At 41.8% G+C, this 59,290-nt stretch overlaps 4 protein-coding genes and 1 long non-coding RNA gene across 5 annotated transcripts; 4 read left to right on the top strand and 1 right to left on the bottom strand.

The window, feature by feature from the left end:
* The first annotated feature begins 3,815 nt into the window (after positions 1 to 3,815).
* uchl1 (ubiquitin carboxyl-terminal esterase L1 (ubiquitin thiolesterase)) lies at positions 3,816 to 8,923 on the top strand. The gene is made up of 9 exons (XM_034544973.1): positions 3,816 to 3,932; positions 4,035 to 4,046; positions 4,545 to 4,673; positions 5,246 to 5,387; positions 5,797 to 5,882; positions 6,195 to 6,242; positions 6,760 to 6,829; positions 6,941 to 6,999; positions 7,925 to 8,923. The coding sequence occupies exons 1-9, from the start codon at positions 3,900 to 3,902 to the stop codon at positions 8,006 to 8,008; spliced, it is 663 nt and encodes a 220-aa protein (XP_034400864.1). The 5' UTR covers positions 3,816 to 3,899; the 3' UTR covers positions 8,009 to 8,923.
* A 1,566-nt stretch (positions 8,924 to 10,489) lies between these two features.
* On the top strand, positions 10,490 to 35,925 carry limch1a (LIM and calponin homology domains 1a). The gene is made up of 22 exons (XM_034533087.1): positions 10,490 to 10,597; positions 17,078 to 17,148; positions 17,259 to 17,328; positions 17,432 to 17,538; positions 17,624 to 17,648; positions 17,749 to 17,859; positions 18,273 to 18,400; positions 18,573 to 18,634; positions 20,408 to 20,609; positions 27,797 to 27,926; positions 28,041 to 28,198; positions 28,367 to 28,976; positions 29,774 to 30,241; positions 30,285 to 30,863; positions 32,415 to 32,528; positions 32,718 to 32,810; positions 32,913 to 33,114; positions 33,250 to 33,349; positions 34,125 to 34,199; positions 34,331 to 34,439; positions 34,730 to 34,832; positions 35,870 to 35,925. The coding sequence occupies exons 1-22, from the start codon at positions 10,490 to 10,492 to the stop codon at positions 35,893 to 35,895; spliced, it is 3,651 nt and encodes a 1,216-aa protein (XP_034388978.1). The 3' UTR covers positions 35,896 to 35,925.
* Positions 35,926 to 38,730: 2,805 nt separating this feature from the next.
* tmem192 (transmembrane protein 192) lies at positions 38,731 to 50,075 on the top strand. Its single transcript, XM_034541828.1, has 6 exons — positions 38,731 to 38,864; positions 39,952 to 40,107; positions 40,477 to 40,738; positions 40,874 to 40,996; positions 48,184 to 48,289; positions 49,276 to 50,075. Exons 1-6 carry the CDS (start codon positions 38,835 to 38,837, stop codon positions 49,388 to 49,390), a joined length of 792 nt encoding a protein of 263 aa, XP_034397719.1. The 5' UTR covers positions 38,731 to 38,834; the 3' UTR covers positions 49,391 to 50,075.
* A 762-nt stretch (positions 50,076 to 50,837) lies between these two features.
* On the bottom strand, positions 50,838 to 53,715 carry apela (apelin receptor early endogenous ligand). Its single transcript, XM_034542935.1, has 3 exons — positions 53,392 to 53,715; positions 51,640 to 51,729; positions 50,838 to 51,283 (listed from the first exon to the last, which is right to left on the bottom strand). The coding sequence occupies exons 1-2, from the start codon at positions 53,465 to 53,467 to the stop codon at positions 51,641 to 51,643; spliced, it is 165 nt and encodes a 54-aa protein (XP_034398826.1). The 5' UTR covers positions 53,468 to 53,715; the 3' UTR covers positions 50,838 to 51,283; position 51,640.
* On the top strand, positions 53,318 to 55,841 carry LOC117737195. The gene is made up of 3 exons (XR_004610023.1): positions 53,318 to 53,485; positions 53,590 to 53,651; positions 55,654 to 55,841. It is a non-coding gene; the product is annotated as an uncharacterized LOC117737195 (long non-coding RNA).
* The last annotated feature ends 3,449 nt before the right edge of the window (positions 55,842 to 59,290 follow it).

Here is a 59,290-nt window from a genome sequence, read left to right as displayed (position 1 = left end):
GCATACAGCAAGATTATAAAACTCTGCATAGAAAAAAGAGAAACTGCAAAATTGAGCCATCATGTCCGTGGTCTTCGTCACTGAGAGTGACACCTTTCATATTCCACATATGCCAATTCAATTAATTGTCAATATTAAAACATCAACTATTAAGGTGAGTGCACATCGGCGCTAACAATGAGCTGACAGATGGCAGGAAAGTCTGTTTACACTGCTGAGGCCCTCAAGATAAAGACCATAAACAAAGATAATACACCAGACGTTACACTATCCTCATTGTCTGCTTTCAGATAGGCTGAGCAAATACATGTCTTAAATTAATTTGTATGTAACTGGAATCCAAATTAAATTATCACCAGCCATGCATTAGTAAAGCGTATTTGTACAACTATTATGAGTGTCTATCGACATCTGGAGCTCACCTAGTTTAATAATATATAACTGACATCAAAGGGAACTCCACATAGCTTCAAGTTCAATGTGTTTTTGTTTTTTTTACCAATAATTCATTGAGATGATAATGCATAATACATTTTTAGATCGTAACGAGGAGAAAACAGGTTTTGACATCAGATGGAGACTGACACCAAAACTGATTCAATGGCACAGGTAGAAATATACTTAATGAAGAACGTTATCTTGGAAGTATATGGACCGGATGTTCATTCTGTTGACTTTGGCATGTGTGGAATCTGAATGTCAATGAATCACCGAGTAAACCGAACTGATAGCTGCAGATCAATTCTAACAAAGACTTAACACACGGAGAGAAAGATAAAGAGAAAGTAAAAGAGAGAGAGACAGAGAGCGAGAGAGAGACAGGTGGTTTATACTTTATATAAATGCTTATTTAAAAGAAAGTTCATATTAAGATAGAGCAGGGTTACCCACGTAGCCACTCAACCAGCCTTCTTCAGCCTTCACCCTGAGTAAGGTCGATTGTGCCCTTGACTGTTATGTTACCTATAAGGTGACCTTCATTACATTTGAGGGGCTAGGTGCCTTGCTAAAGGGCGTCTCAGTGACGGTAAGGAGGAAGTTACAAATGCTGTTCTTTCACCAAGTCCAGTTATTTAACCTTGAGGCAATATTGCCCCTCATTAATTAATTAACTGTATCTCATGGTATTCATATCACATGATAACATACATTTCCGTGACAACTGAACTCCATCTGTGTGGGTCATGTGTCTCGTCACCTTCTGTATCTGGAGCATTGTGATTGTCGAAGTAACAGCATCAGAACTAACATGCTGAGTGAGACAAAAAGACACAAGTACACCACAGTGCTCCAGCCATCCACAACCTGCCGGTAAAGGAGTTACAGTGTTCACTTCCAAATATTAACTGGCATGCTGGTGTGCATATAAAACAGAGGTCAAAGGTTAAAATTAGATTATTCGCATTGCTTTTTTTGCACATGGGAGAGGAGAAGTGAAACTCCAGTGAGTTGAATTTTGTTCCGTTATCCACAAGTAAATTTTTTATATCTTGTGAGGTGAACAGTAGCTTCACATGAGCTGTTCTCAGGCATTCAAGAACTTTCTGTGGTAAGAATGAATGACGACTGCAATCAAGTGTCTTCCCAATCGAGCAGATTTAAGAGTGACAATCTTGATCGTGCAAATCTGAAAGCCTTTTTGTAACCAGGGTGCATCCGAATATGCTGTGAGCTGCTGAGTATCTAAATGTATCAGTTTCCTCCGTTCAACATTCCATGTAATCAGAGGAAATGTTAATAAAAGATAAATTACAAATCCCATAGACACATTTTAAAAATGGCATGTTTTCTTGAGGGATACATGATTACATTACATTACATACAGTACATGATCAAATTAATTGCCACAATGTGGAAACCAAAATACACAGACAGTTGTTTAGAAAACTTAACAAACTCACAACTTGAACCAACAGGTAAAAACTAGAAAACCACGACACATTTGAGTAATACCCCTCTGGCAGTAAATTGCTCTAAACTGGCACTCAGTACATCATGTTAGTTCCAGTAAACAAGCATGTTCTTGAAGACCTTGGTGGATTGTGAAACACATGTAGAATGTTAGCATGAATGTCTTGAGCTAAAATGCCTTCTTATCCTGCAGGAGACAACACCCATCCATCCATCCATTTTCAATACCGCTTATCCTCATTAGGGTCGCGGGGGCGCTGGAGCCTATCCCAGCTGACATAGGGCGAAGGCAGGGGACACCCTGGACAGGCCGCCAGTCCATTGAGGGCACATGTAGGGACATACAACCATTCACTCTCACATTCACACCTATGGGCAATTTAGAGATCAATTAACCTGCAGCATGTCTTTGGACTGTGGGAGGAAGCCGGAGAGCCCGGAGAGAACCCACGCTGCCACGGGGAGAACATGCAAACTCCACACAGAAGGACCGCTCCGACCGGAGCGGTGGTGTAGTGCTAACCACTACACCACCGTGCAGCCCGGAGACAACACCAACACTGGTAAATAAATGTATACATTTAAGAAAAAGCATGGACAAGTTGTTAGAAAAAAAAACTTACAGTTGCTACCTGGTTTAACTCTTTGACCGATGCAGCAGTTGATAAGACTTACAATTCCGCTTTACTGTTGGGAAACACTGACGTACATATTGTGAAAGTAAAGACCCATTGCACACAGAGATATAACAAAATATCACCATGTTTAGCTCCACATCCTTTTTCTAAAGCAATTGAATACAATCTAAAAAAGACAAGAAATTACTTCCAAAAACATACAATTGTTTTAGCTGTAAAAAACTAAAATATAAGTTTTTGCATAGAAATACATTTCTATGTTGTTCCATGTGTTCTATCATCATAGATACACACACAGTCCAGACATACAGTACTTCACAGAATGTATTTGTTCTTCTCCATGCCTTATTAGAGAACAAATATAATGCACCATTTTCTTTATGCTGGATGGTATCAACAAGTTATAGAAGAACATAAATACCCTATGTTACCAATAGTGATGGTATATGTTTCAGAATATTATATATTATATCACTTGATTATAATAAGTAATGCATGAATGTGTATACATTGCTAATGTTGCAGCTGGTGAAGTTATTTTGTATATATATTTTTTATACATGTTTTATATCGTAATCCATTATAATTCAACATAATCTATTCGTCAACTAATATTGGTATTAACAATCTGACTAATTTCAAATAAATAATGTGGAGTGAAAAGCACAATATTGGTTTAAGTATGGAATAAAATGGAAACACTCAAGTACCTCAATATGGCACTCAGTACAGGACTTGAGACAATGTACTTTATTGCATTTCACCACTGGTAAGAATGTTAGAGCAAAGATATTTGACTTAGGACATAATATTCTCATATTATTCTCTCTCTCATAAAAAGCTCATAAAATATTACACGACATTATCATAGAATATGGCCTGAATGATTAACATGTTATCTGTGTAATCCATACCATTACAGTTATCAATAAAATGGATGATAAAAAAATGATGTCCATTATTTAAATTCAACTCATTGGCCAGAACCATTGTTGATATCGAGGGATTGGGGATAAGCGTCTTTTCTTCTAAGAACGTCTAGAAAGTGTGGTGTGATCTAACGTTTTTTTTTTTTAAATGAATAATTAAATATATCTTTCTGGGATGTGACTGCACACATGAATGTGTAGCAAGATAAATGTAGCATTTCAAATCCATTTGATATTTCTGAGAAGGCCGTTTAAAAATGAACACCACCGGATATCTGATCCGAGGCCACCCCCCTGTCTGCCGCTAAGTGGTATGACCCGCAGCATAAAGCATTGGCACGCGCTGTAACTTCAACTGACGGCTACGAACCGGCGAGGCAAGCACACAGAAATCGCGGCGTCACACCGAAACAGTGCAAAAATGGAGTGGACCCCAATGGAGATCAACCCGGAGGTGAGGGAGGGGGGGGTGAAATAACTTTAGGTTTTTTACCTTTCTAACAGTAACGTTTTCAAACCCCAAACTCACCTGTGGCCTCTGTTTATGTCGTTGCAGATGCTGAACAAGGTGAGTAACGGTTAAGCTAACCAGGCAACGGTGACGTGATGATCACCTTAAGTGCTCGATTCTATTGCCGGGTAAGTTTTACAGTAGCAAGCTAGATGCGAGTGCACTAAAACCGGTAAAAAAAGAAAGGAAGAAGACGCCACGCCACCACGGTGCTACCGCGCCATTCATATATATATTTTAACTCTAAAGGTACAAACATAAATAAAAGTGGTCGCTATTATCAAAAGGAGCTGCGCCATCAAACGGGAGAAGCGTTTATCTGTGTTTTGGGGTTTAAAAAAAAGAAAGATCCCCAGCATCCTCCTCTGTAGAGCCTAGTGTCTAGGCTAAAGGGTGTGGTCCTCCTGGACCAACACAACGCAGCATCTTTAAACACCATCAGGGGTGGAGGGATCATTGAGCCACAACCCTCATCTGTTTCACGTGCATTTATGTCATTTTGTTTTATGTCCTGGCCTCGTGTGTGTGTGTGTGTGTGTGTGTGTGTGTTTCCAGATGATGAGCAAGTTAGGCGTGGGTGAAAGCTGGCGCTTTGTTGATGTGCTGGGTCTGGAGGGGGATCAACTCTCTGCTGTCCCCAAACCATGCTGTGCCTTGATGCTGCTCTTCCCGCTGACACAGCAGGTAATGACCGGTTTGATGGCTGTGTGGACTACTTCCTGGAAATGAAGGGTGGGGTGATCCACTGATGCGGGGCAGTCTGGGGTGGGGTGAGACTGAGGTGCAGGGAGGGCATGGATGCAGAGGGATTAGGAGCTGTATTGTTATGTGCCTGGTAGAATAGGGGGCAGACTGGGATGGAAGCCAGGATACTAATATGAAGTCTAGTTATCCTTTTAAACCGAGGCACAGACAATATAGTTCTCATATGCGTTTGTTGTGAGCCCGGGATCCAGACCACATCCCCAGGGTCAACGGCCACAATAAAACTACCCGCAAATGTAACTCGGGTCATTGTGAAAAATGGCTAATAAACCAGCCCAAAGATATTGCATTTATTATATTTTTTTTTTTATTGTCTGCATTATTATTGACAAGCTTTATAAGTGTTAAACATTTCTATTGCCGTTTCCAGTTGTAACCACGTTTCCACGTAAACATATTTCACTGTGCTCTGGTTCATGTGGGCAGTTGACCATAACCGTGCCCAATACCCGGCGACCATAACCGTGCCCTCTTGCCTTTGTGTTTTGCAGCACGAGTCTTTCAGGCAGCAGCAGGCAGACAAGGTTGCAGGAGATTCTGAGGTTTATTTCCTGAAGCAGACGGCAGTCAATTCCTGTGGCACGATCGGCATGCTGCATGCTGTGGCCAACAACAAAAGCAAAATGACATTTGGTGAGTGCGGATCAATTGAGCACTGGTACCATAGTGAGTGCTGTTGTGTGGCAATGACACAGTAGTTTCTTTTCAGTGCCGAGGTATCATGCTGTCAGCATTCAAATTACAAGTCATAGTTTTAATGTACTTTTAGTTTGCTTTCTGTGTTTGAAAAGTGAGACCATATTAAGTGCTTTGACTTACTGTGTGCCTAAATCACAAATGCAGTGTTTAGTTGCTTAGGAAAAGCCTAATGTTCAAAGTTTATTTGCTGAATTGTCCTGGGTAGTCTGTTGCTACAGTTAATACTCTTATTTTTTTTATCATTGGATGATTGACAATACAGTTATTTAGTGTTGTGGTTTGGGATATTTTAATGTGAGTGAATGGCATAATAATTTCTGATGCTGCTGTTTGGTCTTTTCAGATGATGGCTCTTCTCTGAAGAAGTTTCTAGATGACACTGCAAACATGTCTGCTGATGAACGTGCCAAACATCTGGAGAATAACCAAGTAAACCTTTTGAAACCGCTCAATGTTTTCGTTCACTATGAGCTAATGATCCGACGTGCTCTGAAACATGTTGGTTTTACCCACTAAAGGGTGCCATACGCCACTAAATCTATGTCCCTCTAAAGGGCTCTTGATGGCTGATTATTACAGACTGTATTTAAGAATATGTCTTAACAACACAAACATGTGCAAAGTTACACTACTGAGATCTAGTTCTACTATTGGAAACACCTCTGCATATGTACTTTACTCAATAGAATGATTTTGTTTTGCTAGTATTGTTTAGACATGTTCTGAATTTTTCTTCTCCAGGCAATCTGGAAGGTTCACAATGAGGTTGCAGTGCAGGGCCAGTGTAGGGTAAGATGCTTCACCACAATATCAACTACTAATGGCTTGCATCATATTCCCCTTCCAGTCAGTAGATTGATGACCCACTTTTAATTCATACGAGACTCCCGTCTGCAGTTTATATCCAAATACTTTAAGTATACATCCTGAGTAATTGCCACCTTTCTGTTGGTCCAGATGCAAAGTCTTTCTCTCCTGATGACTCATGTGAGGGATCTATCGCTTCAGTTCAGTCGGTTTAATGGCATTTAAACAAGTATTTACTTTATTTCTGTTACTGGTAGCGATGCCAGTTCACCAAAGCCGGCCAGCCTCCGACCGGCATACAGCCCTGGTCGAGAGGACGGTCTGTTAATGCGCTTTAACTCATTCAGATGGATCCCAATTCTGAACAGGGGTATCAGAGATGAGACTTTGTATTTGTGGTCATGGTAATTTGTTACTACATAGTGTTTGTCTTCTTTGAAGCCTTTTTTGTCTCAGTATTTGCTCTGAATATTAATTCTTCACGTCTGAACTCTTGCAGCCGGAAGCCGATAAAGTAAACTTCCACTTTATTGCCTTCGTCAATGCAAATGGTGAACTTTATGAATTTGGTAAGCACGTCGACTCATTGTGTACATTTCTGTATGGGTTTTCGTGTTATGGATTGTCTTATATATATTATATATATATATATATACACCTTTTTTTTTTTTTTTTTGAAGACGGGAGAATGAATGGACCAGTGAAGCACGGCGCTACCAAAGATGAGTCATTCATAACGGTAGGTAAAATCAAGGTTATTCTTTCACAGTTGATGTCAATTCTGGATATGTTACAATGGGATTGTTGGCAACGTTTCTTTAGGCACTCTGTCTGTTATGAGTTATTGTGGTATTAACTGGAATGGGGAGTGGCTGGTCCCAAGTGTCTTGACTCTGTCAATAAACTGTGCTAATGCACACATTCCAATCTCCAATAGGACTCGTAGGGGGTAATTAGAATTTAAGCAATGTTATGTTTCACCTGATACTTGACCCACCACTGTAAGCCATGACAGTCTGCTCTGTTTGAGATATTAAATTAATAACTGAAGCTGTTGAGGAAGAGCGTAAGGAATATGACTAATAAGCTACAAAATGTGTTTAGTCACAGTTTGCAGAAATGCTGTTGACGCATGTTCAGGTCTGTAAGATTGCCAAATCAAACGACCACAAGAGGGCGCTACATGCATTACTGATTACATTGCTAAATTAAATGTGATTAACTCTTGATTTCAAATTAGAGATGCTTGCATTGATTAGTTCTGCATTCACAATTCCACTTAGTGGCCAATATTAGCAAAAAACAAATGGTCATGTATTATTAATCACTTTGACCAAATTATATGAATGTTACAATATTTTAGGACTACTTTTGGTGCGACTGTCTGTACACACTATATGAATATAGCCACGTCTCATTAAATGCAGCTTCATACAGTATGTTGGCGCTATTGCCCAGCCCTACTTGGAAGTATACAAATATTAGTAGTAAAATGTACTTTGATATATTTATTTTTTTACTTTTTTTTTTTAAGGACAGTCTTTCCTAGTAACCTCAGATGTCAGAAATGTAGTGTAGTTTAAAAAGTGCACTATTTCTAGTTTGTGTACAGTGGAGCAAAAATAACGTGTTTTTTTTTTTTTTTTCTCTTCATAAATGCCCAGGATGCATCCAAAGTGTGCCGTGGATTCATGGAGCGAGAGCAAGGCGAGGTCCGTTTCTCCGCGGTGGCTCTTTGTCAAAGTTAGATATTCGGTAGGACACGCATTCAAATTGTAAACCAAAATGTCCCGACGCGTTCACGTGGCAAACACAACCCACACATCTGCAGACACTATGCACTATAAAGCACATTGTCGTCACATGCTGTTACTTCATCTCTTGAATAAAGTGCACATAAACACAAACTCACTATCAAACCCTTTTTTTGTTCTGCCGATACAAACTGATACACGCTTGTTCAAACTGTTTTCTGTGACATCGTTCAGCAATGGAAATTGTAAACCATGAGCTCACCACTGCTTGTGTGCATTTGTATTTATTTATTTTTGCAGCTTTTTTTGTATGTGATATGTATCCAAGTGTAAAACCCTGATGCTTAAATACCTTTTGTGCCAATAAATAGAATACAGACGAGTGAGAAGGAAAAGACAGAACTTGTGTGGCGAAATGTTTTTTTTCGGAATGCCCTCAGTTGCTGTGTGGTTGCGTTTATAAGGATCTGGCATTCCTGAGAACAGCCCAAATGTGTCCGTAGGAATAATTTAACCATTGTTCGGAGAATACACACAACCTTTTGAGTAGTGGTCTTAGGTGGCCGTTTGGAAAAACTGACGTTTTCTTTGAGAAGTTTGAATTTAAAAGTGTTTATTGGTGGATTAGTCTTTTTGCTTTCCGAAATGTAATTCAATTTGAAATGTTTGCACTTTTTATAGCTATGGATTTTCACTTCAGCCACAAATGGTCAAATGCACTAAAGTGTGCAAATAAAATACCAAACCTCCAAACACGGCACTGACCATTAAAATGAAGTGCTGCTCTATGTTGGGTTGTCATGCAGGGTGTTGACTGTCTAGGCTGTGCACTAATTGTTTACCTTTATGCACCTTCTAAATGCTTTGTTGGTGAAGCAGCTGTGAGAAATCAATAAAGCAACCATTAGACTTGTGTGTTTCTGGCTCTTGCTTTAAAACCGACTAATCTATAGCCCTCACTTGACTTCCCCCGCAAACACCAGCCTGCATTTTAGCCGACTACCCGTTCATTATTCTGTCACATGAGGTGATGAAGTGGTTGATGTCCTGGGGCTCTCAGTTTGAGTCATCCTGGCCAGGTTTTGGCTGCAGTTTAGCTATAAAGGGGTGGAGCACTAGAGTTGTCCAACCACCACGGATACAGACGCAAGACCTTTCTCTGTCGCAAAATAGCAGGCACAGTGTGACGTGCAGCATAGTATTCACTTAAGTGACAGGACTCTGTTTCGATAGCGACAAAGCAATTATGGAAAAGGCTTTTCATGTTTCACAAAATCCTTCTCCAGACAGACTGGCCAATATCTGAGTAAGGACATACGGCTCCATTACCCTTTGGTTGCGTCTTTATTTCTCCATTTAGGTTATGAGGTTTGAAAAAACAACATCATACTAAAGGTCAAACTCTAATGAGACAAATGTACACATTAACAGCACAAACCATTCGTTGGTCATTATGTTAAATCAGTATAGAGTTCATGTTGCTAGTGTTTGTGTCCTTCGCTCTGACTGCACAATATGCACCGAGGACAGTGCACATTGTAGATAGTTCTAGCTATAGACTCTATTATAAATGTATCCACTGAAGAAACAAATGATTTATTCTTCATGAGTAAAGCGCAAATGGATATTGTGTTGCCTGTAGTGCCCACTAGCTACAGAGCACACTACTGTAGATGGCAGCTTCATTACAATTTGCTCAGATTTACTATGTTTGTTTGGTAATTTAATTAAACACATGTAGGAATATGAGCCTCAATATCAACTGAAATTAGTGAAGGTCTCAACACTTTATTTTGATACAGGGGCTCTTAAAAACACAAACAAGATTATCTGTGATGTGGTAGTGCATATTCCTAATCTAATTGACATTTAAAAATAAAATAAAAACCTTCATGGGTGTGGGGGCCCCAGGGTAGATGCCTGCTTTTCGTGTGTGTTAATCAGCAGCCCCGATGAGAATTAAATGGACTTACTTCCACGGACTCAAACGGACCTCACAGCTCCCCCATCCTTCTCTCGCTCTCTTTCTCTCTCCCATCTCTCTCTACCCCTCTCGACCTCCCCCGCATAGATTCCTGCCTGCGCGTTCACGTCGAACAAAATGCGCGGCGGCAGCAGCCTCGCGCAGTCCGGCTGCGTACGAGAATCATTATTTTTAGCTCGTGGCTCGTGTTGCAGTGACGGGGTCGCGAGAAGCTTCCTGCTTTTTAATTTTTTTTAAATGTCCTCTTTCTACACCTCCGTTTGAGCAGGACTTGCGGGGAGGGGGGGAGGGGGGGGGGGGGGGGGGGGGGGGAGAGAGCACGAGAGAGCTACGCAACGCACTGACTGGTGCGCGTGGAGTTGCGGGGAGGAGGAGGAGGAGGAGGATAACAGACTGGAGGAGGGGGAGAACCACCAACACGTCTTATCACGTATCCCCGTCCATAGCCGTCCGACACACACTCTAGTCCTCGGTAAACGGCCTGCCCGGAGATGGCCAGCCCCGCTGCCGGTCGAGATGTCCCGAACGCTTCGCCGAGGGACGAGCCTGGGCCGAACCATCCCGAACCGGCCTGTTTGGAGGCGCAGAAATGGATAGAGGTACGTGAAGTGACCGCTCAGGGGGGTACACAAACGCACCATACTGGGGGATACAAATACGTATGTCCCCAGTACCGGTGCATATCGTCACCTGTCGTATAGGGACGATGCAGTGTCCGGTTACCGTGAGGGACAACGGCTCTGCGGCGCGTGGGCAAACGTGTGCGTCAAAAGTTTTAACGCATGTGTGGCTCTTGGTGTTAATTAACACACACACACACACACACACAGGAGCACAAGGGGTGAGGGGGGTTTTAAACACTGACCAGGATCAAAATAAATAAAAAAACATACATGTAAATCTCTCAAAGCAGCTTTTATGTTACGTGTGTTTTATTATCCATGATGATTTTTAATTTATTTTTAACTTGCTAGAAGGTGAGACGCCCCCTTTTTTGCGCGTGAGGGGATTCAGGTTTCCATGGTAATGAAACCGGGCCAGCGTTCACGCACGAGGGCCTAGCAGCCGCTGGTCGCATCGGATGAGATTATCATTTGGTGGTTTGCTGCATCGCTTTCCACCATCGTCTGCTCGGATAAACGCCTCTCTCTCTAAGCCTGAGTTGTGAATCACGATTTCGCCCGTGGAGCTGCGTTATGACCTATTTTTTTCTTGCCAACCAGAATAAAAAAAGAAAGAAAAAAAAAAAGGCTTGGATGTACAACACAATTAAATTTGATGTGAAAGTTTTGGCTTTAACTTCACACCATGGCTGTGTTTTCATAGGACTCGCCCATGCTGCGGTAGATAGAGAAGAAGAAGATGGATAGACACATCTAAAAGTAAATGCTGGACTGTAAACACAAACTGAAACAAAAACTATTTATTTATTTGCATCGTTAGAGACGTAGTTAGGATGACAGACTGGTTTAGACAAGCAAAACCAAACAAGCCAACAAACAGATTTCAGATTGATTATTTACACAGATATGTTAATTGCTCTGAATCATCCATATAGTAAGGAGACTGAAATCAAAGATTAAACATGCATCCATCCAGTTGTAAAGATGCTATACTGTTTATAACAGCGGGTTTCAACCAGGGGTAAGGACACAAGGTGTTGACAAATAAATTGTTAAAATGATTAAGAGGACAGGAAAGTAAAGTACTTGAAAGTGTTTCCTCTTTAGGCCTCTAAACAATATTTGATCATAACAAGAAATTAAACAAGTTTTGGCTGAACCGGTTCCTACCAGTACACATGAGCATCCACTGGAAAGGGGTGGTTTGGTTTTCTTTCATTTATCTATCTGTCAAAGTTAAATAGTTCGCCATCTTTCCTCCATGATTACTTTTAGAATTCCAGAGGCCACAGAAGTAGATCATTCGTTTCCCATTCACCCAATTTAGATCCGCCAGTGTCCCAAATACAATGCACGAAAATCAAAGTTATCAGCATTTATGACTCTTTTTTTTCTCCATCTGTGGATACATATTACCTATTTATGTGGCTTTAGATATTACTAACAATCAACCTTCATTACTATCAATCAACATCATTCATTGAAAGTTGAGGTTATATGTCTCTTATTCTCACAAATCATGCGTGTGCCCTCAATCACAAGAGAGGATGACAAAATATTTTGTATGTATTCCAGTTTGAAGGATTAAGCAAGGCTTTTAGTAATTCTCACACATCTCAAAGAAATATAACACCTTCCTATAACCTTTAAAGTTAAAAGCAGGAGTGTGTTGTGTCCAAGCATCCATACAGGAAGTCTTAAATTAGCAAAGGAATGATTTAGATCAAGCGATATGGGATCAAGTGGCTTTTATCTGGTTGATTTACATGTAATCCATCAGTCATCACTCCAAACTCCCATTAAATATCATTACAACCATCTTTTTTCAAAAGCATTTTTACAGTATGCAGTTTTTCCTCCCTATTGATACAAATATGATACAAAGAAATACATATAACTGGAGGTAAAAAAACAAAAGCTAGCTTATCTCTTTAATTTATTGTTCTACTTTTTGAGCATCATTTTTCTAAAACACAATATACTCAAATCTACTTTTGCACCTATGGATAACTCAAACTTATTTCTAAATCAATCAGTACAGTTGACATTAATACATTTAGGCATTCAAGCACAATGGTTGTTATTTTTTTTGGAACTACAAAAATGGCTTCAACTTACAATTATTGACACGTTTTGATACTTGTGTTGGTCTGTACTTAAAATCTGCTGTGCAACATCAGTAGTGAGCACAACCAGCATAGTCTAGGTTAATGCTGGCCTCTAAATCTTAATCTCTCCTGCGGTGTCTCTTGCTTTGTCGTCTTCTACATTTATTTTCAGTCCGGTCAGGCTGACTCTATTTATAGTGTTGTATTTATGCACTCTCACAGGTGGGGATGATTCAGGGCCACACTACACTCCATGCAGCATTTTCAGCCTGCAGTATGCAAAGCGTATGCACACACACACACACACACACACACACACAGACACACACACACACACACACACACACACACACACACAGACACACACACAGACACACACATACACACACAGACACATGCCAATCAGCTATGCGCGATACTGCCCACACACTCCTCAGACACGCCCCGATTGGGTGACACTGGTCACTATGGGAACATAACATGGGCAGGCTCTCAGGTGTCACTGTTTCTATGGGGGCAGTAGAGCAGTAGGCTATATATCACCACATGACCCCAGCAGGAAATAAGACTGGCACAGACAAGACCTTTCAATCTCAACGAGACATGGCGGGATTAGAGCCGATGCACACCATCGAATGTGCTTTACACAGGCATGTATGGGATGTTGAGCAGTTTAAAGCTGCACAGGCTTAGAGAAACACAAAGTTAACTTTAGTGACAGTAGTTAACCTCTGCTGTCACCGGCATACAGCAAGAGTTGGGCGTCTATCAAGCAGGGAATAAATGAAAGAATGTGTGCCTGTGTTTGCGTGTGTGTGTGTGTGTGTGTGTGTGTGCCAGATGTCACAGCTGTCTGTCCGAGGCAGATTAACTCCAATGGTCGCAGACAGCCAGCTGTGTCTGCACGAGGGACTGTGAGAGCAGGGATTCATGGGATTTTCCATGCATCAAATACTGTATGAAAGAATGGGAAATAATGACGACGACAACAGACTGTTGCTGTTGGCAGAGACGACGTCTTTCATGCCTCAAGGAATTTTTTTTGTGAAGCCAGAATAGTCGCAGATTGCAACAGAGATCTCAACATGTTTGGTAAAGCACTAGAATACTGCCAACACATGGAGAAGGGTTAGTTATAATATGATGTATCATGATACATGATTGACTGGCTCTGAAATATTTGCATTGTACAGAATTTTCAAGCAGCATTAGTTTGTGTTGAGCTGTGAATAAAAAAAGTAGCGCACTAAACTGGACTGTATTTAGTTTGCAATGCACACAGATGGAAATAATTTACTCAATTTGGTTATTTGGTGCTTAAATTCACTCGAGTTGCACAAAATCTCAGAGGTAAATTTCACAACAAATAACAATAACTAACAGCTTCAAGTATGTTAAATAAATATGAATACATTTCTATGTGCAGTGACAAATTAAATGATACTTGCTGTACATATGATAAAGATATGTTGTACAGTAAGTGTGCTTGGAATACACAGAGGAGGTGTTTTTGCTCCTCCTATTGAACAATTAAGTGTCGGCAGCTGAAGAGATATTTGTCGAGTCACTCTGGTTAATTACTCTGATCCAGATTAAACTCATTCTCGATCTGGATTATGACTTTAAATCTCTGTCTTTCTCTTTCAGTTTTTTCCCCCTCTTTAGTGTGTTTTCATCTTATATATCTTTACCTTGTATGTCACTTTAGTCCATTAGTGCAGACAGCACGTGATAACATTATAGAAAGACAAATGCTTGTGTAACACCATGAATGAAAACATAAGCCTCTCTCAGCGGTCTGTGCATCACACTGGGGCTCTAACCCTCAGCATCTCCATCAACTGGCTTTACTGGAAGGACGTAGACAGTTCAGGGTTCAATTTAGCATCAACATTACCGAGCATGGAAGATCAGTGCCTGGAAGATAACATACCATGTTTTATCCAACATGTTATAAATGTCTGTAAATATCTATTGACTGTGGGTCAGTGGTTAGCAGGTCCGTCTTTCAATCACGGGGTTGGTGGTTCAATCCCTGCCCTAGTCAATGTGTCCTTGAGCATGACACTTAACCCTGAATTGTTCCCTGTAGCTGTGTCTACAGTGTATGAATGTAACATGATTGTAAGGATAAAAGCGTCAGCTAAATGACATGTAATATTGTTAAACACTGTTTTCGTCATCATCTATTCATCTTAAAATAGATGCTTATCTCTGTGACTCTAATGGTTACGGTAACACATAAACCTAGGGTCAACTCAGAAGACCCGACTGTCCCATGAGAGACATAAACTAAAACTGTTTCAACTACAGCAGCGGAGGAGGAGGAGCAGGAGGAAGCTAACATTGACATAGTATCGCAACACCAACCCATACAGTTAAAACTGTAAAAAATGAACATGAAGTAAAGGGTACTTTAGCCTACTCCTGCTTCTCCTCTGCCCCCACACACACAGTGTCAGCTCAGGGTTTAAACGGTAGCTGCTGCTGCCATTCACCCAGACTGAGCGGAGCAGTCCACCACGGGGACTGAGAGGAGGCGAGGGAGGGTCGAATTACCTTTGCTGGCGTTGAAATACCCCCAAGGCCTTTGGCTTGGTCTTTGTAGCAGACATGGATGCTCACTTAACGCACATGCAAGCAATGGCTCTCTTTTTTGACAGTAACACACAATCTTTTGTCCTCTGCCTAAACTTTTTAGACTTTTTTCCATCCAAAACAAGTATGCTCACATCAGTCGCAGTGTCTAATTACTGTTCTTCAGTGTCAGCGTTTTTCACATAACCACTCGTTAACCACCTCCACCCGCCACCCACTGTCTGTGTCCGGCATCCCACACTCACACACACTACCTACACGAAACACAAACACACTTGTCCTGCTCTCCCTCTGTACACTGCTCTCCTTTATCCGTCAATTATGCATGACCATGCTGTAAATGTTTCAAAAACCTGGAGTCAAACCGTGAAACATGACATATGCCAGGCTGTGTGTGTGTGTGTGTGTGTGTGTGTGTGTGTGTGTGTGTGTGTGTGTGATTGTGAGTGTGAGTGAGAAGGACAAGATGGAAAAAGATGACAATGGGAAACATCTGGTCATCACTTATATAACTATAAAACAATAGGCTGTTTTCATAGCTGCAGATGCACTGTGTGTGTGTGTGTGTGTGTGTGTGTGTGTGTGTGTGTGTTTGTGTGTGTACCTCTCATGCATGTGGTACACGTGCATCAGAACTTTACATAGATAAATGGTAATGAATCATAAATATCACTCGAAATAAAGAGCAGACAAAGATGGATAAAGCAAATAAGCAAAAAGACTCAAGTATTGTGCCATCAAACTAACCTCAGATTATCATTTTTCGTCAGTTGCAGACACATTTTGACATATTGGCTCAGAGTAAGTGTAGGTTTCTTTTGTGGCGTGGGTGTATAGAAGCATACAGTATACTGCACATGAACAGTGGAGACGGAGAGAGTGTGTGCCTGCAGTTAACAGTTTGGGTGCTAACTATAATCCATGCTAATCTGGATTAGAAATCCAAAGAGTCAAATCTGTCTTTTCTTCCATTCACCTCAGGCTGCTGGTTACACAACCGCTCCAGAAAGCAGTGCATGTGTGTGGGTTGGTGTTGCAGTAGTATGTCAATGTTAGCTTCCTCATCCTCCTCTCCTGCAGGATAGAATTAGAGTCCAGGTTGGAGGACTGAGGTTGGCGTTCGCTCGGCCTACAACTGTGTGCATCTAAATCAGGGGAAATGGAATGAGGGCACAGAGCAGTGTGTCAGTGGCTTGGCGTCACTCTAATTTGGTTTCTACTGAAGCAAAAAATGTTGGGGGATGGGTGAACCGGACAGCAGCAGGTTCCTCTGTCAGGGACACAGTGGGGCACATTTCAACAGACTTCAATCACACTTTACACTTGATATGTCTGTTGATTATAGCAATCGTATTATGGCTGCAAATAATGCCTATTAATCTGTTGATTGTTTTTTAATTACTTCTCAGCATCACAAGTAGCAGGAGCCCAAAATACATCTTCAAAACCCCAAACACTCAATATACAATGTTACAAAACAGAGAGTAATAGCAGCTGCAACCAGAGAATATGTGGCATTTCTGTGGGATAAATGACTTAAACGATTTAGCAATTGTCAATAATGATACATTTCTCTTCAAATGTAGCAATATATCAAATAATAAAATGTTTTTTAAAACAATTTATTGATGTAATCAGAAAATAACCAACAGATGAATCTGTTATCTGAATCTGTTATCTAAAAATACTGGTTAGTAGCAGCCACATTTCCAGTCCACCTCCTTTACATCTGTCTCTTCCCGTCCTCCAGGCTGTTACGGGGAAGAGCTTTGGAGACAAGGACTTCCGCAGCGGATTGGAGAACGGCATCCTGTTATGCGAGTAAGCCTCTGACATCACCTCCACTCAGTTTTTGATGTCTAAAGTCGCAACAACATACATAACCTCCTCTAAGACTCAATAAATCTCTGCTTCTCCCCTCCTCCACTCAGGCTGCTGAGTGCAATCAAACCGGGGCTGGTCAAGAAGATCAACAGACTGCCCACCCCCATCGCTGGGCTGGTAAGTAGACACTCTCCAGTGTGACATTCATCCCTGTAAACCAGCCACTTCATCAAAGTGACAAACTCTGACTGTCTGTGGGCCCCTGTTGTCTGTCTCGTAGGATAACCTGTCAGTCTTCCTGCGGGGTTGCGAGGAGTTTGGCCTGAAGGGCTCCCAGCTTTTTGACCCCGGGGACTTGCAAGACACTTCCACCCGAGCCAACCTCAAGTAAATAGTGTGCCTTTTTCGTCCTGTTTATGTACATGTTATTAAAGTTCTCACGACAGTAACACACACCTCTCTCTCTCATCAGGGACTGCAACCGCAAAATAAAAAGCGTGAGTAATTATTGTCCCTTCATTACACTTGCTTTATCTTCTATGCCGACGTGTTAGCCTTTATGAATCTACATGAAACCCCCGAATCTGCGTCTCTCAGGTGCTGAACACTGTGTTCTGGCTCGGGAAGGCTGCCGGCGGCTGCGCCTCCTACAGTGGCCCTACTCTCAACCTCAAGGAGTTTGAAGGGCTTCTTGCTCAAATGAAGGTGGTGAGTGAACACAGTGAAGAGCACAGAGCGAGGACGGGGGAGGAGAGGGAGAGACAGAGGAGACAGATAGGAGTGTGGACGAGGTGCGGGGGGGGGGAGGATTTGTTAGTTTCCTGTCTTTGTTGGGGGGCAGGAGAGACAGGAACACAAACACATTTTTTGTTTACACCACAGCTACTCCTATTTCAGGGAGGGACAGAAAAGAGAAACAGGATATCAGAGTTGAGAAAGAAGAGTGGCACGTTTTATCTATTTGATCAATCGGTCCATTCAAACAAGACCACCTGGCTTTTTCTTTTGTTTCCTTCGCTCCTTTCCAATCAATTTCTCAAACCACGTGTTGTCTCTCAGCATCTTTCCTACTTTTTTTCCCTATATTTTCCTGATGCGTGGTATTGTGCGTGTTTTTTTAGGAGAGTGAGGAAGGAGGCGACAGCTCACAGAAGCGCAGCGTTAGGGACAGCGGCTACGACTGCTGGGACTCCGAGAGGAGTGATTCTCTGTCTCCACCACGACACACTCGCGACGACTCCCTAGACAGGTGAGAGACGTCTGCCAAGACACACGCATGTACCCAAATATGTGGACGCACAGGCTACATTTTAGAAAACTCAATTCAAACACATTGATACGAAACCCTCATGTGATTTTCCAATGTTAAACAGTAATCTTATTTTTTTTTTTAAATCAGTTTCCTTTTTGTTTTTTGACAGTCTGGACTCCTTTGGCTCTCGCTCACAGCACAGCCCTTCTCCTGATGTGGCGAATCGTGATGGTTGGTTCTGATAAATAATAATAATAATAACTTTATTTATAAAAACAGGGTTTACAAAGTGCTCTACATAGAAGCAAGGCAAAACATAACATCAATAGTAAGGCAAAGGAGAGAATGCCATATAGGCAATGAACACAATAGAGGAATGGAAAAATACAAAATGAAGCAGAACAGACAAACTAAAATAGGGGAAACAAAGAACTGCATAAAAGGACGACATCACTTAAAAGCAGTTCTATAAAAATGGGTTTTAAGAAGTGATTTAAAAGAAGTTACTGATTGTGTGAGCCTTATCTCCTCAGGTAGGTTGTTCCAAAGTCGAGGGGCTCTGATGGCAATGTCCCCCAAGTTAGAAAAGTAAAACATTCTGAACATCAGAGAGAGCCGGGCTAGCTGTTTGCCTGTGCTACTATGCTAAGCTAAGCTAGCCCAATCTTCTCGTCGGATGCAAAGAACGCAAATAAGCCTATTTCCCAAACATGTTGAACTAGACCTTTAAAGCAGCAACACAAAACCCCACTCAATCACCCATAAATAGTCTGACTGCTGTTCTCTAACATGTCGGGGTTTTAACCTTTGTATGTTATGCCCAGTCGGGCGGGCTGTGGACAACAGCTGAACGTCTCAGACACTGTGTGTGTGTGTGTGTGTGTGTGTGTGTGTGTGTGTGTGTGTGTGTGTGTGTATGTGTGTGTGTGTTTGTGTGTGTGTGTGTGTGTGTGTGCCCCAGATGTAGCAGCTGTTGGTCTGAGTAGCAATCACTAGAGATTTGGACCTGGCTGAGGTCAACATCCTGCCTGTCAGTCTGTCTGTCTGTCTGTCTGTGTGTGCGTGTGTGTGTGTGCGTGTGTGTGTGTTTGATGGGAGTATCACAGGCATCCTGTTTGTGTCTTTTATGCTGACAGTATAATATGTGTGCAGCTGGGTGACAAGAAAAACACTATTCCAGAGCTGGGAATAGACTTATTCATCCACATTCCCAGGAGGCCACGGCGAAAGTATGCTGCCTTACAAATTGATATTCATTACCCAACAAGAAAGAATTCTGTATTTCTGCAGTGGTTGTTGTTTTGATCTGTATTCATATTTGTTGTATTAACTCTGTACTCACCAAAAGTAGTTGCTGAGATTTGGGGCACAAATCCGACACGTTGCAACAAGCCGACAATTTAGCCAAATATCTAAACTACTTTAAAAATGAAAGTGGGAACAGTATGTTGATTATAATCCTTCAATCTCTTTCAAAAAAGTTTAACTAACCTTGGAGCTTGTTTAAAATCTCTCAGACTGCTCTTGTTTCTTGCCTTTTTGACTTTTTTAAAGCAAAGCTGCCACATTCATGATCTAGGGAGTTAACTTGATGCCCACAACTATGAAAATATGGCAGTGGTTGTAATACATAGGAAATGTTCTTAAATAAGACAATATTGTTGGATGGGAAAAGGTTAAGGGAAAATTGTCAGTCTGGTGGTTGAAGGGCAGCCCCATACAGAGCCATGTGGTGTCACTGTAAACGTCCAAAATTATTAAAATTGTCTAGAAATGTAAGATAATTATTTAATGTCCCATTTCAATGTTCTTTTGTCCTTACTGACATGGAACAACTTGGTAGCATTGGAGATATTCTGAACAAAATGGTGCTAATAATCTTGAATCTTGAATATCCTTTGCAGAGGTTATCATGCAAGAACCAATTAAAATGACTCCTGATATACTTTCTAACCTTCTTCGCTCTCTTTACTTCTCTATTATGCTCCGTTGCTCTTTGCCCAGGGCGAGGCAGCGACTCGGAGGCCGATGCTCCCAGCAGGAGGCCAGATGTGCGTAAGGATGACATGCTGGCCCGACGGACTGCCAGCAGTGAATCAAGGGTCTCCATTCCCTTCAATCAGTTTCTTCCCAACCGAACCAATGGTAGCGCCTACATCCCGACTCCACGGCGAAAACCACATACGGAGGAAGGAGAGCAGCGCAGGTACCAACAAATCAGTGCTTTGAATAACTCGGATGCAAATGATGCATTTTATACCCATGTTACTTAGTGCTGCAATGGAGAAATCCAAATATTGAGCTGAAGGAAAAAGGTAAGACACACAAAACGTCCTCGTCCCTAATCTTTCCCTGCCATTACGCATCGTTCTCCAGTCACCCTCAAGCCCCTTCAGAGCAGTGCAAGAGAACCGGACTTCATCACAAAGCTCCCAAGAGTGTCACTTGGGCACCTGAGAATAACGGGGAAAAACTAAAACAGGAAGAGGAGAAGGTGACTCAGGAAGTGTTGGAGCAGAAGAGGCTGCAGAAGTTGGAGAGGACGGGAGTCAAAGTTCTGCCCGCTGCCGTTCGCTTCAGCAGGTCAGAGAGGAGTGGCATGAGAGCCACCGCTGCTGTGGTTGGACAGTTTTGGTCGTGTTCACTAACGGATCACAATGATGGTAATTTTTGTTTGCGGGTTCTCTTTACCTGGTGCTCCATTAACACTCGTGCTGAGGTTTGACTTTTGGTTTGTGAAGCTATCTTGGTTGAAGCAATCTGGCTTCTTAATGAGTGTGTGTGCCGATCTGACTAACTGCTCGCTACCTTTCTGTGTTTAACGACCGGCAGAGATTTGTTCAAATCATGTCAGTCATTAATATTGCGATCGAGGTTTCAATGCCATTGAATTACTTAAAAGTTGGTGTGGTATTTTTTTTTTTTTAATGCAACAGCACTTTTTATACACAGTCTATGAAAGGGGCCTTGCAATATTACAATATGCGTGCACGCATGTCAAATCCGAACTCCGCATGTTGCTACGTTGCTACGAACGATGGATCTTTGATAATCTGACATTACCCTGCCACCCCATCTCGTCTCCAACCCCAGCCCTCCCACACTGGAGGAACAGGAAGTGAGGTCACCATCCCCAAACATCATCCTTCGCTGCGATAACGACTTTTTGAGCTCTCAAAAATCTGCGTGGGACTCCTCCTCCGATGTGGAAGAGGACGCGGAGCTGCGGAAAGTTCCGGATGTTCGTAGAGACGACCTGGCATCCAGGCGAGCCCATCGCGGCCCCGTTGCTCCCAAGGTGCATCAGTTTGTCCCTCAACCTGTATGTAGCAGCAAAGACCGAGAGCGCTGGGAAGGCATTAGACGAGCCTCGCAGCAAACACTGCAGGAGAAGGAGATCAGGTTAGCCGGTGGTTGTTTGTGTGTGTTGCCATTTTTCCTCCCATTTTCTCCCAAAACTTACTGATACAAATTCTCTCTCATTCTCTTACTTTTTTCTTCTTCTTTGGGTGTTGTGGTCACTTGCGGTTTGACGTGCGCTTGCTTCACTTTGATGTCACATGTGTGCCGTGCGGTGCCGTCGTACTGGCTCTGTGAATGGACAGTGAGAAGGAAGCAGTCCCTGACATCATTACACGCAGAGACAACCCTTTCCTAAACTCCGCCCCTCGCCATGAGGATGGGGAGGATGGGGAGGAAGAAGAGGGGAAGGTTACGGCGACCCCTAATAAGCAGAAGGATGACTTGGCTCGTAGGCGGGCTCAGAGTAAGCCCCTCCCTCAAAGGGACGGACCAGTGAGCTTGGTTTCTGCCTCCATGAGCCAGGCAGATATGCAGAAGTGGGAAAGACTCAAGATGACTGAACCCAGGTGCCCAACACACTCTCTCTGTTTCAGCACACATGCAGCACGGCACACTTAAATGCCGCTGTATGCCAAGTGTGTGGTTTCATACTGACTGAGAGAATGTGAAGTGTGTGTGCTTCTATTCTTAGTTCAAGTCTGAAGCAGATCATTGCAGCAGAAGAGGGTCTTTCATCTGCAGAGATTTTTATATGAAGTAATTGAATACATGGGGAATTGTGTACCTTATTTCGAATGTCATTCCAGTTGAATGAATTACACATTATCTGAAAGTGTCTTCACGCTATCTGTCAGCTATTTTAAATCAAATATCACCGCAGCACAGTTGCTTATTTTGTAAAAGGATGCCATACGAGACATTATTGTAAAATATAAGGACAACACCGTTTTACTTTATTTTGACTTTACATCTTGAATCTCTTAATTTGTTTCAGTGTCATTTAGATTCATTCTAACTTTTTGACAATAAATGCTAAGCAGTCAAAATAGACGTTATAACAATATTTATAATTTTATTTTGAGTGCACAAAAGAGCACAAATAAATTGACAATTCACATGACATGTGTCGTCTCCTCTAACTCTATATGAGAGAGAAGATAAGGGCATTCCCCAAAATGTTAACCTTAAAATGACTTATTATGCAAAAAGGACCAATAATCCTTGGGTCTAATTCCTTAAGTGGGAGAGTTTGCTATTTTTTTACAACATGATGGATTCATTCAGTAATAAAAACAAATATCTTGAGGTTATTAATCCATAATGTGAATAGACGTTCATTAGCCGTACAGACTTCAAAGTATATAAAGTTTACTTTAGAGAGCCACTTTAGTAGGATATATAAAAGACCTCAAAAGATACCTCCATCATGTACTTGTTATTATTTCATCAGTTTCAGCTTGTCTTTAGTTTTACTTGTATCCTCTTGTAAGCACCTAAACATCCCCTTAGGTCCTCTTTTCTCTTTTGCTCCCCATGTTCTCATCTGCTTGTTTATTCTCCTCACTATTGTGCACTTCAGGCCTCTTCAGTCTTCTATGGCAGGCATTGAAACAGAGCAGGGAATTGGCCTGTGTGTGTTTGCGTGTGTGTGTGTGTCTGTGTGTGTGTGTGTGTGTGTGTGGGCGCTTCGGCTTAGTTTTTCTCTCTCTGCGCTGATGTCATTAGATAGGATAAAGAGTTTTTTTGTGTTCCCAGAGGAGCTGCAGTTACCATGAATATGTAGCTACCTAGAGTAGATAAAAAAGCATTGTGTGTGTGTGTTGTGAATGTACGCATGTGTTTAACTAGGGATTTAACTACACAACCCCATTTATTGTCCCATAATTACTGTCTGATTCATCATTTCCATAATGTCCTTCCATTATTTTGATCAGTCTGATCCTCTGTCTAGGTTGCTCATGATTTTCCACCCTCTTTATTTCCCACTGCTCTTTTGCTGGCTGTTGGTGTGTGCCTGTCTTCATTTGTGAGATTGTATCTATAGTGAGGATAGCCCGGCCCCTGTGTGTCAAGCTTGTCTGGAGAAAAGTTATGGGAGTCCTTTCAGCGAATCAGCAAAGGCTGGACGAAGTCAGAGCAAAGTTGTGACCTTTGGGGCCGTGACTGAGATCGAGCAGCCAATAGACACAGTCATGTCAAGTAAAGGGGAGGAGAAGGAGTTGCTAAGACGACTCCTTTCCAAGGCAACTGTAGCCATGCCTACCATTGGCCTCGGCTCCCAGCTTTCAGAGCGGGTATGCAGGTATGGACGAGGCCAAATACAAGACAACTTGACAATGGCTTGATTTCAAAGTCTATTGCATTAGTGTGGACTGTATTGAGGAATAAATACCTCCCTTTCTGTTCCATTACTAATTTAATGGTTTAATGGAATGGCTTGTCACTGTCGTTTTGTGCAAGGTTTTACATTTCAAGTCTATTTGAATTACTAAATTAGGTAGTTTGAATGCACCTCTCTGCATTGTGTTGATTTGCTTGTAGTTTTGATAGGAAACAAAAAGGTACACACACACACACAAACACACACACACACTCAGTTACACACACACTCATGCATGCACATTTTGCTGTAGAGCTAGATGTATCGACCGGCTGGTATTGGCTCATTGACGACAAAACAGTAAATTAACAATTGTAGTAAATTCACAATTCATTGATTTCTGTTATGTTTGTGTGTATGAACATTTTATATTTGGAGGTTATCGCGTGACTCTAATGATCAAAAAGTTTAAAATGTCAGGTCTTTTATATGATTCATTTATTGTTTTGTAAATTTGCATTAGTTTTGCACACTTTATTTATTTGTTGCAAGAAGGGCTTATAGTTTTAAATTTGTCCTTCTTTGCGATCCGTATTCTGCACACTTGACCTGCTTTTCTGCATGTTCATGCCTGGATTTTAAGACTATGGTATCCATCACTGGAGCAGCAGTTTGAGCTTTATATGGTGCTCTCACAGCCAGGTAGACGGAGCTGACCTCAATCAAACCACACCTCCTTCAGCTGACCTCCCATTCTGCACCCCTGAAAGCCCCTGTCCTCCTGCTGAGATGGACGCACGTCTGGGTCAATATGAACGGAGGACAGAGGAGGAGGAGGAGGAGGAGGAGGATGATGAGGAAGAGGACAAGATTCCAGATCCTCAGAAAGATGACATGATGGCGAGGAGGACAGGAGTTTTCCATAAACAGAGCACAGCTACAGTGACTTACAACCGTTTCCTGCCTCTGCCCAGCATCAAGCGCTGCACACAAGGGGAGGTCGCCACTGATGCTGCTCCGAGGAACAAGAGGGACGTGCAGGCAGACAGGAGCAAGGAACTGAACGTCAGGTGGGCTGAGAGTCGTGTGTCTTAACAGTTTGAGAAGGCGCTAACACGCTCGGAGTGGCTTGCATCCTCAAAGAGATTCTCCAGCTCGATGTTTAGTTATTTCAATTATAGGAGTTTCTCTCATAGAGTGGAGCAACAGCCACCCAGGGTTCCCATGGAAACGCCTCAACTTCACCCAGACACGACTGTGGTCCGAGCAACGTCTCACAGCCAGTTTGAATATGAAAATGATGATGAGGATGAATATGATGAGAATGAGCCTGAGCCTGACCTGGAGAAGGACGATATGATGGCTCGGAGGACCAGATCGTTCCAAAAACCGAGTGCTGCCAGAACCAATCAGCCCATCAACCGGTTCCTGCCCAGTCCCCCGGATCAGTTAAATATAACATCGCCCGGTGTCTGCAATGAAGCCGCTACACAACAGGCCTAAACTCACAGAGAAGATTGCTACCGAAAGGTATTTTACTGTGTTTGAATGATGAAGACATTATGGTGTAGGCCAACTACTGCAACTAACGACGCCTATTTTACTGGCAAAGAAAAGTTTGATTATGTTTAGTAAAATGGCCTGCAGCACTAACACTATTACGAGTTATAGTTGATCCTGGCTTCACTGTGTTGTTTTGATTCAATGCCGGCATGTTTGAGTGCCTACAGCTGGATGCCTCATGTGGTTTAATTTGTATTATTTGTATATGAAAAGACTGGTGGACTTTGATTGGCTGTTGTGGTCGGATTCTTGGACTTCTGGTTCTTGTGTGGCTTGGCAAAGGTTGTGCTCGGTTTGGACTGATCTGGCCTTCTGGGTTCTTTTTTTGCTGTTGAGGTTTAACCTTGGCTTTGTTTGGCATGACTTTGGTTGTTTTGTTGAGTCATCAGCTATTATCTTTGTATTTAAAGTGTAAATCACTGCTGAATAACATATAGACAAAAACTAGGTTACACCAACAATGTACCAATTGTCTTTATTTTTCCTATAAGAAATGACAAATTACAATATTTCTTTTCCCAAAAAACTTCCAAGGATATTATTGGGATAGCATGGACCTGTAAATGAAAAACTAAAACATTAAACATAAAACAAACATTTCTGTGCTTACCTGTAGTGGTATCTAGTCAGAAAGATCTTCATTAAAAAGTAGTTCCAATGAAAACAGATCACAGTAAGATCTACGGATTATTAACCAGAGAGATGTTGCTTTCTCATACATAATTTAATACATTACATTTTTCAGTTAAAGTTTTGAGCACCACAAACACAATTCGACTGTCCATCATTATTTTGTGGTGGGGGCAGAACACCACATGCTCTGTAAGCTCGTCCTGGCTGTGTGTTAGGAAGTGCAACGTCGTGAAAACGTCCAGTAACCAGAGATCGGCTCAGCTGCAGTCTTCTGTTGTCTGCGACGCGACCTTGATTTATCCGTTGAGCTGTATTTCCTGGTAATCTTGGCCCTGTCACTGGATTTAACAGCGTCGTTACCAAGGCAGCAGAACCTCAGGCTCCGCTCTCCAAAGCCCCGACCCTCCCTAAGTGTGCCGGGCCGATGGAGCGGCAGGCGGAGGACGGAAAGCAGGAGGGAGGCATGACAACCCCTAACAGCTCTGTCACAGGTGTGACCGAGCCCCTCTCCTCCCCGTCGCTCACCCCTCCATCACGGCCTTGTAAACCGGAGGCGGAGCTGGAAAACCAGAGTGAGGAAAAGGTGGAGGAGAGAGAGAAGGACGTGAACGGGGAGCCACGAAGGAAGCCCTTCTGGCTGGATGACGATGATCTGCCTCCCATCATGTGAGATGCTCTTTGTGTCTTCATCACTCCCACCTCTCAGATTTAGCTCTGAAGTGTGACCTTGACATGAATGCTGCGGCCCATTGCCTCACCTACTCCTTCCTCCCATTCACTGTATTCTGTTATTGTTTTAGGATGAGTCGGCGAGTTGCTTTTATGTCTGAGGACACTGAGTAAGTCTTTTGGCACGAACCATGGATGAGTTTCTGCATGGCAACGATTTAGACATACGGTTCACATTTGATTTTAAGAGTTCAGACCAATAACATATAAATATACGAAACACTAACAGTGTGCTCATTGCTGTGGATTGTCCCGTCATGACTCATTACTAACATCCAGCCTTTTATTGTCATATTTTACTTTGAATGTAGTTGTGTGCAAATATTTTGCTTGTTTGTTGAAAAATGATTCATAGTCTATTACAATAATCTATGAATGTCTTTGTCTTGCCAGAATACATTTGTTTGCTTGTTCTATTCCTTTAAACAGTATAGGGCAACACGTACACTATGATAAATCCACGTTATACTGAACAATAGCAATGATAATGTAATATTTGTGTTTTGTGGACTGTTATTGGTTGTGTCTTGAGTATGTATTGCTTTGTTTTCTTATTATTTCTAGAAATAAGTTATAATTACTGTCAGACCATCTTTGTTTACGTCACCTATTCATTTTCAAAAAGGGGGGCAGGTTTTGTTTGTTCCCTGTTTATTTTTATTATTATGGTTTATTATTTATTTAGATTACAGTTTAAATGTTTGACATATTCACTGAAGTGATTAACGTGAACAAGAAATGTATTATGGTTTTATATTTTCTGTTTTCCAGACTCAGATTGGACAAAGTTAACAAAGTTGGGTCAAGTGATTCAGTAATTATTTAGTATAATCTTTCCTCTCTAGGAGCGTGAGCATGAGTGACATTCTTAACGAGGAGGAGGTGGAACACTTGCCACCACTGAGCCAATCACGATATGAGCGAATGCACGAACAGTACAACAACTTTGAGGAAGATGACGACCACTGGCAAAACGTAAGAGACTTATATGACATTTAAGTTTGGATCGTAGAAGGGGAAACATTATGTGCATCTTATCGAAATACCAGCAATAACTTGACATATTTAAACCTTGTGAACCCGTGACAGGACTTGGCTCGTTGGAAGAATCGTCGTCGCAGCACGTCACAGGAACTGATCAAGAAAGAGGAGGAGAGGAAGAGGATGGAGAAAAGGATGAAGGAGGAGGGAAGTGACAGCAACAAGAGGAAAAGCATAAAGACCTACAAAGAGATCGTGGAGGAAAAGTAAGGATGATATTGAGGCCCTTTGTTGTGTTGTATGTGGCCCTTAACATGAGACAGACTTATTTAAAGTTGGCCACTTTTAAACCTTGATATGCAACAATACAACATGCAATGTCATAAACACGACCTAGATACCAAATACCTTTCGTTCTCTACTTCTCTGTCTAGGGAGCGCAGAGAGGCAGAGTTGTGTGACGCCTACAGGAATGCTGCAACTCCGGAGGAGGCCGCCATGGTTTTACAGCGCTACGCTCTTCGCTTCACCATCAGTGACGCAACACTGGACAGTCTCAAACTGCCCAGATCCACTGTCCAGGCGTACAAGGAGCACAAAAAGACATCACCTACCAATGAAGCATCACAACCTCCGCACAAGCCGGAACCACCTGCTATAAAAGGCTGGAGGCACGCAGAACCGGAAGAGATGGAGACAAATACAACTGCTCAACAAGAGACGTCAGTTTTAGTCTCCTCCAGCTCCCCAACAGCTGGCAGCCTCCTCGGCCCGGTCACAAACTCAGAAAATGTGGCACCTCCGTCACTAAAACTGAAGGAACCTCGATCCAAACCGACTCCAACCACACCACACACACAACCGATTGCAAGAGACGCAAAGCCTCAAACCAAACACAGTGAGGCTGCACATGTGCCTCACACCACACGGCCTGGACACGCACTCCCCTCACCTCCATCTGTATCCACCAGACCCGTCCCCCTGCTGGCAGCCAAGCCCTACTGCCAGCCCAGGAGCACACAGTCCGGACACAAACCCGTCAAGGTGAGTGAGGGCTTAATATCAGTCAGTCAGCATCATCTGATACTCACTGTTCCACCTCAATGCCCGACCTCATGCTTCCATGGAAGGAGGTGTTTGTTATTTTTAGGACGTTTCAAAATTTGTAATTCTTACTCGTTGACATGGATGCTATTTTTAGTTCTCTGGATACAGTTTGAGTTGTGTGTTTAATAATATGTAAACCATATTCAGTTGTGGCAACAAGTATCAATTTCTCTCAAAAAAGTGGAAATGCCTCTTAAAGCTTCTACAAGAAGGAGTGCTCATCTCACTGAACAACATGTTAGGATCTGTAATGACAACTAAATACTAAATAATTGAAGGATAAACCTTTGATCCACTTTCTCTTAATACGTTGGATGAATACAAAAATGCGTACTTACAGTATGTAATAACTCCCAGATCTTTGGCCTCCGGTCATTGCTCATGCGGTCGACCATGCTCCCTACGTTTATATCTGGTTTTATATTTAGTTTTAATTCCCAAACAATATTGTAAGTGGGGGAATTTAGCATTCAAGATAAATATATGTAAAGACATTTGTTAAGAAGAAAAAAGGAACAATAATACAATCAAAGTGATTGGAGATGATGTGTTCAACAAGAGCTGCAACTGATCCCTTGAACCTCCACTGAGTTAGAAAAGGCTAAACATTTCTCTTAAAGCATCAAAATGTCTGCAGTTATAAAAATGGCATCCATGAGTTTGTGCTATTCTCACTCAACAAGAAAGATAGACTATCCCTCTAATCCTAACTTCTATGCGTTTGTCCCACTCAGATGGACGGGTTGGTGCGACTGAGCGGAGAAGTGACGGTGGATTTATCGGTTTCCACTCCACCTACTTCCGCTCGTCACTCACCCCCGGAAGTCAAAGACAATCCGTCAAAGAGGATGGAGAAAGGCGTTCCCTCAGGGCAGACAGTGAAGGACGTTCCCTCAGAGAAGACAGTGAAGGACGTTCCCTCAGGGAAGACAGTGAAGGACGTTCCCTCAGAGAAGACAGTGAAGGAAGTTCCCTCAGGGAAGACAGTGAAGGACGTTCCCTCAGGGAAGACAGTGAAGGACGTTCCCTCAGGGAAGACAGTGAAGGACGTTCCCTCAGGGAAGACAGTGAAGGACGTTCCCTCAGAGAAGACAGTGAAGGATGTTCCCTCAGAGAAGACAGTGAAAGATGTTCCCTCAGAGAAGACACAGAAAGACGTTCCCTCAGAGCAGACAGTGAAGGAAGTTCCCTCAGAGAAGGATGTTCCCTCAGATAAGACACAGGAAGGACGTTCCCTCAGAGAAGACAGTGAAGGACGTTCCCTCAGAGAAGGCAGCGAAGGACGTTCCCTCACAGAAGACAGTGAAGGACGTTCCCTCAGGGAAGACAGTGAAGGACGTTCCCTCAGAGAAGGATGTTCCCTCAGATAAGACAGTGAAGGACGTTCCCTCAGAGAAGACAGTGAAGGACGTTCCCTCAGAGAAGGCAGCGAAGGACGTTCCCTCACAAAAGACAGTGAAGGACGTTCCCTCAGGGAAGACAGTGAAGGACGTTCCCTCACAGAAGACAGTGAAGGACGTTCCCTCAGAGAAGACAGTGACGGACGTTCCCTCACAGAAGACACAGAAGGAAGTTCCCTCACAGAAGACACAGAAGGATGTTCCATTAGAGCAAACAGAGAAAGACGTTCCCCCTGACCAGATTTCGGCCTACCAGGAGAAGGTGGAACAGACGCCGCCTCCACAGACAGAAAGGTCGACCTCGTCTTTAGGCTCTGCCATCAGCTCCCTGATTGGAGGCCGAAACTGTACCATCACGACAACTATTGTGACAGAGCTCACACATGTGGAGCCACATCAGCCGGACATCCAAAGCAATGGACAGGTAACATCACCAGTGACATGCTAACAGACATAGAAAGCTTGGGTTTCTTCTGGGTTTGTCCATTTGATATACATAATGCACGCTTCACATTACCAATTGATGACCAATTTCAAAAGGATACAAGATTTTTTTTAGATTATGTTTTTCAGTTAAATGTATTTTTCTAACCATTCAGAAAGCCATGCTTTTCAGGTTATTTTCAATAATATGAAGATAAACTTGTAGGAATGAGACATTAGCTTGTGAGAGGTGATTCATCACATTTACTCTCAATGAAAGTTGTGTTATCGCTGCATTGGAGAAAAGAAAGTATGAATTGTTGCCATGGGCGTTCCACTTCCTGGTGCATTCAAGTGTTCATGGAAAGCCGTGACACCTGAGACATGATTCGTACCATTCATGAGCTGCGTTAGTGGAAAATGAAACCCAGGGGACAAACCGAAAGCAGACATGGGTGCTGTTAAAATAATACGTTGTTATTAAGGCTTCAGTTCATTCCGACTGGATGTGAAAACTATGGATACAATTCAGACGTAAAACATTAGAAAGACATTTACAAATTCAATGTTACACACATAAATGGCCATTTCACAGTTTTTTTACCTTCCTTAGTGTAAAACTCCAAATTTAAAAACATAAAGAATATTCTTTTGCAGGTTTTATCTGGGAACTTTTATGTTGTCCTAAAGAGAGTAGAAGTGGTGGAGAAACATGAGCCTGACCTCTCACGCTGTTCACAGTGACTGATGTCTCATGTAAAGTTTAGAGTCTCTTCAGGTTGATTTTAATATTGTATTTACATGAACTGAAGCCAGCGACTGCCTGAAGAAAAAAAAGCTCTGGTGTATTTTGGACGTTAAACTGGTAAAAACTGGTAAAAGGTCCATTCATTTTTTATAAATAGTTATAAATAGAGACAAATTAATTATAGATCCACTTAATCCAGTTAATATTTGATTCATTTGGTTGAATAATTTGACTTTCAGGTCAACGTCACTTCTGGGTTATCCGAGAGTCCGGTGGAGGAAAAAAAGGCTCCGCCAGCTTCATCGCCAAACAGAATGCAAGAATATTCTCCCACGGTCACAGGTAAAACTGCAAATTATAGTATTCGATATAGAATAATATCTGTATCATTTATCTTCACAGTAAATATATATTTGTATTCAGTTTGGATGTATGTATATTACTATATTTCTTTAAATTGCTCTGTGTTTAAGTACACTAGGAATAACTAAAACCCGGAGTCAGATTCCTTGTATATGGAAACATACTTATCCATTAAGGTCTTATTCTGACATATATGTATATATGTTGTTGTCTCTGCCACAGATGGACTTGAGGAGAGCAGTGTGACTGTGAGTATCTCTCAGCAGCCCCAGCTTGCTTGTTTTTTTTCTGTTTCTCCCTCATTCTTAAATTGGACCCTGTCCCAACCCTTCGTCTCCTGTAGTCGCTGTAGTCAGACTTGTCCTCTCACCTTTCCTCTCTTTCTGTCCTTCTGGTCTGTATACATGTGCGTGTGCGTGGTTGTCTGTCGGGTCTGGGTAGATTGAGACCCCCATGTTGAACTTGGCTAAACGTGTTAATCACTGGGTCTGGGACCCCAATGAGGAACGTAAACGCCTGGAAAGTTGGCAACAGGAGCAGGAGCGCCTCCTACAGGTACAATGGTGGAATGGCGTTAATGTGCATGGCACCATGAATGTTTTAGCAGAAAGCGGAAGGCACAGGGGTGTATTTGATGTGTGTATATATATATATATATATATAAATATATATATATATATATGTGTGTGTCATATGTAATTTTTTGTGCATTCAGTATTTGACATGCACAATGTTTCTCTGCAGGAGCAATACCAGAGAGAACAGGAGAAGCTGAAGAAGGAGTGGGAGAAAGCACAACTAGAAGTGAAGGAGGAGGAGAGAAAACACAATGAAGAGGTACAATCACACGCAGACGAACACATGGAGTCAAAAGCATCACTCACTACGTGTGTATGTCTTACGGAGTTGTGTCTTTTTTGTTGTTTCTACAACTTCCAGGAGAGAAGGATCCTAGAGGAGACGGTAACACCCTTAAATTCAACGGGTTTCTTAAACCAGCAGTTGGGCCAGACGGGGACGACTTCGTCGGCGCCAGAAAACAACCAGACAGAGCGGGGAAACGTTGCTCTGCAGCAAAACGGCCAAAGCACCTCCACAGGGAACGAGGATCAGCATTCGTCCAAGCTGCATTTTCTCCAGGGTGAGATCAAGCAAAGATAAACGCTGCTCTACAGCAGGTGTCCACATTTGTGTTTGCACGGCTCATTCAATCTCAGTTCAAACATCTAATCCTCACAGTTTCTGTTATAAAAGTTTTATATATGTGCATTTTCAGATTCTGCATGTGATGGTGAACCTTTAAAGAAACAAGAGCTGTGGAAGACGGCCTCTCTGGACCGCAACCCTCAGCTGAACCAGGCACATATTACTAAAAGGTATGCAATCTGTAATTTGGGATTCTCCCATATTGCTGCATGTTTGTCCTGAATGCATGTGAAGTTGAGTGGTCGTGACCGTTCTTATATCACATTTAAAGTGAGCGCGTAATGTTCTGCTTTCGAGGGCTGATTACGTGGGTGTGAAGTGGCATTTTCTATGGAGCTGAATCCCAGCTAATTCTGTAGCATTTAAAGTAATGTGTGACGTAACAGTGAGTTACAGTGAAAAGCTTATGTAACTTTAAATAGCGTCCTCTGTGGATACGAGTTAGAATCATGAGATAATGCAAAATTCTATTTAACCATGTGCTACAATGCTAAGCTAATGTTGCGTGAGCATGAGTCATTACTGTAAGCCAGTGAACTGACACAGTAATGTGCATTATAACACTTATATTTACCTAATGTTGACTAATACCAAGAAAGGCTGTAGCCGAGTGTATTTGATTCAGCAAGGGTGCGTTTTTATTGATTGTGAATTCAACTTTCCATTTCTTTGAGGAATAATGTGGGTTTTCTCTCAAAAGTTACATCGTTTTTAACAAATATTCCTTATTTATGATCCGTTAAGTATTAAAAGGAACATAACGTCTTTTCCACAACATTTCTTTTTATATTAACCTTGAAAAATATAAAATAATTTCAACGTAACAGTCTTTACTCGTGTATGAATCTACTGGCACGTTACAAACATGTTGCAGATGTTGTCGATGTAAATATACTGTGTGTGTATATATATATATATATATAAATTTTTTTTTTTTTACCACAGGTCTGAATCACATGACGTTGTAACAGACAAACAGCAGCCGTCTGCTTCGTCACCTCAGCCTCCCTCACCCAGCAGGTAATGATACAAACACACACATGTACACAACTGCAAACATGTTTGAAAGATGTTAGGCATTGTTGTTTAAGAAGTAAAGGTGCTTTAAGGTCCATTTCCCTCTGTGTGTGTGTGTGTGTGTGTGTGTGTAGATGCGTTAGTGGGAAGAGACTGTGTTCTGGTTGTTCTCAACCACTGGAAAAAGGAGCCGCCATGATCATTGATACACTGGGACTGTTTTTCCACATCCAGTGTTTCAAGGTACTGTATTATTCTAGGACACACACAAAACACAATTTAGAAAAACGTTATACTTTATAAACAGAAGCAGCACTTGACTTCTATAAAAGGTTTTGAAGACGTACAAAGTTTACTGAAGCATGTGTTCAACAGTTACCTCCGGGGAAACTTGAAAACATACACAAGATGCCGTCAGAATTTCCATCATATAATTCTCATCCTTAGTATTTGTGAGACATATTTAACCATTTGATAGCCTGTCTAAAACGATCCTTTCCGTGTTGATAATCAACTATATGTCTCTTCCTCAGTGTGGAGCGTGCAAAGGGCAGCTGGGTGACGCCACTGCTGGGACTGATGTACGCATTCGTAATGGTCTGCTGAGCTGTCATGAGTGCTATATTGCATCTCGGGGTGAGACAACATACACAAACAGAGAGCGACACACACACATATAGACACGAGAGCCCCCCCATTAACTACATTATTATACTTATTTTTTAAAGGGTGGCGTGTTATACTTAACCAGCTTCTTACCCCACAGCCAAGGGCGAGGCAGGCAAAAAGCTGGTCGTCATAGAGAGGGATGATTACATAGTGGAAGTAGTAACGGAATCATGCGTTTCAAGGTAGCAACAGGAACCTGCATTTTCCATCTTTCCATCATTTCAAAAACTGTAATGGAGTTTCATATCATCAAAACTTTTATTTCAGACTCAAGGTCCAGACGGTACAAAACATTAAATAGAATAAAATACATACAAAATCACAAGTGAAATACATAGACCTACGAATGCCTTATAAATAGACAGCTGTACCAATATCTCCACAGCTGGGACTGGTAGCGCGTAGAACTAAACTTTATGTTTGATTAAACCATGATTATTTCATTTTCGGAGTCATTAACCCGGCAAATAATTTTTTACATAATATTTCTTTGTAGAGGTGTCCGATATGCTTTAAACAAAGACATCTGTACACACACTAAACCTGCATGAGAGAATGTTTGCTTGTGCATACATCATAGCCTATAGAGATCTTCATCATATATTTATCATTCATAGTTAAGTACATGTTGCTGAATTAATTATGTTCTCTTGTAAAACTCTGAATGTAGAACTTTTACTCATAACTGAGTATTTTCACGGAATAGTATTGCCACTTTTTCTGAAGTACTCCTTGTACCACCGACGTTAGCCCTCATAGTAACATGCCTAACCCTAACGGCCTTCTCTCATCTAAAAATAAATACATAACACCTTCATAAAATTGTGTTAGAGGCCGAACTGACAACATCATCTCAACAAGGTCCTTATATCAAGGGTCAAAGGAAGTGGCTCCAACAAGAATACAATCAAACAAATGGAGACTGACCAACAAACAGTTACTGAACAACCCTATTATAAGTTATCAGAGCAGACTTTAACACCTTTCCATGTGTTTGTATGCAGGCCGAGGTCAGCCCACCACACTATGATGACCTGCATTTGAACTGAACACCCCCCCCCCCCCCCCCCCCCCCCCTTCCTCCCTCTCCTCCATTGTCCTCGTCAGTGATTGGATGGAGAAGAATTGTTTCTTTTCCTGAAATGCACAAACAGCTTTATGGATTCTACTGAGAGCGAAAAAGCTGGACTAATATGCGGACTGAGTGACCATCATCACATGCACACACAGTATAGTATGCGTGTGCTTAATAACTGTACACGTGTATACACTTTAACATTTTTATATGTGTAGCATGGATGTAATTAAGAAATCAGTGTGTTTAGATCTTTGCACACCCACACATAGCACAGTTAAGACGCTCAAATAAAGCTCAGTTCTGTCACAACGTGTTGCGCTAAAAGCTGAACAGCCTCAAAGTCTTGATCCATTAACCAATGCTTCTGCACTGATCACGTGACCGGTTTGGGTTGGATAGCCTGACGTAGCTTGACCATTATAATGCCTTCCTCATCGTCATACCTTCTCATTATTTTGGGGTTTGGTGTTTACAGTTTTGCATGAAAGACGAACATATATAAGTTATTGTGAGTATTGCTCAGATGCAGTAGTGTGAGTTTGACGTACATATTATCTTAACAGCTGAACTTTAACTTTCCTCTTGTATGTTGTACATCCTCATCATGATATTTTTGAATTGTTATGGTCATCTGGCTAACTCACACAAGCTTTCTTTCTTTACAATTAGTTTTACAGGAATGAGAATGCATGTTATTAATTATATACTTGTTGTTCTTTGGATTTTTGAATATTTTCCCTTTATGTTTTAGCCATTGTTTATTCTCATCGACTGACTGCATCAGAATCAGTGCCTTATGTAACGAATGCCAGGGCTTGTGTGTGTGGACGAGTAATTTCACACTCACACGGACCTCGGTGTGTGTCTGTGTGTGTGTGTGTGTGTGTGTGTGTGTGTGCGTGTGTGTGTGAATGAAATCATGCATGTATAGGTATGTAAGTGATGTGTGATTTAACTTGAAGCACAGTTCCATACCAGCAAAAAACATTGAATCTCCTTATCACCTGTTCTCTTCCACCCCCTCCCATGAGCTGAACCAATGACACAAAGTGATTTGCTGCTTCCCAAGTTAATTATTCCCTCGTATAATGACAGTTTCACAATGTCCTATAATCTCTCCTCGTCTGCCTCTATCACAAGTGTTGCCTCCCCAGAGTCTGAGCTGAATGTCTCCGTCCTTTGTGCGTCGTTGCTTCTATCTGATCTCAGCGTCTTCGTCGCTCAGAGGAAAAGCTCAGTTCATTGTCTTTTATAGCAAGTGTATGTTTATCAATAAAATATTTTAAATGGGATTCTTGCTGTCTTTTCTTTTTATTAAAATGCTCGTAAACATGTAAAATATACTGTCCAGAAAAATGTGCATAGATCAACATTTAAATGTGTAAAAAAGTATTTAGATCAGTAAGAAATACTCTGTTACGTGCTAAAGTCCTGCATCAAAAGTACAGAAGTAATTTCAACAAAGTGTAAAAACTTGAAGTACTTGTTTTACATCAGAATAGTCTCCGCCCTTACTATTCATTATTGTGTCAACAGTATTTTAATGGTGTGGCTGGTTGAGGGGGAGTTATTTGTAACTACTATATAACAAATGTTTGCTAGTTGAATTTTAAATATTTGCTTTTATTGATTGATTACAGCCAATTAATACCAAGCCCCAAACAAGACCAAGCTTTGTGATCTGTATTCCCTGTTACTATTATAATCAACAGAGCATGAAAAAAGTAACCGGAGCAAAGTAGCACTGCATCCAGTCCGTAACTGTAAGACACGTCACAATGCAACACACGGCTCAGGAAGCTGACACGCGTCAGAGAATATATGATAAAAATATACGATGAGAGAATATATAGTGATATATTTTCTATTTGCCCCCAAGTCTGTTTCACTGTGCGAGGGTCACAGCTGAGTGAAAAAGGCTAAACTGCTGGTATACACCTGAAACAGATTAATTAAAAAGAATACACACATATTGTCAGTCAGATGTATCGATGTATGAAGCAGAGATATTATAAATCTGTCCATTTACACACACACACACACACACACACACTCACACACACACACACACACACACACACACACACACACACACACACACACACACTCACACACACACACTCACACAGTCAGCATTGTTTCACCAGCTGTCTTTTTTTTGCATTTGTCTGATTAAACTGTGGTCCTTTTAGTCTGAATTATGACATGCTCAAGTATACAGTTGCAGAAAATGGAAATACTCAAGTAAAGTGTACATTACCAGGCTTGGTAGTGTGTGTGTGTGTGTGTGTGTGTGTGTGTGTGTGTGTGTGTGTGTGTGTGTGTGTGTGTGTGTGTGTGTGTGTGTGTGTGTGTGTGCATCTGTGTGTAACTCTCAAATTCCTAATTAATAAAAGTTATTACAAGCTTACTTTGCTTGTAATCCCTCGGATAATATAGATGCTTTGCTGATCAATCTTATGGGAACTGGTGTTTTTATATCTATTCAGTTTTCATAGCCTGTTGGCTCCTGTCCTAAAATCACTAAATTTGTGTTGTGATGCACAATTATCAAAACGGTAAAGTATTTAGAATTGTCTTCTGCAAATCATCTGGCTTCCAATAACCTTTACAATAAATTAAAAAAATACAGTACTTATTGTAGTGCTGTTGCATAGGATTGCAGGAGACGGTTTCTATTTTTCTGCAAGTTTTTACAATTAAATTACTGAATTAATTGGGCTAGGAAATAAAGTCACACAGCGATGATCGGAAACATAAAATAGGGGGACCGGAAATGCACCAATATTTTCCTACGTTTCCTACCCGCCCCTTTTAGAGCATGTAAGCTAATGGGTGTTTGTTGTTGTTTGGTCATTTCTTCTTAATAAACCGCGGAGCTTCAAAACAAAATGGACTCAAAGGGAGCCTCTCTGTACGCAGTACGTACCTGTTGCTCAACGTTCACGGTTTTCCTTACTAATAATGTGTGTGGCAGGTAGCCTGGGTTAGCTAGAGCTAGCCAGTGAGCTAAAAACAGCTAACCTGGACATACTGTGTTTCTGTTGGGTAGCAACGGATGATTATATCTTTTATAAATGATCAGATAACCGAGAAGTTATGTCGTGTTTCCTGTTTCGTGAATGTCACGTTTGTTGTGGTGCAGATTGAATAATGTCCAATCAACGTCTCACGTTCACTTTCAGGCACAAACACAAGAGTCATACACACTATTTAATACAAACTAATCAGATGTTATTGATCTCCTTGATCCAGTCATTGGAAAATGGAGGTCCTTGTCGATTTTAGCCTGTTAGTTGTTTATTTATTGTTGTTGTTGTTGTTGTCTCTTGAAGGAGAATGAGCCATTAGTCATTACTGGAAGACACTAAATAAAAAAATATGCGGATAAGCCCTATTTTAATACTGGAGACACAATATAAGATAAGAGATGTGGTGGAAGATGTAAAACTAGCAATACTGCATTGAAGGAAAAATAAAAATAAGTACCAAATATAAAAGTAATTGTTCTGCATTTCAGGGTCAAGTCATTTAGAGTATTGATACGTTAATGTATACATCACTTTACTATTACAGTTTCTAAAATTTGAGCTAATTTTACACTGTTCTATTTTTATCCTACCTATTATATTATATTCCATCATCGTTAATTTGTTGATTATATGTTGTATTATTAATCTAAATCTGCAAAGAAATCATTGTCATCCCTCTGAATTGTAGTGCTCAAGGATAAAGTTGCAGAAAATGGAAATACTCAAGTAAAGTACAAGTACCTCAGTATAGGTACAGTACTTGTGCACTTAGTTACTTTCCACCACTGGATAAGAGACAACTTGATGGTTCCTCTAGTGGGAAATATAGTATTAAAACATCACTAGAAACAGACAAGTAGGTAGGAACAGGATACAATAGAAAATAGAAACATTACAAAGTTATAGATATAGATGTCAACTCCTATGAATTTAAAGACAGTCCGAATGTAACGTTATGATATGGTGTTTGCTTTAGCCGGCGGGCAACTCAGTAGATATGTCACGCAGCACGGAGGAGGACTCTTTGGTGGACGGGCCTCTGATCTCTGCTGACGCCCTCCACTCTGCCATCAGGAGAGAGTTTCAGACCATCCCAACACCCTGCCATGCCATCTTGCTGTCTCTGCTGCATGTATGACATGTATACACACACACACACACCTGTTATGATGTTTTTGCCACTATAATTTAGTGCTGAAATGATCAACAGAAAATGTATTGTCAACTGCTTTGATAATCAATCAATCAATCATCTGAGTATTTTTTCAAGGAAACATTTGATAATGAAAATGAGTTCCAGCCCTATACTTGTATATTACAATTTAAATATCACAAAGGCAATTTTTAAGAGAACTCTGACAAATGTAACACATGTATTTAACCTGGATACGGGCGGTGACCTGTATTATTACCTGAACGTGTAATAAACATTGATGGTCTGTGCTGTCATCTCCTGCTCCACGTATCCGTCTCACTCGCAGTGCTCTCTCCTTCGTTTCAGGTCGTGTACGTGGTGTTGTCGATGTGTGTGGCAGTGCTGTGTGTGTTGGAGTTGGGGCAAAAGGAGGTGTGTGCGAGTATTTTGGGTAACGTGCGAGGCGACAGTGTCATTGTGTTTGGGAAGGTGTGTTTGTGGGTGCTGGTGCTGTTGTTCACCGGGTGTGTTCAGCACCACCACGGCCAGGCCAGGAGCAGAGGATACCTGCGATTCTACAGACAGACGCAGGGACTGAAGCATCTGCCGCTCACCGTGCACTCTGCAGGTACAGCTGCACACATGCTGTATGAACTAGTATGAACCCATTTTACTGAACATGCAGAGGTCGGTTTTCTCCACAAGGTGGCAGTAACGCTGAAGGAAGAATGTGTGTCTGTGTTTGTGTATGTTTTCTGTGCAGGAAATGTTCTGCTGCTGGTTATTCTGGCTGTGCGATTATCACCGACTGTGCAAACCTACATGCTGCTCAGCGTCCTGGGGTTTGAGCTCTTGGTTGCATTGCCATGCCTCCTCTATTACACAGGTAAGCTGATCTATTAGGTAAGACCCTTTCACTCTGGTATTACAGATTCACTCTTTTATAGGACAGCAGATATGTGGTTGACATTTGGTTGCATACAATATATCAGACTTCTAATGGATGCGTGCATGCTCACACACACACACACACAAACACAGGCCCGCACCCTCTCAAAGAGGAAAAATTATGTAAAGAATTCAACTTCAGAGATAAAAGAAAAAGAACAAAAGATATGTGTGCCTAAAAAATAAACTAGAACCAAGTATATTTAACTGAAATTGATACACTTTTAAAAAGCACCGTGAAAGAAAATATATTTGAACAACCTAAATAACTGTGGTTACATTCTGGATAACTTTCTCTTTCTTTACTTACAGTTCAATTCAGTTCATTAAGAGCTCATACTGTGCAATGGAGGTGTCTTGTGAGTAGTGAGAATGAAACAGTGCATAATAGTATAAAAACACCATGGAAAGAAAAAACAAGAACATAATAAACATACTTGAGCTAATGAACAGTAACTTGGCATAAATGTAGAAAATATATACAAAAGATAATAATAATACAAAATGTAAAACTCTGAATGGTAATAAATAAACAATGAAGAGGGCTCTCGGCTTAACAGCTTCATCAAATGAAACATTTTGTCCTCAATCAGTAATAAAGACACGCTTCCTGTTTCCACATTTTGAAGGAGGGATGCTTATTAGATTCTTAAGTATTACTTGTAAAAAGGCAACATGACAGTATTTGTTTTACTGTGGGAATTATTTAATGTCTCACACAGATCGACATGGTCTGAAAAAAAGTTCCTCCAGTGTTACAGGAGCAGCATCATTCTCTTGTGGATGGTGGTAGTTATATCAGTAGTGCTACATGGAGAGACACACCCTGTAGATTACATTACACGCACACACACACACACACACACACACACACACACTCTACCCCCACACTATCTGAGCACATTCGCATCACAATACCTGCCCTGCCCTTTTCAGACTCGAAAGCATGACAATCAACCATTCAGCTCTCTGTCCTCCCTCTGTCTCCCTCCCTCTGTCTCCCTCTCTCTCTCTCTCTCTCTGCCGATCAGCTGATTATTCGCTTCTGTATACGAACACCATGCAAACTTTGGATGACACCCCCCACATATCGATCTATTGTCTTTTTATTCTTGTCTTTGAAGTCAGGAACAAATTGGTTAAGTTTAAATTGACTCCATCTGTATCGGCCGCTTTGTTGAAACGGCCTTAAGCTGCAAAAACCTACTAGGGGGATTCAACCCCTTTGCAACACAACGGAGCGTTCTGCCCATAATTTACACTTAACTCAATTTGCTGTGAAAAAGTACGACCATTTGAGGGCATTTGGATGCTATTGAGTTTTTTAAATTTTTGCTGGATGTAATGAAAACATTTTTGAATTCCGCGTTGGGCCTCGAACAACTTCTAATGATTTAATTTAGTTATTAAATGTCACCTGGAACATTTTGTCTAGTTGATTTCCCTCGCTCGGCTCGTCCCCCCCACCAAGTTTCTCAACTACTGGATCAGTTCCAATGTCTTTGTGTTCATTGCTCATTTTAAATATTAGCATGCTTACACTCTTAACTAAGATGGATACAAACATTGTGCTGCGTTGCATTTACCTCTGGAATCCGAATTAGGAGGATTCCTTATAACAAGTCGTAAAACTAAATGGTTTGCTCCAGCCATGTGAGCTGTTATTAATAATACCACTTGATAACAACACAATGCGCCGGTATTGTACAATATGTATAATTTGTATGTCTGCTTTAATTTGACACAATTACGACAGAAGTGCTTATCAACCGCATATTACTAAAGCTTTTTTACTGTTAATGTGAGGAGCAGCCATCTTGGACTTTGAGGTCGGGGTTTGGTGGCTATTCAAAAAACCTTTTGCAATCTTCTCATGAAAGTTACACGCTGTAGGAGCGCACTTGCCTCACGCCAACATCATGATCTTTAAAGACAGGGAAGACACGTCTTGCAGCTCTATTGGCATGTATGTTATTTTGTAATAAAGTTGTTTAATATAAAATAAAAAAAATGTTTTTGTGTAATTTGTAGATATTAATAATTCCATTTAAATCTCAGCTGCTGTTTTCATGACCATCGACTTCGACAATGTAGTAATCTTAATAAGTGCGAGGTTTCAGACCAAAATATTTCTTTACCAACTGTTCAAAAAGTAAATAATGTAGCTTCTTTTAGACTGGATCGTGTTGAGGAATAGTTTTTAGACAATTGTTTTGTGGTCAGACATTTATTTTTTGGGGTTTATTTGGTGTAGTTTAGGAGCTTTAAAAAAGAAAAAACATGGTTTAATTTCTCAAAGTAAATAATCAAGAAGTCTCTGATTTATGACGTGGGCACACTAGTATGAGTATTCTGCCATAAATCTTCTTTACTATGTATTTCTTTATATTTCCACAAATCTGTCATTTTTATTCTACAACAGTAACTGACAATAAACAATACATATTTCGATATTCCAAAGAGTGTTATATGAAGTGCAACACACTGGCCTTCCTCCCAGTAATGAAAAACTGCTACTCGAGCCGCCGTAACAGAGGATATTGATATTGAAGAATCTGTAATGAAAGGAAATCCATATTAAAGGTGTGTTTGGCAGCTGAAGGGCACAGATTTCGGTTTGAGATACCAGAGATGCACGGAGAGAAGATAAGAGGCATTAGGATTTAGCCTAGCCAAAGGGTCGCCCTCGACCCACTCCACCCAAACACAGGGACACACACACATTGTCCCCGTGTTTACAGTGTGGGTGATTCGGCTTGTGAGGGGTGGGGGGGTATCAGTGTTCGCCCGCCGCATTCCTGCTCAGATCAGTGCAGTCAGGCACGACGCGAACCGAGCGACGCCTCGCAGCGCAAACCTCCTTGAAGCACAAACACAAGCGCGCGCACACACACATTCTCTCGACTGATGCAGAGTCAAGGTGACATCAGAGAGTTCGCGAGGAGGGAAGAGGGGGGGAAAGACCTCATTTCAGAGGCGACAGAGAAGGAGAGATATATATATATATATATATAAAGCCTGCAGCCATGAAGTCCATACAGGAAGGCCTCGTTCAACTTCTCTTTGAAGTGAATGCTCATTGTAAGTGTGTGTGTGTGTGTGTGTCTTTGAGGTTTGCTGTATGTTTCTGCCTCTCTCTCATTTTAACATGAATACACTCCCCTCCATAGACCTCCATGCACATCAAAGCCATGTCTTGTCCTTCAAAGGCTTTAACTTAGAATACATCTCTCTCCTCTGCCTCGCCAGAACTCAGTGTAAGCTCTGCAGGGCACGGGGTTAACACACACTCTGAAACAGATACAGACAGTATATCTCTCACACACACACACACACACACACACACACACACACACATAGACACACACATATATACTATCATGTGCTATTTGACAAGACTAACATGCTCTGTAAAAAAAAAAAAAGTAAAGATTGTTCTTTTTTGGCCTTTATTCAATAGCGAGATAGAACAGAGACACTAGAAAGGGGGATGACATGCAGCAAAGTGCCACAGGTCGGATTCAAACCCCCGGGTTGCTGCGGTAAGCACACTAGGTGAGCTACCTGGGCGACTCAAGACTGACATGTTCGACATGTAACCGTTTGCAGCTAATCCAGAATTGCTGCCGGCAGATTTCCCTCTATGACCAATAGACTTCACCCCCATACTCAGATCTCTTCACTGGCTCCCTGTAGCGCATAGGATCCACTTTAAGTTTCTCACTCTCACTTATGGAGCACTGCGCTGCCAGAGTCCTGCATATGTGGCTGAACTACGTCACCCTAATGAAGTGAATTATCACCAGACTCTCAGGTCAAACCTGTTACATGACCGAGCTATGAATTTGTTTTATACACCATCTGAAGACATACTCGTTTAGACTGGCGTTTTGGGTCAAATTCATGCTCCAGGTGTGCTTTTTCATGTGTGTTTTTATTGTGTGCTTTACTGTCTATTGTGCCTTTTCTATGTTTTAATCTCATAGATTAGTGGCCCTTGTATGGTCCCCTTGTGTTATTTATGTTTTCTTCTTCTCTGAAATAGCGCTCCTGTGATGTGCTGTTTAAATACATTTTAGTTACTTACTTACAACATACTTTTGAGACTTATTTCTGATCATAAATACCTGGTCGTTATCTTTCCCAATTGTTCCATTCCTGACGGTCCATATGAAAGGTGGGCAAAGTCAATTATAATAAAGTATACAAATCAAAGAATTATTATTGATGTTCACTAAACAAAAAGTTGTGTTCATCTCAACAAAACCTGTGAGTTTGCGTGTATTAAGTACGGTAGTTCAGATCTTGAATCTTGTTAAAAAATTTAAAATTCTTAATCTCAATTTAAACAATTTGTAACTATGAGACTCAATAGAAGGATGAACAATGATAACGTTGAATTATCAACAATCTTTACATCATCCACATAACTTTACACTACAACACAATCTACCACATATTCTCTTCGATATGCTTTTTGTATTTTCTATCCTGCGTATTGCACTACTTGTTGGTTTGGAGTCTTGTGGTTGAACTACGAATCGTCTGAATGTTTACTTCACGCCCACTGATTGTTGCATTATTCACTCTTTTATTCTCTATGCTGTACCGTGCTGTGTACAGATGGATGACAATAATGTATCTCTTATATTAACGTATACCGGGCTTTATATGAATCTGTTCTGAACGGGATGGGGACACTTCAGATCCGGTCTAAATTTGTCAGGTTTCAGTAACTTTGTGGCTAACGTCTTTTTTTAAGTGTTCTAATCGTATAATAAACCCACAGTAATCCTGTTGTAGTTATGATAGAAACATGTTTATGTTGTCCGCCGTTAAAAGAAAGTGCTCAAGTTAATGCCTGTCTACCGTTACAGTACATTTACAAGCTGTATTCTTCCTGGGAAAGTATCAAGCGTACTCGTGTATTTCTCAGTTTTGCATCCATACTCAAATAATCGGACACCAGAAATTATATTTCCTAGAATTAGTAAATAAAGCCGGATGCAGCGTGTGAACCGGCTCCCACAGCTCCTGCGTGTGACACAGATTCCCCGTAGACTTGCTTACTTCTTCTACTGAACTCCTCTAATGAGCTGCGTTGCAACTCAAAAGACTCCATGCCGCTCCTGCGCCCTCGTCTTGCGTCGCTCTTGTCGGGGCTCCGTGGTTGTTGGGATCCATTTTTCTCCCAGTTCTTTGATTATATATATATTTTTTATTCAGGCAGTGCAGATTTGTGAGCACTATTTTGTGGCCCCCCCGTCAGCTGTTAGCACCTCTGCAGCTCCACTGTTATCACCTGGAAAGAGATGAGGTCTGAGCACTGTCTGTCCGGCCGTGTGAGTGCTTGAGAGTCTCTAACAGGGACGTGTGAAAGGTGTCACTTCCTTTACAGTGTTCCCTCCATCCGTCTGTCCATCTGTCCGTCCATCAAAGTATCTCCATCTGCTTTTAGCCCCCTGAACTCCACAGAGCTGAGGGACGTCCCGATTATATCTTGGCTGAGCTCATCGTAATAACCCTTTACCCTTTTCTTTCTGTTATTAATACAAATACAACCAACACTCTGGTTGTTGCATTCACTTTAGCAAGTTATTTTGGTGAAATTAGGGTTTAAACCTTCATTTTTTATTATTATTATAAAAACAAAGACGGAACAATAACAGACACAAACAATAACAACAATTAACATATTCCAGAAACAAACAGCAACACGGAAAAACAAACAAGCTCAAAATGAAGCCTGTGGAGCCTATAAATGCACATTTTAGCCACTTTATATAAAAAAAGCTTAACTCTTTCTCTCTATAAAATACATGCATTTGACATACAATATTACTACGATTATTTGTGCACCGGCAACGAAATCCCAACAACAAACCTTAAAAAAAGTTCATAAAATAGAATACATCGCTTATTCAAAATTATATAATTAGGACATTTAAGAAACCTTTAAATTATATTGATATTTAAGGAATTTCCCACAGCGCCTATAAAAAAAAAAATACATTTCCCAAATAGAAGATCAATAAGTTATGACTTTGTTTCTGTCATCAACCAGTACTACAAAAACTGGTTTGACAGCTTAATTTATCTATTTGTTTTTGCTGCTTTTCTATTATGTTCATAAGCTGCAAAGTTCACTGGGGTAAATACATGTAACACAATGGAGGAACAGCATCACAGTCAAGAGAGTCAGATAATCAAAGTAAATATTTGTTCACAAATTATTATGAATACATTTGTAAATATGTTGCTGTGAATGTAAACGCTTTAGTCAAAGTGTTACGTTAACCTGGTCATTCTCAGGAATGTGTGCATGCAAACATTTGTTTTAAAGATAGTTTGTGTTTCTGCTTCCTCTTTTATGAAACACAGCGCTTCATTTCTCTGGCTTTCTGGAATGTCTTTCCCTCTCTCACACATACCTACTATTGCTGTATTTACAGACACACGCACACAGACACACACGCACGCACACACACACTCACACAGATTTAGGGCCTCATTATGCAGGAATGTGCAGTATTTCTTTAGATTGTGTGTGAGTGTGGATGCTGAGATGCTGCACTGTAGCAAAGTAAAGATAGTGCTCTTTAGAACCTCCCTGACAATTTCCTCTGGCTAATGACACTCGAGTCTTATCAATACACCTCCCTCTGCCCTTCCTCACACATTTGACCTGCAACCCTACACACACACACACACACACACACCACGGCCTTATCTTGATTCAAACAGCGCCAACATCTGCCATATTTTGTCTGTGGCCCTTCTTCCAGCTACTGGATACTTCACACCCACACCTTGCTGCTAACCCCGCCTCTTGTGTAAAGGTGTATGTTTAGGGTGTGAGGATTAGAGGTTTGAGTGCAGGATATGGCAGCTCATAAGGACTAAGTGCAGGATATAACAGCCAGTGTGTGTTTAGGAGAGGGAGAGGGATGGAAAACTGTAAAAAAACAAACAATGTGTGCACTTTCTCCACCTGAGTGATTAATGTTTGTAGGACAGCTCAAACTGCCCAATAACATCTTCATGGTCCTTGTGTGCAGCGGACGAGGTGAAACAATGGTTTGAGGATGTTGAGAGAAAACTAACTGAGTGTGTTTGTGGTTTTAGTCCAAGTGATGCGGTTCAACAGGGAGCGAGCTGCACCGGATGTGAGCCAAGAAGAGCACTCGCTCAACCACAGTGTCGTGAGTCTGCCGAGGGAAACCGGCTTCAGGTACGCCGATTCCCACTCCGTCGCCCGCCCACCCCGCACACAGCAAAGAGAAACATAAACAGAGAGAAATATTTAAATGTTGGTTTTGGTCCGACTTTCATAACGATAATTAAATCGGTTCTGTAAACAAGGATTTTTCTTCTCATGCCGAGGGACAGAGAGGAAATAGAATCCTCCGGAAATTACAGCAGAGCATCACTCTCCCGTCTTAGATATTCAGCTTTGATCCATGCCAACGGCTCACTGTTTGATTGTCTAGCCAACACTTTTTTACATTTGTTTCAGTTGTTTTTCTCTCCCTGAGAACTAAATACATCACTGTTGTCGCCTTTATAAGAAAACTAGCACCACTTTCCTCCCTACGTGTCATCATTTTCCAACTTCCATCATCTAGTCTTGTTTAAACAGAACTGTTATGAAACATTTGTGTGTGTAACTTATGCTAATTTAAATAATGTAGGCTTCATGTACTTGGACACAGTCTATTTAATATTATAATTATATTATAGCCCCTGAAAACACTAAAAGCATCAAAGCTAAAGTCAGTTTTTCCCAACCTCTTCAGCTTCTGTGGCCTCAAGGAACTTTTCTATTTTGAGAGAAGTGCTTCATGATTTCCTAAAACAGGTGTTAACTGTAGTTTCTTTGCAAACGTCACTCAATCAGGAGTAAACTGTATTTGTTGGGGACTATTTTCAGAGATTTTCTACGCTATAACATTTACAACGGAGGGATTGACTCCAAATACAGTTCACATTCAGTTCCCCAATACATGGTAATAAAGAAAGCTGCCACCCAGTGCTCCAGTGTGGTTCACTGACTTTTCGGAGATGCATTTAGCGCTACGGCACAAAGGGAATATCAGGCTTTGGACAAGCCACGTTTGTTTTTTTAGAAAAACATGACGATATCACCAGCCTTTACCAAGACAGATGTTCCAGATTCCACATGTGAAGAGTGCTCCTGTGTTGTTGTGTGTGTCACAGAGAGGGCTCCAGTCTGCAGGAGGTGGTGGAGAAACAGGCCGACCTGATAGAGTACCTGAAACAGCACAACACCTTACTGAGCAAGAGGCTGCTCAACCTCACCGCTCAGCACTGACCACAACCCGGCCTCCTCTTCCTCCTCCTCCTCCCTGTGAGCCAGAGCCCGACCACTTTAATACTCGGCTCTCTCAACACAAAGGAGAGGGGGATCGGTGGGTTTGAAAGGGATGACGAGAAGCGAGAAGAAACACTGTATAAAAAAAGACTAAAAGCGAGGAGATCCCTGTGCACACAAGCACCTGTCCGCACAGACATGAGATGGGAGGGCTTCCCCGCGAGGCACCTGAGACGGACAGATAACGCGGCAGGAGGTGAGCCGTAAGTGGAGGGCAGTTAAAGAGGCGGAGTGGGCGGAGGAGGAGAGCAGTCATGGGTCACAGATCAGAGGTGAGGGGGTTTTTATCACTGTCTTACAACCTCCGGTGACCCGCGCCTACATGCCGCCGCTTGTGGGGGCGAAACTGAAGAAGTGAAATTGTTTTAGAGATCATGTGCACTGAGGAGGAGCTGAAAGAGTCGGAGATACAGGAGGGAGAGAGGTTCCCACTCATCAGGGTCAAACAAAAGAAAAAGATTGCGTAACGCTGTAAATGTCCGTAAGTGGTATTTTATCTGTCCGAATGTGTAAATGCTTCGTTTGGTCGCAGTTTTTTTTTGTTGTTTTTTTTCTTCTTTCTATCTGTTCAATCATTGAGTGTGTGTATTTGTGATCCGATTCCAATAAATATGTAATAAACCCATTTTTCTTTATTTATTATGTGTGTAAGCCCTTTTCAGGAGTGACAGTATACTTCAGTGAAACCCAAGTAAGTGTGTGTGTGTGTTTTTTTTGTAGAGCTAAAAAGAAGAAGCCCAAACAATAGAGACACTGCAGTGTCAACATTAGCCGGTGTGAATGCCTCTTGCCTCCTCACCTTTTCTGTGTTAAATCTCAACAGTCACGGGAATCTACGCTAACGAAATATCGGGGTCGTCATTTGAGCCTTTGGTGTTCGCGCCCCATTGTGATTTCTCTGTGCTCTGGCGTCCGTAACTCCACAGGGAGCGCTGCATTTACGACTCCTTTTCCACGCGGCTGCCACTGAGAGCCCAGTTATCTGGACCACAGCAGGTATCAGTGGCCATGTTTGATTTTAGGCCTACAGGTTACACATTGCCATATATATATATATATATATATATATGTATGTGTGTATATATATATGTGTGTATATATATATATATATAATGTGTATATATATATGTATGTGTGTATATATATATGTGTGTGTATATATATATATATATATAATGTGTGTATATATATATATGTGTGTATATATATATATATATATATATATATATGTGTGTGTGTGTCATTCGATTCCTTTTGTTGTCGTTTTAACACAAACGCATGAAGTAAGAACAAAACACTACATTGATACATTTTTTTGTTTTTTATTAAAAAGGTTTTAAAAGTAACTCAATAAACATTTGAAGTGCATACATGCGATATAGACACTTTGTGGGAACACTGTGTGGATGCGGTTCGTCGTGGCTGCATTCACTCAGACGATTCCAGCTCTTTGGTCCGTAGCTTTCAAGTTGAACGTGGAAATATCCTCGATGATGTTGTTACTGCTGTTCACTTGTTCTCGATCAGCACAAAAGGTATTAGCGTTGGTCGAGGCACAAGGTGCTTGCAACTGGGATCTGTTTTTCCACCAGGATGCCAGTACATAGCATGTGTTTTTTTAAAAATTTCATTGGGAATGGAGACAGTTTCCTGGAGCTCTGTTGCAGCCGCATACATACTTCATAGTCTTTAGATGACATTTTCATGGTACCTCCTCCACTTTACAATCCATGTGTTGGTGCTGGGACCCATCCGTGGCGTTTGAGCCACACGCTGCAGTTGCTTCACATTCATATTTCTCTCCTGAGGTCCCCTTCATTCTTGTGCTTCGAACTGTGTGTGGAGAAAACAAAACTGAATTTAGTGTCCAGCTAAAAAAATAAATAATTCAGGGTTTGACAAAAACAGCTTTAAGTAGCTGTACAGGAGTGCAAAAAAAATGAAAGCTGAAACTCCCCCCTCATGGCACTAGAGCTTTCCTCTTCATCGTTAGTGAGATTTATGTCTGAGCCTTTCTCCCCCTGCACGCCTGTTCTGCGTGAATACACACCTCTGCCACTAATCACACACACCTTCTTAACTGCCACCTGTGCCCTTTGTTTTGTTCTGTGTATCACGCGGCTCGGCTCATAACCTTTTTATTTTATTTCTTTTATACACAAAAACACGTGTATGAGCACACGTCTCACCTTAGGGGAAAGGTACTCTGGAGTGGAGAGGCATGCAGCGTCTGAATGGGCAGTGGTGCCTGTGGTATCTTCTCCGGAGGTTGAGGAAATCTGGAATAAAAAGAGCTTATCTTAATATGCAGAATAAAGCCAACGGATATGGTTTGTTTTTATAACGGAGACACATTTGTAGCATAGAGTGTTTGTATTTCAATGTTTATGTAACTGCTTATCAAATGTCCCTTTAGGTGTAGAAGTCATCTAAAGCGAGGTTTATGTCTGCAGTTGGAGCCCTGCATATCACCGGACAGGCCTAATTAATCCCAAATGGAGGAGAGTAACTTTTAACACCAAGAAGTGATAAAATCACACCTCCCACTTTCACCATTTTCTAACTAAGTACACATTTTGGGGTTTAACAAAAAACCTGACACTGTTCCAAGTTGTCCTCTGTTGACCAAAGATAAGCCCCCTTTTCATAGGTTTTATTGTGTGGACCCGTTTACCATCTCAAGGCGACCCCCCCCCCCCCCCCTTCTAATAAACTGGGACACACAGACCTAACACATGATTATTTTTAAACGTCCCTAATAAATCCACTTTGACTCCTGCGGTTCACAAGACTGCCAGCCAAGCCCAGGAAGAGATAAACTGCCAGATGACTTTATGACTCCCTCTTCCTCCCCACTCCTCCCTCCCTCTCTCTCTCTCTCTCTCTCTCTCTCTCCCCGCACCCCACGCCTGAAGGTAGGCTTCTTTACACTTGGCACTGCTCCTCCATGTCATGTTAATACAGCTCGGCTATTTGCATGGCGTTTTAACACCGTGATTAACAAAAGCGCGCCGGAGTGCCTTCCAGCCGGGGACAAAGGCACTCACGAGGGCCGCCGCTGTGCGATCCCCGGCGGCGCTCCGCTCTCGTCCCTCCCCATCATCCTCTCCTCACCGCCACCGCCACCACCATCATCATCATCATCATCATCATCGTCGTCGTCGTCATCGTCACATGAACCTAATCACCAAACTCGGTGGTTAACACGCGCTCCGCTGCAGAGAACCGAGGTTTTTCATTTAGCAAACAAATACACGTGTAAAAAATAGATATTAAAGTTTAAATTCCATCTTTTAAAAACCCAAACGCCAAACTGTACATGCTGCAGACAATGTTAAACGCATTTAATCAAGACGTGACTATTATCTAGTCACGACGGCACCCCAGACTAATTTAAAAAAATGAAGACTAAAATAATAAATGTATCGTGTTACATATTTGTAGTGATTTAGATTTTGTGTTGATTTAACTAGTTTTCTAATTCAACTGTTTTATTTGATGTACATGAGGCTCACGGTAACATTCACGGTTTTTTTCCCACCTTGAGTTCTCGTATTTGCAGACTTTTAGACAACTCGTGAACGCGCCACGTATTAAGCGTCCATCTGTAACGTTAGTTAACGTCACACCGCCGTGATGAGTGATGATAGGGCTTAATTCATACTTATTTTAACTTATTTTATCATTACAGCAACCAAAAAACGATGTTATTAGATTATTATCATTATTAGTTTGTAATCAATATAAAATATGTTTACGCTCAATATTGTTTACCCAACACAAATTGAGCAATGGTAAGTTTATTGTACATTACGTCGTGATTTAACCGCTGTTTTAAGAACTGTTGACCGGGACAATGATTGCAGTGCCCCCCCCGTTTTAACGGACACCTGCTGGACCAACCTGAACACCTGTACGGGCTGAGTAGTGGGGATGCTTACCTGGCCTGGCGGAGGAGACTGAGGCTACGGCGGCTACGAGCACCAGCAGCAGGTAGAGCAGGTTGAAGACCCTCATGGCTGCTTCTGAGAAGAGGTGAGTTCAGGATAATCCCCCCGAAAGTCTGGAGAGTCTTGATGACTCTGAGTCGCACCGATGATGCTGAGCGTGGTTCTCTTCCTCCTCCTGCTCTGTTTCAGTCCAGATGGCAGAGCACAGGATCCAGTACCCAGGAAAAAATCTCTTCTCTTCAGGATAATAAGTAGGTCCCCCGAGGAATGCGCCGTTCAAAGTGTGTGTGTGTCCAGTGAGAGTGGGATTGTCTCTGTCTGTGAGCAAAGTGACAAAGATGCTTCTCCCCCCTCCTCCTTTATACTGCCCTTTTTAGAGGGAGGTGGAGTATTGGGGAGGGGGTGTAGCCCCCACAGCCGCCCCCACCTCAACCCCTGACACACACGCACACACACGCGCGCACACACACACACAGACTTCGGCATTGCACATATTGACCCCACATGTAGAGGGTAATTCAAATGACAGGAAGCCCCCTCCTTACCCTCCAACTGCCCCTTGAACACAGGCTCTCCTGCCTGCAAGTTGTGTACGCATGAACGTGTGTGTGTGCGCAACTATGAGTGTTTGGAATATTTAAAGAAGCATGGGGATGTTGGTGCATCACTTATGACATCAGAGCAGCGATTCGAGAAGTTGAAAGTAAAGCGGGTTCTTCAAGACCGAGAGGAGAGCCGGATTCCTCCTTGCTCAGTTGTCCCCTACCCCCGCACAGAGGAGGACACACACATCTGGGGCTTGTGGGGTGGTATTGGTTGGAGAGGGGGGGGGTGGTGTTTGCATCGAGCATTTCGGGGCCGGGTGTCCTGGCTGAATGAAATGCAGTGATGCTGTGGACTAACGACACTCAAAGAAGTCCTTACTGTCTGTCAGGGATGCACCGACTGACTGTCTCTGTCTGTCTGTCTGTCTGTCTGTCTCTCTCTCTCTCACTTTGTTAGCATCTTCTCATCACTCGCATTAGTACATGGATCAAACTTAAAAAAACGTTTTGCCACCGACCGAAATGTAGCACTAAATCTTAAAAACTTGCTGAAAGGGCATCAAATGATGGGATTCGTCGTCTTGTTTATTTATTCTTTAATTATAATTATAATTTATTTAATTATTCTTTAATCCATTTTTACGTTTGATGATTCGGGTTGAACAAAATGGGTTCAAAGCAGTCAAAATAAAAAAAATGAATAAAAGTGTTTTGAAAGGTAAGCCGGCATCAAACGTCTTGTCAGATTTAAAACTGTGTTTACTTATTCTCTGAATGTACAGTTCCACATTAAAAGTTGGCCAAATTAGACTATTTTGCGGAAGCAAAGTTGATGCACGGCTGCTTGTGTTTAGACAACTTAATTAATATGAGAAATGTGGTCTCTCGTGTTTAAGTACAACAAAAAGTGCAGTGAATTTCTTCAACTAAGAAATCAAAGAAATGTATTAGTACAAAAGGTCTACACTAGTATCCAAATATCCCCACAAAACGCGGCCCTGCTGCTCCTGCAGCCGGTCACTTGGTGCTACACCGGGGGATTTTCTTGAAGGTAAACCAGGTCACTTGGCATTAGCTCGGCGGTGACTCTTGCACAGTGTGGGGACTCATTAGCGTGTCTGCTTACGGCCGTCTCTGTGGACTGAGACTCTCCATTCAGCACCAAGCTAATGAATTAACACATTAAGATGAAATGTCAGCCATTACATGTGAATGAGGATTAGAGAAGCAGCAGGACACTAATGGACCGGGGGGCTCAAAAATAGTCACAGAGACTTTGAACAAGCATCTGGACCCTCGGCTCTCTTCGGCCCTCAAAAATTGAACCAGGAGGACAAAAAGAGTCTGAGTTTGTGTTTGTCGTTTAGTTGTGTGTGCGTGTGTGTGTGTGTGTGTGTGTGTCATGTCATGTCTTTGGACATTTTGCCTTTATTGCTTTATGGTGTTTGCAAAAATGTTGCTTGAAATGACAGGGATTCCTCGTGGATTTGGCTAACGTACACATACACACACTTGCATACACACACACACACACACACACCCACACACTTGCGTACACACACATTCATCCCGCTGCAAACACTCACTCAGCCGAGGTATGTAGTTTGTTTCTGTGGCGAGCTGTGCTTTGCATCGGCTGCCATTGTCTTTTAAAAAACTTTTATTTTCCCTATTTGAATATGGTAATTTTGTTTCAATTGTCATTCAGAGCCACCTGGTATCCACCGCATCCAACTGCTGCCAAACTCGGATTCTCTCCGTTTCTTTCTATCGGCCCTTCAAAACAGACACAAGTGAACCGTGCCGAATTCTCCCCACCAGGTTTTCTGTGTGACTGAGTAGAGCGTGTTGTAATATTTGCTCTTCCTGGGGATTAAACGTCTTTACAGGGATTACCCAGCCTGCTCAAACACTCCCCTACGAGAGAATCACACACACACACACACACACACACACACACACACACACACACACACACACACACACACAAACAGAGGGCAACCTCCTATTAAACTGCTTCAGTACCTTGGCAGGGCTGCACTGCACAGATGACCCCCCCCCCAAAAAAAAATGTTCCACCAAAATTGTTAATTAAATGAATCACATAATGCCAATCTCAATTTTCCAGAGTCCAAGGTGAGGTTTCCAGAGGTCTTGTTTTGTCCCATCAGCATGAATTCAGGCTGTAATGATGTGAAAGAGAGAGAAGCAGAAAATCTGAAACATTTGAAAACTTTAAAATATATATATATATTTCTGAACCAACGGAAGTTCAAAAGAGCTGTATCTGTCAGTGTAGGCGTTTGATCATATACAATTAATCATTTGAACAATTTGTTGCGCAAAGATGCCAAAAACTCACGGGATGCAGCTTTTTTAAATGTGAATCTGCTACTTTTCTCTGTTTTTACCTCTGAATAAATATTGAGAGCATTTGGAACCTTGTGAAAGTGTTTCAACGTATTTTCTGACGTGTTACAGACTGATTTATGGAACTATTAATCAAGACAAAAATCCTAATTCCTGATTTGCGATCCTAATTGCTACCAAAACCCAAGAGTCAGCGTTACGATCACACAATGTTCCATTGTACCAGCCTTTGTATTGAACCGACACTCACAACCAGCATCCTATCCTTCAACATCTTGTCCCTTTAATGGGCAGTGAAACTCCTTACCGGACGAGTATGTAACTCAGGAAAGAGTTGGACAGAGTGAGGCTGCCGGGCTTCTGTTGTCTTCCTCGTAGCTGTGATCTTTACGATGTCGGAGGAAGCTTCAGCCTCTCCCCCGCCCTCCTCAATTTTCACTTTCTTCTTCCTGTCGCATCATCTCCCGACCAGGACACGCAGATAAAGAACTTCCCCTCTGATAAAACTCGCTGAGAGGAACAGTGCCTCATAAAGTGAGACAAACGTTATTGCATTGCACACAGGTTCACATTGTGAAACAGTCGGACAAATAGGTGACCAATTAAAGAAAGACGACACCATGGCGCCTCTTAGTCAGGGGTTGCTCCACCACGAGCCCCCTTGATGGTGGTGGAGAGTGCTGTCCAACACGATCCCAAAACCCTCGGCGTTCAGTTGGATTGAGGAATACCTGAAGACATTGCCACAGAACAATACTGTGGCAGCTATCATTTTAATGTCACTGGTTGTATGAGACCTTTGCGGCCAGCAGGATGCCCTATAATAAGTACTATAGGAATTTTGGTATTATTATTTTATTCATCAATGTGTTGATCTTGATGTGTCAGGAACTAAATTCACTTAATTTACCAGAAAAGGACGTATCTGTGCAGTCAAGACCTTCTTAAACAGCTTCTCAACGGATGTTCTGCTAAATTAATAAGATGCACAATAACATTAAATCAATGGAAAATGCCAAACAGTTGCTGGTTTACGTTTCTCAAATCTAAATATGTGCTGCCCTGCTTTGTATTGTGTGCTCATCAACTGAATATCTTGCTGGTTGGACAAAACAAGACATTTGAATGTCACCTTTGGCTCTGGGAAAATGTGAGGATCTTTAAGTATGATCTCACATTTTACTGACAAAACTATGAATACAATTATTGAGTAATTATCATTAGTTGCCAATTGATATTGTGACACAAATTAATATATACCATTGTACATTGCCCGCATAATCACTGCAGTGTCTGCATTTGTTTATTGACGTTTCTCCTTTAATTTGTTACGATAAGATAAGATAAGATATTACTTTATTCATCCCCAGGGGGGGAATTCGTGAAGCAACAGCAAACATGTTTACATATATACAATACAATAAAATAAAATAGCAGGGCAGGACATATTACATTTAAGAATTTAAATAATAAAGGAAATGAAAATGTAAACATGAAAGTGTATACAGTGTATCTAAAGTATAAAGTGAAAGCGATGCAAAGTTTATTGATGTTCATTTGAGGAGGATCTGGCCAGAGGTGATTTATTGTACAGTGTTATTGCAGTTGGCAGGAATGTTCTCCTCTATCTGTCCTTGCTGTTTTAAAGAAAAGCTTGTGATTCTTACCTGAAAGCTCGTGTTTGTTGTTACTTTTTGCGAGTACAATCTTATCGTAAACCAATTGAAATGTTTGCGAGAGATCCATAAATATGTCGTCTTGAACGCATGATGTCCAGTCCTTCACGTGGATACGGAGGAGAGTGTTGGGGAAGAAAACTGCTGCAGAGATGTCACGAGCCGGGATGTCTAAAAAAGGTTGAGGGTGTAGTCCTGTGTGTACTTGTGTGCGAATTGTTGATTGTGATCTGATGGTTCAGTTCGTTGTCCATCGTTAGAGTGATAGCTGCTCTGTTGTCATGCTGCAAAAGGTCGTCAGTGTTAATGAGAAACGCAGCCAGCCAGGGCTTAATTACTCTTAAAACCCTTTATCTCAGATTGCCCAATATAGAACCCAAATGGATGCATATACACATGAACAGCAGTGGACACGCAATACACACAATGCCAGTATGGACCATCAGGACACATCTCACAAATGAGCAGGGCGTGGTTTTTTAACTTCTTCTTCTTTCTCCTCCTCCTCCTCCGGCTCTCTGTGAAGAAAAAAAGATAGGATCTCACGACGGTTGATTAACTTCGTCTTTATTCTGGAGCGCCTCCTCCCCTCCGTCGGCAACTAGACGGCTGACTGTGGAGAAGTGACGGAGGGCTCAGGGGTCAAGGGGCAAACTCAACAGGGGAGCAGCCTCTATCCCCCCAGGATGTCACCCCAATAGGGCTTCAGGGGCCAAAAGTCACTTGGTTTGTTAAATCCTAACCCAGACACGGCGGCTTCACAGCTTCTGGACACACGGACCCAGTGTCCGTGCTGTTTTGTTCTCTTTGACTGCACCGATGGCATTAAGCGGTATTTGGAGGCTTATTTTTGCATCTCACTCTCCAGAGATCCAGCTGCTCCCTGTGTGATGCTCCTCAGTCGGCAGTTGTTTTTGAAATGTCGTTGTCTTGGGAGTCATTGCTCTTTTTCATTGTTTGTTCGGCCACAGTAACGGTCAACTCACAACGCTATAGCAGAGAGGGGGGGGGGGGGGGGGGGGGGGGGTAATCGGTAGGCCGCTTCACACGCAAGTGAGTTGAAGAGTGAGTCTGTTGCCTTCGCTCCGCCTCCTCCCTTCTGGAGGACCAACCGCTGCTGGGTGATGGGACACGCGTCACCAACTGTCCTACTGCTCGTGATTATTTCCAGTAATGTCGCCACAGACAACCAGACCGTCATACTGCAAATGTAAAGGACTGAAACACAATCTAGAATCAAATGGTTGTATTTTATAGATGGCAAGAAGGACAGAGATGGGACCAATACTCAGGGTCTGA

The sequence above is a fragment of the Cyclopterus lumpus genome, chromosome 1 (genome assembly GCF_009769545.1).
Source record: "Cyclopterus lumpus isolate fCycLum1 chromosome 1, fCycLum1.pri, whole genome shotgun sequence".
NCBI classification, from domain to species: domain Eukaryota; kingdom Metazoa; phylum Chordata; class Actinopteri; order Perciformes; family Cyclopteridae; genus Cyclopterus; species Cyclopterus lumpus.
The sequence above is the reverse complement of the archived record's forward strand: the minus strand, read 5'-3'. Positions and strand labels throughout refer to the sequence as shown.

Excerpts from the sequence above, each read along its gene's own strand:
- uchl1 (XM_034544973.1), top strand. The coding sequence starts at position 3,900 with ATGGAGTGGACCCCAATGGAGATCAACCCGGAG. Across the intron at positions 5,388-5,796 it reads CAAAAGCAAAATGACATTTG|ATGATGGCTCTTCTCTGAAG; the intron begins GTGAGTGCGGAT and ends TGGTCTTTTCAG. Across the intron at positions 7,000-7,924 it reads AAGATGAGTCATTCATAACG|GATGCATCCAAAGTGTGCCG; the intron begins GTAGGTAAAATC and ends ATAAATGCCCAG.
- limch1a (XM_034533087.1), top strand. The coding sequence starts at position 10,490 with ATGGCCAGCCCCGCTGCCGGTCGAGATGTCCCGAACGCTTCGCCGAGG. Across the intron at positions 17,329-17,431 it reads CCACCCCCATCGCTGGGCTG|GATAACCTGTCAGTCTTCCT; the intron begins GTAAGTAGACAC and ends TCTGTCTCGTAG. Across the intron at positions 33,350-34,124 it reads CAGGCACATATTACTAAAAG|GTCTGAATCACATGACGTTG; the intron begins GTATGCAATCTG and ends TTTTTACCACAG.
- tmem192 (XM_034541828.1), top strand. The coding sequence starts at position 38,835 with ATGGACTCAAAGGGAGCCTCTCTGTACGCA. Across the intron at positions 38,865-39,951 it reads AGGGAGCCTCTCTGTACGCA|CCGGCGGGCAACTCAGTAGA; the intron begins GTACGTACCTGT and ends TGTTTGCTTTAG. Across the intron at positions 40,108-40,476 it reads TCTTGCTGTCTCTGCTGCAT|GTCGTGTACGTGGTGTTGTC; the intron begins GTATGACATGTA and ends CCTTCGTTTCAG.
- apela (XM_034542935.1), bottom strand. The coding sequence starts at position 53,467 with ATGAGGGTCTTCAACCTGCTCTACCTGCTGCTGGTGCTCGTAGCCGCC. Across the intron at positions 51,730-53,391 it reads AGTCTCCTCCGCCAGGCCAG|ATTTCCTCAACCTCCGGAGA; the intron begins GTAAGCATCCCC and ends TTTTTATTCCAG.